General features: G+C 35.3%; 1 long non-coding RNA gene across 5 annotated transcripts; it reads right to left on the reverse strand.

Moving 5' to 3' along the window:
• Nucleotides 1-21,691: 21,691 nt before the first annotated feature.
• On the reverse strand, nucleotides 21,692-57,162 carry LOC143172036 (uncharacterized). 5 transcript variants are annotated; one of them, XR_012997280.1, is made up of 9 exons: nucleotides 57,126-57,162; nucleotides 54,280-54,414; nucleotides 37,948-38,191; nucleotides 37,359-37,449; nucleotides 36,727-36,824; nucleotides 35,776-35,867; nucleotides 32,191-32,375; nucleotides 27,951-28,073; nucleotides 21,692-25,326 (listed from the first exon to the last, which is right to left on the reverse strand). It is a non-coding gene; the product is annotated as an uncharacterized LOC143172036 (long non-coding RNA). The 5 variants fall into 5 exon arrangements; XR_012997281.1 differs by lacking the exons at nucleotides 54,280-54,414; nucleotides 57,126-57,162 and adding an exon at nucleotides 28,995-29,139 and having other exon boundaries at nucleotides 37,948-39,552; XR_012997279.1 differs by lacking the exons at nucleotides 54,280-54,414; nucleotides 57,126-57,162 and having other exon boundaries at nucleotides 35,828-35,867; nucleotides 37,948-39,552.
• Between the last annotated feature and the right edge of the window lie 14,927 nt (nucleotides 57,163-72,089).

Genomic DNA, 72,089 nt, shown 5'->3' on the forward strand with positions numbered 1-72,089 from the left:
GCTCATTCATTTTCATAGAGATGTGTACACATCAATCATTGTCACTTGAAAATTCTGTATTCTATTTCCTTTCTTATTTTTAGGTATGCTGCTGACATATTTCCCCCATTCACAACAGTATTCTGCTGCCCAAGGTCAAATTCCTTTCTTGAACTAATTACAAAGTAGTTCATATTTAAAGCCAATGAAAATAATGTTGTCAGCAACAGTGAATATATCATTAAAAACATGATGACAAACAGCAGAAATTGGGGTTTTTGCCTATAAATTCAAAGCCAGTGTTGGTATCAAACACTGTTCTGTCTTATTTTTTAACTTTGTTTTAGTTATTTTATTAATATTTTCTTGTTATTTATTGTAATTAAAACCAAACAGACTGTATGTTCTATGGATACATCTACATTAACAGTTTAGCCTGTGTCAGGAGAGCATGCTGGAGGCGAGTCTTCCGGGCATCCACACTGAGCAAGCAGTGTAGTGGAATAGGAGCAGTTCTGTGAAATGAAACAGTGGATGCTGAGGACCCAACACAGTACAAGGCGACCTTGAAATAGCTCTAGTCTGACCTCCAGTCGCTGTCTGTTGTGCCCATTTCAATGTAGTTTCACCTAAAAGGATCCACTTTCTGCGTTCCAAGTTTTCCCTGCAGTAAGAAGCAAAGCACAGTGAGGGGACACAGCTGGGAAACATGTTTCCAAATTGCACACCTGATCCAAATGAAAATGTTAATGTAGGTGTGCTTTATCATGTTTTGATTCACATCAGGGTGCGGTCTTAGAGCACGTGAACTGGATTTCTTTCAACAGCAGGTATACTGGAAAATGCACTTCAGGAGCTTACCTAGCGTGCTCCAATCACTAATGGAAATTTTGTCCATCAGAACAGAACTAGTCTAAAGTAAAAAACAGCAAAACACATATAGGTAGTGGCTGGGTCCTCAGCACTACCTGTTTCTCTCTACAGATCCACAGGTAATTCCCTGTGCTACTTGCTAATATGGGCATAGCCTACACCACCCTGTGGCCTCTGTCCCTTATCTGTTTATCTCTGATGTCTGTCTCCTTACATGTAAGGATTTTTATTTTTATTGATGGCTTTTTATTTACTTCATTGACTGCTATCCAAACATTAAATACATTTTAAACAAGCAGAGGAGCATTATCAATAACTAGACAAATTATACAGTCTCATAAATGAATTTGAAAGCACTCAGTTCTTATAGCATATCTCAGGATACCTGTAATCTTTTATTAAATATTAATTTGTAGAATTAATCCAGAAGAATTGCTGCCAATTAAAGTCATTTATAAAATAACTGTAAACAATATATATGCTACAGTAATAATCTTGTAACAAATAGTGTAACTTCAGTGTACATCTATTTATTTGATTAGATTTTTACAAGTGTTTAAAGCAGCTCTCCACTTTGTTTAAGGGAAATAATTACAAAACAAATAATCAAAAGTAACAAGATTCCTGTTTTTATGACCAAAACTTTGGTTTTATAAATAAGAATTCGGGGGGGGTTATATGTAAAAGTTACTCAGATTACAGATACAAATAGGTAATATAAACATACTAGCCAATTGTCTTTGCCTGTTTGTTGCTATTTGCTTAACTTCGTGAAACCTATTAGCAGAAAAACTCAAGTTCTTTTTGACCTCTGTCTGATTTCAGATAGCTCATATAACCATGGTCTTATTAACAAATAATATATTTGTATTTGATATTGTTAAAGATTGTGTTAAATCACATATGTGATTTCACTAAGCATTTTATATTTGGACTCGTGAAAGGGAAAAAAAGGACATATCTGAAAAAATCAGTGTTGTATGATGAAAGAGTGGGTCATTTACCTTTCCCGAGTACAGAAATCCTCAGTTATGTGTGTGTGTGTGTCTGTATTCATATGTGCTCCTATATATATATACAGAAACATATGTATATATGTATATTCTGTATATATATCAGTTCTTTGAGGAAAGGAACATCTATGTATCTATAGGAATATATAGGAACATAAATATACATGGACACATATTTTCTGAAATACTGTGTGAGTGTGTGTGTGTATTCCGTATTTGTACAAAGTGACCATGAATGTTTTCATCAATGCCTAATAAAAGTACTAAGGGCAGAGCAGTAGGAGAGAAAAGCACTAGATTATTCTGAGCTCTTAGTCACATAAATATATTCTGATATTAATCTTGGGACTGAAACGAGGAAGACAAATCATGTACCAGAAGGACACAATCCTTCATTTCTCACCTGCAGCTTCAGTGGAGGCTTTATAGAATCTCAAAGTTGAGCAGGGAAAAATCTTTGTCCAGCTCTCCAACACAAGATGGAGAGGGTAAAATAGTTGCAGCACAGTTTTTAAATAATTTTCACTGTAAACATCCTTTCTGTTCTAGCATCCCTGAGTCCCCACAGAAGTTCTGTTAGAAGATTAAATTAGATACATCAAAACAATGAAAATTTTCCTGAATTGATAAAGGTATATGTAGTCTGTGCATGAACCGAAGGTATTTTGATACTCTCTATTCCTTTCCCTTTGAGTTCAAGCATGTCCCAAACAATATATTGAGTTATTAAGTATACACAAAATGTGTAGTTCAAATATATGGTGATAATTCAAAGCAAGCTATAAAGTGGATGTAATTCCAGAAAAGTTACTTCTTTCCAAAAATATTTTCTGCATGTTCATTAGCTATTACTGGACAACATAAGCCACATAATAAAAAAAATATGTTTAGGACATTCAAAGCAACATAAAAATGTCCAGTGCTTGCTGCATTGAGATTCAGCAAAATCTGAGTAGAATTCTAACAGTGTGCTCAGAAACTGCCATTCCCTGTAGATCCCTGAGTGGGCTACATCCTTCTTCTTACCTACTTCTAAGAATACCTTCCCAAATTATCCAGGAACTTACATATATTTATCACATTCAGTAACCTGCATGTTCTGTGCTTTATTGTATTTGATTTTTTTTAATCATTATTCACATTAAATTCAGGGTACTAATTCTGGTCTGTAGAAACAAGCAAAGTTTTTTCATTCTTCATTCATACAGTATAAAACTTTAGTGTCTACGGTTCCTGATACATGAAAACTTTAGTCTCTCTTTAACTTTTATTCGACTTTAAGGTTTGTGTTTTCCAATAAATGCAGAAAGTATTTCTACGTTAACTTCACTCTCTCTACATAGTAACTCAAATATCAACAGATTTAGCATTTACACAACAGTCAGCCTGACCACACCTTGATTTACTCTAAGCTTTTTCAGCAAAATAAGATTAGCAGGAATCGAGATCAGAAAAAAGGATCAAGGACACTGAGGGTTCAGTCATAGCTCATCACAAGAGAATATTTTTCCTTAATATTGTTTCATCAATAAAGAAAAAGAAAATTGCAATCACTCCATTATTGAAAAAAATAACTAAATGTATAGTAATTTCAAATATGATTGTTAATATTCTGCTAGGCATAAAGCTCTTATAATCAATTATGCAAAATCTATTCTATTTTATGTAAACCCTGAAGCAGGTAAATCAATTACAAATGTAGATCTCATTTCAGGAAACATACCTGCCATAAGCACATCTATCTCTTTTTTCAACATGTTTTGGGAATTAGCCTACATTTCCCAAATATTGGAAAGAGATTTTCTTTTATTTTTATAATCCCTTTTAATGACATTTGCCCAAACATTAAGTTTCAGCTGATTCAAATTGCCTCATACACCTGTTTAAAATCTTCTAAATAGGAGAAATAATAAGATATTAAAAATAATCTCACTGGTAAAAAGGAGACACATTCCAATTTCTTTTTTAGTCATACTGTTTTATAGAAAATGTGGGGTTTTTAATTTCACTTGACAATTGTGTTATCTCATAATAATTAATAAAAGTTATCCTTCTTCCTGGAAGTAATTTAGAGAGTAGTGTGAGACCACCATGTCAGCTTCATGCTTTATTACAGACTCACAAGACCATGGTCTCTTTATACTGAGCCCCATGAGTTACTTGGGGGCTGTCAAGTGGGTTCTTCTAACAGCCTGATATTATATCGACAAATAGAGTAAACACTGTGAAATGGTCAGCTGTGATCTTGAGAACCACATGTACCTAGGGGCACGTTTGCCCTCTACAGTGGAGCACAGAGGTACTTACCCCTCAGACTAGCATATTGTCTCACACTAGTAAGTCCGCATGGAAATCAAAGCCAGGAAGCACAGTATCTCTCAGCCTTACCAGCTCAGGTCAGGTAGCGGTGTAATTGGGTCTGCTTGGCATCAGTCCATGCAAAAGTGCGGCAAGAAGTGGCTGGACTGTTGCCCATCATCGCTGGCTTCCTGTCTTTGAACCATGTTTTCTGTTCATTCCTTTCCCAGCTGTCCTGGTTTCGGCAGGGATAGAGTTAATTTCCTTCCTAGTAGCTGGTACAGTGCTGTGTTTTGGATTTAGCATGAGAATAATGTTGATAACACACCGATGTTTTAGTTGTTGCTAGGTAGTGTTTACACTAGTCAAGGACTTTTCAGCTTCCCATGCTCTACCCACTGAGAAGGCTGGAGGTGCACAAGAAGCTGGGAGGGGGCACAGCCAGGACAGCTGACCCAAACTGGCCAAAGGGATATCCCATACCATGTGACGTCATGCTCAGTATATAAAGCTGGGGGAAGAAGAAGGAAGGGGGGGACGTTTGGAGTGATGGCATTTGTCTTCCCAAGTAACCGTTACGCGTGATGGAGCCCTGCTTTCCTGGAGATGGCTGAACACCTGCCTGCTGATGGGAAGTAGCGAACGAATTCCTTGTTTTGCTTTGCTTGCGTGCACGGCTTTTGCTTTCCCTGTTAAACTGTCTTTATCTCAACCCATGAGTTTTCTCACTTTTACCCTTCCGATTCTCTCCCCCATCCCACCGGGGGGGAGTGAGCGAGTGGCTGCGTGGTGCTTAGTTGCCGACTGAGATTAAACCACGACACCAGCACAGTATGAGATGGGCTAGCTGAGGTGGCTCTGTGTGTTACAGTGTCCTTTAGATAGGCTGAAAGATGTAATGCAATGAATTTTGCAAATAACCACCATATATACCTTGGCCTGCCAGCTGGAAGAGAAAAAAAAAATTATGTTTCTAGCCAAAACTCATTCCAAACAGCTGGAATACATTGGTCCGTCCAAAATCAATTTGTGGGCCTATTTGACATCAAAAGGCTCATAGACTTCATCGACTTTGACATACAGTCTGTAAAATATAAACCTTTAAAATGAGCCTATTCCAGCAAGGCAAGGCATCCACCAGTGGTTTTAAAGCAGAAAAGTCTGGGAGAAGGAGGTCAACAGCTCTACACATTTTTGTGAACAAGAACCACTAAAACAAAGCATAAATTTTAGATTACAGTCTATCACCTTATCTCTACTTTCCAGGTGGGTGTAAATGAGCATTTATCAATGCTGATCTCTTTTGCGCATCTCATCGATCTCTGAAAGACTCTTTTGGACTTTACGAGCCTCTCTGCAAGGCTGGCGATGGGCCTCTCCTGCTGGATCGGGCAGCCTTAGTCGGATGTGAGAAAACCTTGTCACAAAAATCCTTTGATAATACAAAACACAGCAACATGTTGGTTACTTACACTATTTAGGTTTTTTTCATATTAATTCTTTAGTTTGTGATTCTTTTGTCACATACTAATTTTGCATGCAACACTTAATAATTGAAACTTTGTTAATAGTGCTTACTTTCTCTTAGCTATCTTACTGTCAGCCACCTGCAACCAATATGTCTATTGTGTTCTCCAATTATGTTTGGGTAATTATGCACCACCATCTTCTCTTTTCTTCATTTTCTTTTCTCTGACTTGTAAATTGTGTTGTTTTTAAAGAAAGATTTCTATTATTTCAGACAGTGCAACTAGGAATAACAAGTAACCAAAATTGAAAAAAAATAAAATCATTTAAGTCAGCAGCTCAAAAATCCTATTAAAACACATGCAAGCACATTGTTTCTGTGGGAATGATGAGGAAATGTTCCTTTTCGTTTGGGCGATGTAAGTATCACTAATGATTTTGTGCTTTCAGAGTTTTACTGCAGTTTAGTAACTTCCAAAAGTACAAGGTGAGAACCCATTGGTCTTCCTCATGGTGGCCAAAATGATGTAGAGCAGTCACCACTAGCATGTTGACGCTTGCCCTCTGAAAGTAATTAGCTAAAGGTATCCTGTACCATGCTGGTGCAGGACTAATTGCTTTCTAAAAGCAAATCCTAAATTCCAATGGCAAACACAGGCCTTACTTTATTGGAGAACGAACAAGTTTTCCCCTTGTACTCCCGTCCCACTTTCCGCAATACACGAGTTCAAATACTGAACACACTTCCTCCAGCAGCAGCCTTCCTGGGGTCCTCCAGGTCTCCACCAGCACTCACCTCCTACCAGTGCCACACTACCACTCCCAGCCCCAGGGAGAGGCACCGGTGCTGCCTGCATCTGCATCACCCAAGTCTTGGCCCTGATGGCCTCCATCCGGAGCCCTGTCAACTTTGCGGACTCCAATGTGACAGGTGGCATTTGGGGAGGGAGGGCTATAAAGCCTGTATTGGCTCCATTGAGATTTCTGTTTGTTGTGCCACTGATTTTCTTGCAAGAGTGTTAATCCTGGTGTTTTAAACCCAGCAATCTTTACCAACTAATTTCTCATATGGTTTTCGGAATTTTACTATTTTAACATGGAGTTCCATAAATTCCCTTTTCCTTCCACGTGCAGTACATTTAATGCGAACAGAAAAGGTGAGAAAAAAAATGTAAAATGTACTGTTCTGCAGTGTCTTCAGGATTTATGATATGTAGATGTAGGTCTAATTTTTCAACAACTTTGAATCTTAAAAAAAAAATGGGTTTCCATTTATACATAGCCTCTGTCTTCATTCAGCATAAAGCTCATTGCATTGCTAGTATTTACCGAACCACTACAGTTATCGGCAATTCAAATTAATGTATTTTCTTCATAAGCTTTCCTGAATTCTTATATATTTTGCTACATCCAAAAGCCACATACTGTCATTCTGCTATACAGTAGAATATAGCTTTGAATCTGCTACTTACCCCTATAAAAGAGCAACTGATGTTATTTCCAGTAAAGAAAATATTTTGTTTTATCTTAACTTGGCAATGTTTCTTTGCTCAGAGTATATTTCTGTAGATATCCTTTCCATTCTGCTTAGCATGCAATGATGTTTGTAGAAGGAATATTTTTGTAGCTTTACATACAATTTATCAGTATAAAAAAAAAGACAGGAATTAACATGCAATAAAAATATCTCATTCTGCTCTGTTTCAAAAAGAAAATATTTTTTACACTAGTAATGCCCTTTAATGTCACTTGTAATGTTCCATAAACTACTTTAATCTGAGAAAAGAAAACTCCTGGGAGTTTCATCAAACCACAGGATTTCCATTAAGTGGTCTTATGGTACCTTAAGTAAAACAAAGTTATAAAATCTGAAACATTTTGACAACAAAATTTAACTTATAATGTATTCACCACTGTATTTTAATGAGTTCATTGTTAGTGTTCTTTCCCCACTTCGTAAAATACAAACCTAATGAATAATTTTGGTCTACTTTTCTGTAAAGCCATTTTTAATACTTTAAGCTAAGTAGTGATTAATCCATAGTTATCACCATGGAAATTATTAAAACCAATAATAATATTTTTAGGGATGTATTAATCTATTGGCCATGCCTTAATTATATCTAGCGTAATTCAGAAAGGTGGGGATATAGACATGCGAAAGGATTTAGAACATTTCTGCTGATAAAGGCTCAGGTGTATGCCTCAGTAAATCGCCATTAACCTCCATGGAATTTTGCTGATTTACACCTTTTGAGATTTAGCTCCAAATGCTTTTGTTCTTTCATATCACTCATTAATGCAGACACACACATGCATGTATTCACATACACATTTACTCAAGGGAAACCAAAGTGTCACCTCATAGAAACGTTTATGACAATGGTGACATACACACAAGGGGGAAAAAGCTAAATATAATCCCAGATGTTACACAGCATAGATCCTGCTTATCAGTTATTCACTCTGTTTTACCCAGGGACACATTTGGCTGGTAGATTTGCACTAAATAAGGATATCCCAAACAACTTATGTGAAGTAGGTCATGTTAAAAAAAAAGGGGTTTTGATGTGTTAAGCCTATCCCAACAAGTAATTTTTCATCCAGGAAAGAATATTGCTGTTAATGGTAGACTACATGAATAAAATATTTGAGAACACTTATTCAGATGTACTAAACGTAATTGGCCAAAACTATGTGAGAGGAATACAGTGGCTAAGAGATATATACAAAAAAAATCTCAGAGCTGATACCTACTTTCTCCCTTAGGCGACAGGTGTATTGCATACCAGAGGCACCTAAAGGTCCCCTTCATTCATTGAGCCGTTCCACTGAGATTTGACATTTGTCGTTCAGCACCTCCTGGCACCAACAGAAGAGAAGAGATTCCTTTAGCAAGCAAAGCAAAAAAAAAAAAAAAAAAAAAAATCCACTAAAAAATGAAACAAAAAAACCCCAACCCACCTTACTTCTTTTGATGCTGGGTTAAAGAACACACTACCAGTAATGATTAGCTAGTCTCCCTTCCACATAAATTTGCATTTAAAAACATGTTGCTTGAGAAAATCTGTTCTGTTCTACTGGATTTAAACCTTTTTTTTCTGATTTCCAGCAATAGCTTCTGCTATCTGAGGCTGGGATGTTGCTATTTGTAACTTTTTGATTCTTTATTAATAAAATATAAGTAATTCCTTTTTCACACTACTCTTGGAGTTGCACATTTTCTCACCATTAAACAAGATTTATCATAGCATTTCCATTTGGTTACTACCAACAGACATACCAGAAGGAACAGTACAGGCAGGTGATGGAACTTCTGTCCTCACATCATCGAACCCAAATAAGATGGGACTTGCAAATACTGATATTTAAACATTGACAGCCATGCCTTCCTAGTCTGCACTAACAGAATGACTACCATCAGTGCTGGAAGATGTTAAGTATTAATATGGACATGGCCTTCAATGTGCATAAGATAAAGCCAAAACTAATTAGGAAAAAATCAATAGAATAAAAGCTGTTACGACCTGGAATAGACCCAAAACAAAGCTGAGCTCAGCTTATTATATGGATTTCTAATAGGACTTTTTCTAGATTTTCTCAAAACACTCTTCAGCAAGGAGGACATAAGTCAAAATGCTGATGAAACACACACTTTGAGGTGGTATTTCAAAGCTTAGTACTAGCTTCATTTTAGAGTCAATAGAGGTTCCCTCAGAGGTACATTCAAAGGAAAAGACTAAGTTTAGGTGCTGTAAATCACCTTTTATTGGCCATAGAAGGAACCTAGGAGATTAACCCATGTCAGGTAATGTTAGCCCTTAATCTAGTGAAGGCTTAGCCTTTTTATCCATTTTCCTTTGAAAAAAAACACACCATCAGTTTAATAAGCATTTTTAAAAATTTTGCTGTTTTAATCACAGTGATTCAATATGAAAACCTGTTTAGCTAAGTGTGTTGTAGCTTTATGGAGATCAGATCTGTGCTCTCACTATAGTCTTTGCCAGCACAGAACCCCACCGTGCACCATGGCTTCAGTAGCATTAAATATAGTGGGCAAACCATTGGCTGCTTTTATGCTTTCTTTTCAGTCTCTGACAGATACCTAGAGATTGTGTTCACCTTCTAAATTAATTTTTCTGATAATAAATTTATGCCAAATGTATTGTTTTTCAGTACCAATGGCAGTCCAAAGGCTCCCAAATAGCTGACAGGCAGAGTCAGAAAGAAAAAAAAAACAAAAACAAAACAGAAAGACAGAAAAAGATGATTATTTGTTGCAGTAGCCATATCTTTTTGCAATTCAAAACTACTGTATTTGTTACCTAATTTTCCTGATAACTATCAGCCAGAAGCCCTTTTAATTGTGACTATTTAAATTCAGCTGAGGAAATAACAGCTTTGTATCTATAAATAGGAAATATATGCCACAAAGAAAATGACTAGGAATTGATCACTTGTTGTTTTAGTTTAAACATCATGGTTTCAGCCTTCAAATTTCTGCAACTGCACTAAACTGAGACCTGTACTTTTTGCTGTCTTAGAATCCAGATGTCTATCTTTAGAAATCAATCACTAAATCCTCAAGAAAGCTGTTATGATAAAGCTATTTTATCATTTAAATGTGCTTCTGGAAGTGCAGTTACTACATAGAAAAGTGGTCCATTTTGCCACTAGACATGATAAAATAGAAATATTGTTTTCAAACATGAAAGGTTTTCCCACAGTCATGGATAATGGATGTGTAAAGCAAATGCTTGGCTAAACACAGCTGAATTACAAGAAGATATGTGTTGTCAACAGAAGTCTGTGATGTCACCAATTAATATTCAGTCCCTGTATATCACAAAAAGGAGGAGACCTTACCTTCTGCTCTCTCAGACTAATGTGACAAATCCTTCTGATGTTATCTAACACCCAAATGACATATAACTAACCATTCATTCATTATGTTCAAAGTGGTTGTGATAGGACATGAAACTGTATTATTTTTCTTATATTCTTGATAGGTACATGAGTCATTTGTGGGCCAGGGGGCGGGGAGATGGGAGGAAAGAGAAACAAAAAAGTAATTTACATTGCTTAGGCAGAGATCTCCATTTTCCATTTGAAAAATCTTTCTTTTGCCCAGAAGAATTTGGTTATTTCTGTATTTTATTTCTTATTATTGCCATTTACCCACCTTTACACTTCTGCCTACAAAAGTAGAGGTCAGACTCCTCCAGTGATGTATATTTTGATAAGGACAACATGCAGGATCTAACTTCAGAGACAAACTCTCAGAGTTGCTCAGCGAAATAGAGACAGAAAGCGTTGGCTTATCCCAAGGAAGTTTCATGCATGATATGCAACCAGTTTTGTACATAGAATATATTTTGCTCTCCAGGTCACTCTTGTTTCAGTTTCTTCTACCACGCAGACCAGGACCCCATGAGCATATGTACTGTTCAGGCATACAAAGCAATTATTTATTGATTAATACACACAATAGCTGGGACTAATGATCTGCTAAGTTAAACGTTACATGCTCGCCACACCTGATGTGGATAACCTGATGAGTCTTTGCAAACCAACCAGTTTCCAGTCTGGTGGGCACAGGTCACCACCACTGATCCTTGGAGCATCTGACCCTTGATGGTTCTGATTTACCATCTTCTGATGCCATTTTCCTTAGTTTTGTAACTTTTCAGTGCAGAGATTTTCCTCTTCTACCTTTGGGTTGGCTTCCCCTAAACAAGTGTGTTTCTGTTTGGGTTCTTACTCATCTTGCATTGCTTTACCTCACCTGCTTTCTCACAAAATAACAACAGTATTCTCAGTAAGGGGCAGACAGACATGTTGTACCTTGTGCCTGGCCCTGAGGGCACTAAGGGACCTTCCTTTCCCTGCCCACACCCCCAGGGCTCCCCCTACCCCGAGGACCCCAGGAGCAATCTAGGATTGCTCACTGGGTGCAGCGGTCCCTTTGAGAAGCTAGCAGAAAGATTTCCATTAGCTGAAAGTATGGTGATTTCTTCCTTGCATATGGGACGACTTCTTAAACCTTTAAATGTCATATGCACAAGGCTGCATCCTAAATGAGGACATTCCTCAGAAAAGTCTTTTTCTAGCAGAGGAGAAGTGTCAAAGGCCCTGGGACAAAGAAGTATTTAAATACTATAATGGAGAAATCAATACCAAATGAAAGCAATGATAATTCATGGTTAAGAGGAAATAGCAAAATAATACACAAACAAATGCCGTCTGCCCCAAAATGGTAGCTTTCATCCCCAGAATGTTAGGAGTACAAATGTATAAACATTTTGCTTATAATAAAACTGATGCTATTTGTTTCTCTTACCTATAGGTTTATGACTCTACCTTAGAGTATAAGGAATCTGAAACTGTTCTGAAAGTGCACCAAACACAGCTCAGGCTCATCCTGATATCCGACCGGGACAGACACGAAAGGATAAATAAAAAGTTTCAGCTACACAATAATCAAGAAAAAGTTTAGAAAACATCTCTCGTTCCATTTTTTCATGCTTATTATTTTTTAGAAGGGTTAGAACTTTGTTTCAACAGTTTATGGGTTTTTATTGCTTTTTATTTAAAATTAAACATCTTTTTATAAGGCAAAATATGACAAAATAGAAGAGGGCAACATAAGTATTTGTTACTGCCAGTGTGAAATTTAAAAATAAATAAATAAATAAATAAAAGCAGCTTGTTCTATTATTTCCTGGATTTTCGACTCAGCTACTCAAATAATGTCCATTATTCTCTTGGCTCTAATTAAAACCACATTCATATTTATTTCAGCATGTTTCCTGCTGGCTTGAACTCAGGATTGCTCTTTGGTTTTAGAAAATGTTAAATAGACAAGATAAGTGAAATCCTGGCCCTGATGAAGGCAGAGAAAGTTCTAATACTTACTTTGATCAAGTCAGGATTTCAATTTATGGGAATGTTTTTTTCTTCCACTGGTCCCCTTTTTTTCCCCATAATTTTTCTATTAAACAGACCCATTCTCATCTGTCTTCAAAACTAATTAGTCCTTCAGAACATTACCTCATTTTCACATGTGTGGCCCACTCATCTTTGCTACCCTGAAATAAGACAAAGAGCAAATCATGGATTATACTGACATTTAAAAATACTGGAAGGGATAAGGATAGGGATTGGACAATGATAATGGAAAAAATAATTTAGAATCTGCTGTGGTAACTTAAGAAGTAAATGAAATCCATGAAATACACAACTAAGAAACCGACAGAGCATTTTCAACTAAATGGAGTGGGAAAGCAGCCACTGCTTCACATAACCTGAATTGTATGCACTGCACTGGCTGATAATGATTGCAGGAAGCTATAGGATGCAGCCTTCCCTCTGCTTGGCTTTCCATTTCACTTGGAAATCCTAATCCACAATAGCATTAGTTAAACCATTAGTGCAACATTATATCATGTTTTGATGTCTATGCTTTAAAGAAACTGCAAAAATTGGAAAAAAGGGCCCAAAAATAGGTACAAACTGTAGTCAAATTCATAGAACAGTCCAGGTGGCTACATTTGTGTTCATAAATTAAACTTGCCACCTAGAACAGAATGGACTTTGTCCTTATGACTAAAATTTTTTCCCATCCAAAATTGATGGATACTTGTTACAGAGTACCTGTTGGGAATGGTCCTTGGTTGGTGCAAACTACCATCAGTGCTGGATCATCACTGTGCAAACTTTCAAACTATGCAAGGGTATTATTTTGGAGTGTGCTAATTTGAACATGGTAGAATCACGTTGGGAATACTTTTAACAAGTAAAATTATAGACAGGTGAGTTCCAGTTCCTAATGACATTCCCTCACACTCATGACTATAGATGTAACCAATGAAGCTTAAAAAGCTTTAATCCAAAAGACTTGAGGTGACTTGTTCAAGATCCATAGAAGAAGCTTTTACAGTAATTTCTTTTGCATGAATGGAAAATAAGATTTCAATTTTGCAAAAAAATTAAAAATTCATAGTTAAATTGTTATTCTGCAACACCCGCTTCTACATAATCAATAGCCTAAGACAGATGTGTGAAACGTTTCAGTTTCAATTTTGCACTGGACCGCTCCCAAAAATTACAAAGTTTTCTTGAAAACTCTGACTACTAAAATTCTGCCCTAATGAAAACATTTCCAGAAGAGGGGCAGCACTCTATACTATAGGGATGAAGAAACCTTTTTAATAAAACATGAACACAACACAACAAAAACTGTACCTACACTCACATACTTTTAAGAAACATGTGTGTGATATTTTCTTCCACAATCCTCAGTAATTCCTTCCCCTAGGAAACTGAGAAACCCACTGTTTTTTACATCATTATTCCACTTTGTTTGCTATTTGAACTTTGCTATAACATAAAGGATTAAATACTTCTTTTGAAAATGAAGCATATTGTTATACATGTGTATGTATCCTTAAATTCAATCTCTTTAGAGAAGAGACTGAAGGTTTGGGGTTTTGGTTTGTTTGTTTGTTTGTTTTTTAATTATCTCTGCTTTTCATCTTATGAAAAAGTCTCTAGCATGAAGAGATCTCCCAGTATTATGATCACTGAGTAATGATTCACTTTAAAAAGATCCATATTATAGTAAAATCAGGCTTGAAGAAGCTTACTGTCTGAGTATCATCTAGATGCCAAAATATTTTTCCATTAGCAATTGCAGATGGTAATACTTTGGGTAATATTCTGTATTAATTTTCTCTGATATCTCCTGAAGTTATAATACCTTAAGTTCTCAAGTAGAAAAGGAAAATACAGAACAAATGAAAGAGCAAGCAAGACTAATAAATCCACAATACCTAAAATATAGGTAACAAATTCCTAATCCTTTTATTTTCACAGTTGATGACATCTCAATTTCTTGGCCTCTGTCTAAGTAATATAGTTTAGTCTTTATGGAAAAACAGAGAAGAAAGAAACAGAGAAGATCGGTAAAACTGTCAGATTAACAGTACTGGACTGGCAGGTTGCAATTGCATGTCAAAATTTCTAGCAACAGAAAGCTTCAGTGCACAATATGATGATCCATGATTCAAGATGGCAGGTAACTCAGGACCAGAGGTGTAGCAAAATCTGTTTTAAAATGAAGGAAAAATAGATTTATAAATAGTAGGAACTGTAAGTGCATATTCATACAAAAATATGAAAGATACAATTTATAACCATCTCAGTTATTATATTACCTTATTGGCCTGTCAGTTGCTGATACAATTCAGATAAGCAGATCATAACAGAAGCCCATTCTGAATTATCTAGGTTAAATTTTTGGATAAATAATTCCTATGTACTGTGTTAAACAACAAGCCATTTCTTCTTATCCATATGTCAGTGACTATTGAATTGAAGAGACAAGAAACAAAAATAGGCAAATAATTATAACCGCAGGAAATAAGATTATTATTTTTTTCCCCAGCTCTACATCCTCATCAGAGTCAGTTTGATCTTCTGGAAAATGAAGGCCAGGATTTTCATGTGTCAGCTTCACCTACCATCACTTTCAGGAAACAAGTATAGTCCCTTGATCTATGAAAGGACTTTTTATTTTGGCGAAAAATTTGCAACCTTGGTATCTCATTTAATAAAAAATAATTCATCAAAAATAAAACAACTTCAACAGTGAGTTACCTTTTCAATATCCAGACAAAATGAAATAGTCTGTGTAAATATTACTTATTTTCTGTATATGTATGTTAAAATTTGGTATGAAAACTAAGCTTTCTACCTAAACTTCCATTATTATTACGTGAAAGTGAAGAAACTGAAAAATTAGACACCTTCACAATAACGAAAGAAAGTTTGAATTTACCTTTTTTCCCTGAAAAAGCAATCATAATACTAGCATATTTTTACTTTAAGCCTTCTTTTAAACATAATAATAAAAAAAATTAACAGCACAAAATATTTTCAAATGGTACATGGGATTGAAACACTTTCTCAACTAAAAATCCAAGACAGATTTCTAATTCACTACTTTTCCTTTTTTTTTAATGTCAACTTTTTAGTTGCATAGATTCTGCCTTCTCAAACTAATCTTTGATATTACAACATTTAACTTTTCAATGATTTAAAAATTAAATTATTGAGCAAGAACAATCTGTGTTACAAATTAAGACATTCAAGCCAAGGCAAAAAAGTCTATGGAACATATCTATGTCTATGTTGATATTCAATCAATTAATATTTTCTTTATACACTGGTCCGATGCTTTCCACTGTCAAGATAGAAATTTTATGGGGAAATCATCTTTCAAAAGAAAATCAATAACGATTAAACAATTCCAAATAAACCAAAACTACTAGGAAAAGAGGAAATCAACAAAAATATATGGTATACTTCCTCACTATTCTTATTTTAGTCAATGATGTGGAAATGCAGATAGAAGGAGGGATTTAGCTTGCAACAGTGCTTGAAAAAAAGCATTTTAAAAAAATAATAATAGTAAAAAAAAAAAAAATCCTTCCATCGTTCTCCTACTCAGCTTAGAGAAAAAGGAGGAACTCATCAAGCTCCTGTTTCTTTTCTCATCTCCACAAATTTCTTGTAGTGAGTAGTCCAGCAGATTTTGCATTTATATTTGTTATCTCTTGACCCAATGCTATGATTAGTGCATGCTACTGATTTTACTCTGCTTTAATATTTTTGGATCCTATCACAAAAACCTACCATTTTTCCTGACTTAAAATAACAAATGCTGTCTACTAAAAGCAAATTTCTTATAGATAACATCCTAATATTTTAAATAGAAAGATCAATTCAAAGACACAAATAATTTTCCTAATGTTACTTTCTTTATTAAAACACACACTTTATCTTATAGAAAAAAAACACCTTGTTATCAATCATAGTCAACTTCTAGTCAAAATATGTTACAGAAAAAATAATTTGTTGGATTGTGATGTATGACTTCAGTGATACCAGATTTTTCTGAGGAGGTTTAAAAAAAAAGTATAAAAAAATACATAAACTTATTTATTGCAACAACAGTAGTAGTGTTTTGCTATGTGCAAACTTCTATACAAAGAGTCTAACATCTGCCCAAAAGCAGAAGAGAAGAGGAGAAAACAGAGGGAAGATTTGTTACTTTCTAGTCATAGACTCAAAATGAAACCTTTGTAGAGATGTAGTCTTTGTAGAGAACATTTGGTACCAGCACATGTATGCTCTCTACATAATTATGTCACTCAAAATGTAAAACAATGAATTAAAAGTGGATTTCATTGCAAAATACATAGTAATCAAAGTATCTCATTTCAGAAATATAGTGCCTAATTAACACTTCGGTAAGGTAGGGATTAACAAATTTTTGAATAAAATTAATTAAATGTATAGTGTCTTTCATCTCTAAAGACATATGCAACTCATTCTGACACCAGAGGTAGCTGTGATGAAGTTGATTGTACAAAGTTGTCATTTATTGATTATAACAATATTGACAACATTCTCTATAAAATGAATGAAAAATACATTTCAGGTCTCACAGTCTAGCTTCAAGCTGTTGTTTTGGATATTTCTGAGGTTTAAAGGGATTGTCTGTAGAGTTGTTTCAGATGATTCAGACAGGTTTCAGCTCCAGGCTGAAACCTCATGGCTCGTAACACAGTTACAGGGAGCAGCACACATACACACATCCACTTGAAACAGAAAACATTAGCCAAATAATTTAGATACTCAATAAAACTTTGATCATTTATACAATGACACGTATTTTTTAAAATAAAAAAATAAAACTTGATGGATTTTGGTCTACTTAGCTTTTTGTATTGCTTATCTATGGGTGTAACCTGTTCCAGTGTCTCACCACCCTCATCATAAAAAACCTCAGCCTTTCTTCAGAGGAGAGCTGTTCCATCCCCCTGATCATTTTCGTGGCCCTCTTCTGGACCCGCTCCAACAGGTCCGTGTCTTTCTTATGCTGAGGGCTCCAGAGCTGGACGCAGTACTCCAGGTGGGGTCTCACCAGAGCAGAGGGGCAGAATCACCTCCCTCGACCTCCTGGCCACGCTTCTTTTGATGCAGCCCAGGATATGATTGGCCTTCTGGGCTGCAAGTGCACAATTTTTTCTCCTCTAAGAAGGGGAATAAAATTCTGAACATACAATATAATTACCTAAAAAGCAAATCTCTTAGACATCGGAATTAATTTGTGGAAGGGCTTAATTTATGAATATTATATCAGTCACATTTTTAACACGTTACACGTGTTACATCTTCATTACAAACATTTGATATTATGATCGATGTGATTCTTTGTCTCAAATAATGAACATATGAAGAAGTAGTTTTTAAGTAATCACTTGGATGAAATTTTTGTCCTTAAAATTTCTTTGAATCTTAATCAGGTTCAATGTCTGTCATGGACATAAGCAGGAGGTTTGAGTAAATTTGAAAGGAAATTAATTTATATTCATACAATTAACAAAAAAGGTGTATTCACATATTTTATTGACAAAATATTATTTTGATGATACTCTCTATACACTGTGAACCTCATCCATCCAACCATTTCCTTCAGCCACATTTGTAGTCATTTTTTTGGTACCTGAGATTCTGAAAGCAATTAACACACCCTTCTACACCCTCACAAATCATAATAGTTTAAATTTATTTTCCACAGCAGAGCAGGCAAATAAATTTAAACATTTCTATTTTAAGAACTCATCATTCACTTATTTACATAACTACCGTGTTTGGCACACTTATCTTACACATCATCTCTACTGGTCATATGAAAAAGCCCATCTTTTTAAGATATTTCAGTCTGTCATTTGCCCATATTTCAGCTCTTTAGGATATCTGTCTTTATCTGTGTTTACTGGGTCAAAGACTATCTCTGTGTAAAAATGTTAAAGACATTTAGATATTTTTTTTCAGTCAAGATGCTGGGGAAAATAAATTGAAAAGCAGCCAGTTACTTAATTTAATTTCATAGTTTCTATCAGGAGCAGTCCAACAAACTCCTAATAACTCCCATTTTTCACACAATGACATGTCTTTACTTCTAAACAAAACTAATGGGCAGTGGAAACATTCATGCACGGATCAGATTTTAAATGAATAATGTCATTAGATAAAAAATGTTGAAATGCAAAGTCCATAAATACCTATTATGAAATTAATGGTGAGTGCTGTATTTACTTCATTTTAATAATCAGCATAACTCCTGAAAGATATTATTTCTCTTTTATGTTATTTCTACAGCATAATTTGCATCTGATTCTAATCATAAATACATAGTCCAGCCCTATATAATTGTATCACTTTGTTGCTTGTCATGCTTCACCTAAATTTTCCATAAATTCATCTAATAATAGTATCAATTTATTTAAGCGAATGTTCAGATTTTTGCAGTATATTAAAAATGATCCAGAGGGCCTCCTGTATAGGGAAAAAATATATTCAACCATTATCCACCCAGCCAAAAATTTCAGGGCTTCAGAAAGTAGGTCATACCATAATAGTGACATTGAACTTTTCAACTGGGAGTAATTAGGTTTTATTTCCAGTGCTTAGTGACCTACTCTGAAAAATAAGACAATACAAGAATGGTTCAGGTTTATTTTTCATAATTTAGTGGCTTGCTTTATTATTTTTTTCTACTGTATATACCTTAAGAATCCATAATTGTTACCTATCCAGAAAACAACAGATGACAGCTGTGTAGGGTACATCTGCTATTTAATATGTCGTGAAGAATCTGTTGCAGGCAATGATGTTATCATTAGGGAACAAGAATACTGTCTATTAGTTCAGAACCAAATAATTCAGCATTAAATCATTTCAACCGCAGTGTCACTTGCAGGGAATGTGAAAGCAGAAAAGTTACTGTGTATGAAACAAGCTTTGCAGCAATACTTACAGCACAGAGGGCATTTGAAGCACACTTCCTTGTATATTCCCTCTAGGGTGCTTTAGAAAGCTTTTCTTTTATTTAATGGCTGCTTCCTAATGCAAAGAGACATAATGGAATGCACTTGCATCTCTTAGCTCAGATAACAAGACACATTTTTTCTTTTGGGGGCTGGGGTGTTCTAAGAGCCATTTTACATGATTCAGACTACTGTTGCAACATGAGCTTATTCCCTCCAATGAGTTTTAAATTTTTTATTTGTTACTAATGTCGTTGCAACAAGAGATACCCTCCCACCCCTGACTTTGGTCATGCATTTGTCCCATGTGTAGCTGTGTGGGGTGGCATGCTGCATCATGTCAACCTGTATTGTAATACAAGAAGAAGTATAACTTGACACGGTGTGTCAGATGCTAGGTAACATGAGAAGGCATGCATGAAACTTTCACAGACAAGGGACCGTGGTCATTCAGAGGCAGACTGTTTCTCTGGCATTTACGTAGCTGTGAACCGGAGGTGGGAAGTCTGCAACGCCTCCATCCTGTTATATAGAGCATACAAAGGACAAGTTTTTAATATAGTAAACCTATTGCAGGGAGTGCTCCCTATGCATTTTACTAAATATGAATGAATATCCCTAGTGGATACAGAGAATACCAAGTGTAGTAGTAGATGTGCAGCAGAGAGGAGCATGGTATCAGGCACCCAAGAACTACAGGAGATTTCCTCTGAGTCTTCGCTATTTTTTCAGAGAGAAAAGTCCTCTCTCTGTTATTTTAAAATGTTGTCTCCTTTGAAATTCACAACACGGGACAGATTCTCAGTGGCAGAGTTAAGACTTGACCATTCTACCTCTGGCTGTTCCCTGCAAAATCATCATTAGTTTTTTCCAATGGCTCTAACAGAAGGGGACCTTTCATAAAGACTACCACATAGTTTTCCATTTTTTTTCATGAGTAGAATGGTGGAATAAAATGCTATTTTCATGATTACGCTGTTTGGTTTGGCTTGGGTTTCTTCTTTTTTTTTTTTTTTTTTCTTTTTTTTTCAAGACAGAAATATGAGAATAATTCAAACTTTGAGAATTACCTAAGAGCACCCTTATCTGTATATTTATTTCATTAAGAGCCCAGTTTGAAAAATACATCAAGTAAGTGAAAAATGCTCTGCCATTTGATTGCTGATGTAAATATAGCCAAAAATGGATTATATGTTGTATCTACATGTTCTGACAATGTTTGCGACAAAACAGTCCAGGTATCTTCAATGTACAAACAAGCAGCAGCAGCTCAATACCACCTCAACAATGACCTTCAATAAATCAGTGTCTGTATTCAGTAAAGTAAGGTTTTGTCTTTTTCACAAGGCTTCAGAAAATTCAGTGGCAACTGCCTGATTTTGATCATGTTGATACATATTCCTTCAGTTTTTAGATGGATTAATTGTGAGTAGTGCTTTTGAAAAAAAAAATTGTAGTAAAAACCTTCATGTCACTTCTCGAACCCTAGGTCATAAAGTTTTTCTAAATATTTTCAATTATATTTAAGTGTGCGGAAAGATAGAAGAGATACTTACTGGTCTTTTTGTGTAACTGCTACACTATCCTGCTCTATTAGGCAGAAGAGTGGTATGTTTATTACTGTAATTTCGCTGATATACCAAAAGAAACATACACTTCTTATCAAAACCAATCAGCAGCTCATAAGAGTTTTGAGCCAGTAGGAGAGACCTTTTCCTTACAGTTCCAATTCAGTACCTAATTGCACATGCATTTAAGTTTATTCCCATTCAGCAGAGTACTAAAGGCTATTATTAGGTACTTTGTTGAATAAAGAGCTGTAAGAATATATCTAAAATAATATTTGGAAAAATCCTACATTTTCAAATACAGTGTTTAAGAAATACTTTTTTGTAAGAAAATTAGTTAGCTTCTGTATTCCTGCCAAGCATTTTTTTGGAACCATGTGGGATATCTACTGTGGATAGTATTCTACAATAGCAGGTATCTTTTTCATTTCGAGGGAGGTAGAAGTAAATCCTAGTGTTTTAATTTCAGTTCTGGCACAATATACAATTAACTCTGCAGCAGGAATTGTGTACAAGCTCCAGAAGAAACTCTTCTAGGGAAGAGAACAGAAACCAAACTGACGGATAACAGTTTACAATGGAGATTTCTTTTTATTTGTATGATAATGAGCACATGTAAAATCTAGCAAATGTTGAAGTTTTTATCATGTGGAACAGCAGTATACAGAGTACATAATATTTTATGTCTCATTTGGAAGGCCACAGTAATTATGGTGTATCCGCAAAAGTCTGAGATAAAAGTCTGAGAAAATTCAGATATGAAAGAAATGTTTAGAATGGACTAAAGCATGCTGTGAATTAAAATACATTTATTTTGACCTTTAAAAATTATACAAAATTTCTCCCAAAATACTTCTGACTTAGAATTCAGGAACATCAGATAGAGATTTTACACTATAAAAAACGATTTTGTGTACTTGCTTTTAAACATGGAAATTTTTTTCTGCTGAGTTTACCAGCAGTTCACAGTATTCAGTAGCAATTACAAAGGTGGTGAAAAAAATAAGTCCACAACACTTTCTGAATACGCTTTACAGAGAAGTACAGTTTTCAGTCTTAATGTACTTAAAAGCATCTGTTAATCACAGAGTAAGTTACAAACAGACACCAAGGAGAGAATTAACACCACAGCTTGTACCTTACTGATACGAATCAATAGTCTTTGGACTTTGAGCTGGGTAAAACAGAATTTCACACCACAAAAGAAGCTGTCAGTTTAAATGCCTATTGATTGTAAAACATATCATTATACCACACGACACTCTTCACACTTTAACCAGGTCTTTGCAGCTACACTCTGAATACCATTTATTCACGTGAAGCACTCACCGGTGTCAGCAGGATTAAGTATCAGGTAAGACATTACTCAGGGTAGGAAAGGAAGAAACAGCACACACATTTTGCCAATTATAACTGTGAAAGTAGTTTTCTAAGTACAAATTTCAGTGAGTTAAGAGTGTTCCCAATCAAGTTCTTGTTAATAATTACTCTTTTTTAAAAAGGAAGTCAGGCTTTCTTGGGCAAGTGTAAGTGTACACCATGTGACAAATGCAACATAACACACCATTTTTTCACTGTGTATTCTATTTTGGATGACTGAAGGAAAGCACAGTTATTATTAACTGACCTGGCATACATAATAATAACAAAACACCTCAGTACTGAATGTGAGTATCATAGATTTTAGAGGAGTTGCTTCGGAAACAAGGCTGTATAACGGACATGATCCGTGGTACAAATTCCAGTCCTAGTATTTACATCTTTACTATTACTCCTTCTGATAGTAAGTGACAAATATTTGCCATCAGTATATTTAAAAAGTATTTGCAAATTAACATATTATCATTGTGTGTCTGACTAAAGTTCATGCATATAGTAACAGAAATGTATGCCACTTCGAGAAAATACATTTTAAAATGCATCATTCCTAACCAATCTGTTCGAAGGACACCAGTCGAAGACACAGCAGTGATTTCTCTCAATCAGCAACTTCCTTTTAGTGATAAAACATCTTTTCTGAGCTGGAGCTAGAAAGGAGGAGCTTACCTTTTCAGTGAAGGAGAGCAGTGTAACTGATCAGACTGCGCTGACGAAGGATGTTGGCCTATGTGGATACCATTCAGAGAGCTAGCTAACTGCACCCCCCAAACATTTTCAGTTTTTCAGAGACACTTGTCTGTCTGCCGTCCTATGTCAAGGTGCAACAGATTTGCATCAAACAATATTTACTCTGCTGTCTGTGGCTTGTCTCAGACAAAATCCTTTCAAATTCTTTAGAGCTCAAGTCTGTGCTGGCCACTGCTGTTTCAGAGGTTTGGGGTTTGTTTGGATGTTTTTAATTATATTTTTAAATTCTTTTGGAACTGAAATACTGTATGAAAAGTATATAAGTGGATAATGTCTGTGTCCAGACTATCCATCCACAGAAGTGTGTTGACATTATTAAAGGAATAAGGAAATGGATGCTTAGTCTGCCACTGGCATAAAGTGAACTTTATCTGCCTTTTTTTTTTTAAAAAATTTGCTTAAAATAAACAAACAAACAATAAAAAAACAGGTGGATTTTTTATAATCAAACAGAAAGTTGGAATAGGTCAACCATCCACCAACAGTAGAACAAAAGATAAAAAATATAGACCACCTCTTTCAGAAGGTAGCCCTGGTGGTGACCTTCTATCCCTCACATTAGCTGTGAAGGAATGGAATACGGTATTGTACAGATGCACAGGAATGCAAAAGGTAGTATAAACAGAATAGTATTTCTCTGTCTGCTTGGTTCTTTTGCACATTTGTGGAAACACTGTGAAAAAGTTCAAGCACACTATCACCTGTCAAAAAACACTTGCATCAGTGTTAATGGATGCCACATTGTTGACACTGCAGCACTGCATATATTATTCTTTGAATCACATGATACAAAATAATCCAGAGCTTGAACTCACTAGGGGATTTTGACATTATTTGCAGTTGAATGTTTTAAATTAATCATTTGGACTTTTTAAGTTTCAAAGCAGAGCTTTATACTGAAATAGTTAATTGGACCTATTGCCCCAGTCATGTTACCAAAGAGAATGAGTATTTTAAAAAAAATGATTAAGAAACTTCTTAACTGAGATCCTACAACTTGTCTGATCCATTTTAACCTTCTGTGAATCTTGAGACTTGTCAGAAATGCTAAATGATTAATCACAAATTATCTTGAATATTTGAAACCCTTCCATTTAAACTGATTCTCAGTTAATTTTTATTCTTAGAGTCATTATCAGGAAATGTAGTGGTCACAAATTATCATTGATGGGGGAGCTGACAATGTAATTTTCAAGTTCTGAATATCTGAATATTAGTTTCCTTAGAAAAAAATGCAGCATGTTAATAGTATTTTAAATATATATTAAAAAATGCATGTCATCATACTCTAATTCCTGTGAGCTGCTAAAACATTTATCTTAATCTTGCTGTAATTTGTTTCTAGTGCAATGTTGCAGAGTTGTTAAAGAAAAGCAAAAATGAAAATGAAACAGAAACCGTAAGTCTAATTGATATTAATCTACTTCTATGATAAAAACAATAGCTGTTATGCAAAACTGGAACAAAGTAGTATTGCTCAGAGCCTACAATGACTAATTTCTTAAAAAGAAAGCTCTGCTATGAATAAGGCATCTGACAAATACCAGTGCAAGGTAGATCCTTAGAAGAGATCTTATATGTTGAAAGCCAAAATATCAGTATCAAGCATTATGTTGCAGAGGTAAGACCACCAAATACCTCTTAACTACAAAATGAATGCTGACAGTCAAAGGTTCACACCGAACTAACACTAGCAGCAAGCTAGCCAAGAATATCTATGTATTTTGAAATCCCACATTTCCTGTGTAATGATGCATGGAATGGCAGTCATCTCTGGGGAATAATTTATCCTAAGTGTTCCCTTTTTTGGTAAAATGGAAAACTATCAGTGACTTATATAAAATTTTCTATAATTTTTTTTTTTTTTTTAGCATCCAAGATTTTTTTTTTTTTTTTTTTTTCTGTTCAGATACTTTAAATGCCAGCTCTGCTCCAGCCTTGCTGACTCTTTCTCAGGTCAATGTATATGAGGTATCACTCTCGCCTATTGGTGTTTGCACACTGGAGACCTCTTCTCCCCCTTCTTCAGGGTGTTCAAAATAAGCTGTGTTCCAAGATGGCAGCAAAATGCCGAAATAGTGAAAATGGGCAGTCAGCACAATCCTTGAAGAAAGAGAGATGTTCAATTAATTGGATTGAACTTTAGCATAAGCTGGGTGTTAGTGAAAATTGGCAGCTTGGGCTTCCTTCATAGTAGTCAAAGGAGAGAAAGACTTTTCTTGGGAATGACTTGTCATAGTGTCTAAGATAAAGGAATGAAACAACTCTGCAAGTGACTAAATAAACAGCTTTGAATAAGTCATTTGAATTCTAAATTTTATAGGACTAAGTCAGGTCACATGAATTCTTCCCATAGTGTTCACAAAAGTAACTATTTTAGGAAAAATCTATGATTAGCAATAAGACAGCAAGCAGCAAATCTGTTATTTTCTTCTTGTGGGCCAGCCTATCGGGACAATTGTTTTCTTTTGATTTTCTACAATTCTACACAGATGTTAGGGAGCTTAATAGCAATACATACATAACTAAATTGATCTCAGAAATATTTAATGTGGCAGTCAGGGAGTGAGACAGGCTAATACAAAGCAAGTACTCATAAATAAGAATCCAAATTTGATGTGTGCCCAGATTTTACACTCCGAAAGTGTGCTTACTGTAGCGATAAACCTTTGTTACAAAGTTCATATATGAATTTGAACCTTATATTAAACTATCAATCAGGCATTTCTGATTCTGTTTTTGATCCTTTCTTGCTTTGCATTGAGATTTGTCTCACTTCCATGGCATCGTTAATTAAAACTTTTGTAACTTAATGAGCTATGCTATATAATAAAATTAACATGTGGTCTAGAATGTGGTTGGGTTAAAAACCTTCATAAATTACAAGAAAACAATAATTAAAGGCAAAAAATAAAACTAAATGCCTAATGTTTAGAGGATCACAAATTTAACCATCCTGGACCTTTAAGCACATAATAGCAATGCCTGCTAAAAACTCAATCATATCAGATTGCAGTTCCTGCTCACTAGATGGGAATTTTCTACTCTGCTGAACCAAAGCTCTACACTTTCATTAGCTCACATTCTCTGTCATGACACCAGTGCCCTCTCATCAGATCGACGGCTGAGCTGAGTGGTGCCGACAGAGAGAGGCAGATAAAAGGAAACTGATGAAAGTGCTAAATGTTTGCCTTCTGGGTAAAAGCTGTATGTGGCTTTGTTGACCACTGATTTCCTTTGTCCTGCGCCAGGAAGATGGGAGTGTGTCTTGTGTTCAGTGTATACATACTAGTAGCTTCAGTTTCAACCAAATTTGAGTTTTTGTTTGTCTTCAGAAAATGTAATTTTTGCCTGAGCTTGAAAGACAATAAATGTTTTTGATTTGTTTTGTAGAAATCACCCAAGACTGAATTTAAAAGATAAAAGTTGGAAACGATCCATATGCAACTGAATTTTCAAGATCTGTACCACATTTAGACAAATATAAGTCACTGAAATTTGCAAGAACAATTCGATTTCTCAACAAGCAAGGAAGTTTGATCAGGTAAAGATGGCAGATATTTATTTTAATAACAGATGAAATTATAGCCTCTCTCTGTTTCTGAAATTTGATTCAGACTCAAAACCGACATGAATGGATTCAAGCTGACCTGCAAAAATATATCTGAAGGTCTCAATAATTTTAATAACTCTTCCTATTTGAATCCTAGTGCAACAATCAAAGGGTCAAAATATTATAATCCGCTCTTGTCTGATCTGAAAAAGAGACTCACAAATGAAATCCCTATTTCATCTCCAGATACATAAGTATTAGAAATCCTCTGAGTAATCCATTGCTTGTTAAAACTAAAGCCTCATTTTGAACACAAAGGGAGATAAGTATACTATTCTGATTCATTGAAATATACTAAAAAACTGTCAAACTGTAAAACTCAGCAAGACCATAAAAATTGTTCTTTCTGGTAATTGCTACACAAATGGAAAAAAATGACTGAGTGGTATTTTAATATTAAAGATCTACAATTAAATATATAAATTAAATTTATTATAAAATATATTCTAAAATACTATGATTAAAATATTTCTAAACAAAAAATCAAAGAACAGCTCTTTTTTTCAATAAACCAATATTCACTGCTTACCTAATCATAAAGTTTAGGGTAATTTCCCATTTTCAAAATAATATATTTAAAATATAATTCATGAAAGCCAGAAGTATTAACACACGATGCACAATGGTAAAGGGTATTGGCCAGTTTAGGCTTCTTTTTCTTATTCTATATTATACATAGATGTTCACAGCTGAATACAAGTCAAACAAGAAGATGTGAGGACAAGAATTCAACCCCAGAAATTTCTCTCAGCTTTGAAGTCTGTTGGAGATACACACATTCACAGGTGAAACATGTCAAGCTATCAGAGTTTTGAGAACAATTTCAGAGAGCCAGACTTGAGAGTTATTTCTCATCTGGAGAGTGGTGCTCATGGCACAGACCTGGGGTAGGAGAAACTGTCCAATCGTAAGTTTTCCCATTGCCAACTACTACGTATGTACAAATATACGGTTTCCAAAATGGACATTTTAACACAGTTTAATATCCATTTTTAAAAGTTCTGTTTTTAATAAAGAATATCAGATAAAATGACTATGAAAGATAACTGATATTTTATGGTTGTGTGCACAGTATTTTATTCTGACGTGTCATGTTGACATTTCAGAAACTTACCAAGACACTGTAGTAATTTTGATGAAGCTTCTTTTCTACAGGTTTCCTGCATTCCCTTGTTCAGCCTGTGCGTGTGAGTTTCAGGAACGAGTCTTCAGTTCTTAACATAGAGGTTGTCAAACCCTGTGAAACGTGAAAATGCAGTGTATCTATATCATAGAAAAATATATATAATAGAAAATAAATGGACATTAACATTTCAAGTGTTATTCAAGATGTATTCCATTCTATTACTTGATAATGTGAGGCAGGATATGAGAGGTAATTCCAATAATGCAGATATGTCCAACAGATGACAAGCATGTTTTAGGTAGCATCTTTAGAATGCAAAAAGAGTTAATGTAGTTTCTATCAATTTCTGAAAGTCTATTCTTAATTGTATCTGTAATGATCTCCTTTGCCTGAGCAGAGGAGATTCAACTGTAACATTTTCATCTAAGACTTAATCTAAGTATATTTCTAAGACTGTGCATTGCTTCATATTGTTATATGTTACTTCATTGACTTTTTCATATGAATTTCCTTTTCCAGTGATAGTATTCACACATAACATTGTTGCTTTATGAAAATATAGAATATTGACAGAGTATAAGGTCAGGTGCATTTTATTAATACTGCCAGGAATCTTCTCAAATTCTGAACCATGAATTACTTTGAGTGCGATAAACTCTAAAGGCAACAAATAGGCTTTAAACTCTATAACAGAAAAATATACATACGTCATGACTGCAGAAGAAACAAGTCTCATTCTGCCATTAATATATTGTATATAGTAAGCTGATTGACAGTGGCTCTTAATATTCCCATTACTTTTTTTAAAAAACAAAAAAAAGTATAGCTGAAGCACTCTTAAAAATTAATACTGAAATTTTTCCACTGCTCAACTGATTTTTAAAAAGCCTCTGGTAAAAAAGGTTTATGAGACTGCTCGTGGTTTGCCCAGATTTTGCAATGTTTTGTTTTACTATAGTCATTTCATCCACTGGTGTCTCTGCTCTTCCTCACCCATTGAACTTTTTGCCTTTTAATCAGGCAAACACTCACCTGGCTTACAGTATGCTCAAATGACAGTGTTCTACATTTAAATCTGTAGTTTGAAAGGAACAAGGCTGATTATCATTGCTCTCCATACATGTAGCTGAGATTTATTTAGTTGTCTCTTTGCCTTGTTAATCTTCAATTCAAATGTCTGGAAAAGAAAGGTTAGGCAGAAGCAGGCAGAAAGTGAAGTGATGTAGACCCAACACTTAGCGAGCCATTCACTTCAAACCTGGGCATAAAAGCACAAAGCAAAACAAAGCCACCCACATTTTTCAGGGTTCTACCAGCTGCAAAATGTAAATATTTTTGTTTCTTCTTGAATTTCAACATCAGACTGATTTGCTCTTTCCCAAGGTTCACAATAATTCTGTGACCCATCAAATTGCATATTTCGCTGAAGTGCAGCCATCTTGAAAATATTGTAGCCCAGCAATGTCAGAAAAATGAATGTAAGACATTGCATTTACTCTGTGTTTTTATGTGAAAATGTTTTGAAAACAAACCTATTTCAGAAGAATGCTTCTTTATTCAAAATACACTTTGGGGAGGAAATAATTAACTTCACACGTCTTTTTATGCTTTCTGCAGAGGGTAAAATCCAATGGCAGGGGGTGTGTGAGTGCTGTAAATGCTGCCATTTTCCAAACTTGATATTATTAATATGGACTGTCAAGTTCAGGTCAAGCGTTTCTACATATTGTGCCTCAGTACTTCCAGTGTTTCAAACATATCTGTCATGCACAGCAATCACACACTGCAGCACAATCTGTGGCACTGAGAGCAAACATGAAATCTTCTAGTAGGAATGAGCCAACACTTTTACCTCATTTATCTGAGCTGCCACCATTTTTAATAACAATTTCATTTATTTGACAGCTGCATGCACTTTCTAAATAAGCAATTTCCTTGAATTTGCTGATTTGCAACATTTTTTAAATTGTCTTTTTTTGTTTTCGTTTTCCTTTTTTTTTCTTTAAAACAGCTTTTATATTATACAGAGAGAGGAGAGAGAAGAATCATGCTGCTAAATAGGTGTATTTTTTTAAAGAAAATATCTTAAAAAATGTACACTATCTTTAATGCTAAATTAAAATTATTGCTGGAATGGTGTTACGTTAGCCCTAGGGAATATGTGATTTCAACATTTAATTAACTCTGAAGTCCTCCTGTAATTGGGGCTTATGTGTCTGTGTAAAGTTCAAGGCAGCCAGGCTGAATCTATAGGAGAAAACTGCTTGGAGGGGCTGATGTCCTGGAGAAGCAAGTCTGCCCTATCTGAGGCAGACAGACTTTACCACACGGCTACATGTACTAAATTAAGAAGTGGGGAAGTTCATCCAAAGTGCACAGATTAAAATTTTCAATAGGCCTAAAAATGACTCTAAGGCATGAATGAGCCTGTCACTTTTTCTCTGCCTCTTCAGCAAATGATGGATTCACTCTATGCCCATAATATAACCCGTGAGATATGCCTGGCTTCGTTGGTTATTCTTCATTCTCAGTCATGCTGAAATAGAGTCTGTGGTTAAACAAATCTGCTTTTATGGAGCAAAGCACTGTGAAACGGAGCTGATTATGGCCTGACACATTGAATTAGACTGTCGTGTAAAGCAGTGCTGATGATTCCATTGTTTCAGGGTCCTGTCCCCCTGCCTGAGCTTTTCCTTTGCTCCCAAGCCACACACATTTCTGTCTTCCCTTTGCTTTAGGAACCCTTTTTTTCAATGTTTACTATTTGTAACTGACTCTGCAGCAGAATATCATTTATAAGTCTGTTCAAGAAGAGGTTTAGTGACAAATGCTTTAAAGGAAGATCACATTTTTCTCTATCACTATTCTCAAAGACAGATTGCATTGTAAAAGCACTGCAATCACATATCTAATCACTTCTAGTTTTCATTTATAGAAAAGTAAAATGTTAGCTAATTAAGGTCACAGACTAGCAACATGTACTAGCCTGAACAAAAGATTAGCACCCAGGAAATACTGAGTTCCAAGACCTCATGATACTGTATGTCTTTCCTTGCTCTGGAGAGACAAGAAATGCTTAAGCTTTCTGCTTAATTGTCAGTCTTTTAAGTCATTAATCTTGATGGCACTTGGCAATGAGTTCCTTGGCCTATTTCCTATGTTTGAATCTGTTGGTTACTCTTTCTATGTTATTCTGGTTGTTCTTGGGCTGTGAAAATGAGCAAATAACAGTAATTTTCCTAATGTAGAATTTTATTAGTATAAGAAACATATCCCACTTTCTATGTCTCCCTTCACCTTAGAAATCCCAGTCGTTGGTTATATGATTAGTTTTTATCTTTCAGTAAATTGTGTTCCATCTGAAACCCTCATTCCTGCTAGGCTTTGTTTCAGATAAGATGCCCAGGATTCCTCAGACTCTGAGATGAGACCCCAACATGCCAACGCTGTAGGCACTGAGTCACTGCAAGACTCATCCAAGAAACAAAATATCTTACTCTTTGCTGCCACGTCTAATCGATACTGGTACTCAAGTTAGCTAGCTTAAAACAAGCTTGAATATATCTGTGATATAATGCAGTCATCATTGTTATAGTGTAGGTATATCCATAGACCTACAGTTCAGTTTAATACTTTCAAAAACATATTTTCCTTTGGTTCTATACACCCTCAGGTTTATTGACTTCCATATTCACCACAATATTACCAATATGGTAATATTTTTACTGAGCTAGCCACAGGCATTCAGAGATTTGAATTCCTTCCAGCATTTCACTATCTATGCATATATCTGGTATAAGAAGAACCTATGCTTAAATGGGTTCAGATTTTGAGTACTCAATAATGATATATGGTGTACAGAGTTTTGTAGGCCCTTCAGATTTCAAAAGAAGCTGTGAGCAGTCCCAAGGTTTGGTATTCTTCCTATAAGTAAAACAGAAAACTATCTCTGCTCATTACCTATTTATGTTTATCACCTCATTTCCCCTAATACCTTCACAGGATGTTCCCCTCAATCCTAAAAGTTGCTCAAAGGTCTGAGTAAATTATCCTAAGATGGCCCAAAATAACTGAAGGGGGAAAAAAAAGTCTTAGATTTCTAGAAATGCCTGCTATAAAATACAAAATAATACAAAAGATAGGACTGGGACCAGTGCAGAGTTCATACAGGCAGGTCAAAACTTGCTACACTGTTCAAGTACCGCTTTTCATTTTCCAACCCAGTCACCTGATGCAGATGCTGCCTTCATAGCGGTGGAGGCAGGGAAGGTGAGACGTGCTCCAAAGCAGAGTAAATGCAGGTTTGATGCATGCCGCACCCTGTGCTGTCAGTGGCAGTCCCCCCAGCGTAATGGCATCATGTGAAGTGGATACCTATGCGCTGGCCCCTTGGCGCCATTTCTGCTGCCGAGTCTGGAACAGTTCAAGTTCAGAAAGGTCATAAACATTAGCCAGTCTGAAATACTTGTGACTATGAAAACTGACTCAGGTTTGTTGTTTTTTTTTTTTTTTATCTGGAATAAAGCAAGGTTAGTTTTTTATAGGAAAAATGGAAATGCCATAAAGCATGGAAAGATCAGCACTTGCACAACAGAAAGAAAGATCAATAAAATAAAGTTCAACTATTCAATAAATACAAATTAAATTATACAGTTGTGAAACTTCTATTTTTTATTTAACCTTTTTTTCTTTGCTTTTGTTTCTTCTGTCTCAACAACATCACATTGTTCCATACCCTCTGCAAGCTTTTCTGTTTTCTCTTTACTTTTTCTCTCGTCACTTGTTTGCTGTATCTATTTTCTATGAGGGCTACCTTACGAATTCAAACAAGTGATTCTTGGCTTGGCAGTGATCTCCTGTTGGCAGCATGAAAACTATATATTATTGAAAGTCAAGCTGAAGCCAATTTGTTCAAAGCTTCTCATCAAGCAAAGAAAACTACTCTCGTCACTCTAATATAGTTTCAAATGTAGTGAATTTTGCCATTAAATAAATAAATTGCTTCTCTCTACAGGCAAGAGAACAGCCAAAGAATACCTCCACAAGGAAAATACTCAGCTAACCTCTTGACGGAATAACCTTCAATAAGAAATGCCACACAGAAGTAGGCTGATACCTAATGTTTATATCAAATTGTAGAATATATTACCAACTAACAAAACAAATCCAACAATCTTAAGATTTTCACTGCTATAACTTACTTGCAATGGAAAATATATTTTTTTAAAAAAATTCAAGCACTTATTCTTACAAAAGTACAGATTGGTGACACAACAGACTAGCGTTCTCTCTCCATAAATAGTGTGGATAACAGATGAATTATGCAAGTTTTCACATATCACCAATATTGTCATATTTAAAAATATTCTAGGGTGAGTCTACAAATCCAGGTTTCATATGTTCATTATAGAGTTCTCACTGAAGTCTATGTGCAGGGAAAAGGGTTTAGCCCTATATTTTAATTATGAGATTTTGTTTTCTCTTCTGCAACAGATTGACCAATTTTTGCATTATGAACCCCTGTGCTAAGCAGAAACACTGAACTTCATTTGCTGAGAATCAGTTTTAATCTGGACTGCTCTGGTTCTTTCTGTGAGAAATGAAGACTAAGCTTTGTGTATACCTCTTATACCGAAGTTTAAGGATCCAAATAGATTCTCAACATATGGTCAAGTATTTATTATGACAAGCAACTGCAGAAAAGTTATATTACGCTGAAAAATGTTATTCTGTAATATTTTATTTTACTTTATTCAATAGATCTATTCTTTTAAGCATCTATTTTAATCCTTAAAACAGATTAGCCATCAGCTGCACTTGCAGCTCCTACAGTTTCAATGCATGCATGTGCAACTGACAGGATAATTGGATGCATGTTTTTTGGCAGGAGCATTATACACTGCAGTATCGTGCATCAATTTCATTATGCTATAACAATGCAGGTGATCAAAGAGTCAAAATAAGTACTAGATTTCAAAATAAACAAAAAAGAAAGGTCACACACATACATGGATTCATAATGTTGACCAATAATCTGGTCTTTCAGCAGGTCAGAAGTACACAGGACTTCTTGAATCCCTTTAAGAGTTTGTATCTAATGCTAGTTAAGTGACATCAGTAGGATGTTTTTCACCGACTTTTATTGGAGCAGGATCAGGCTCCAAGTACTATGGTGGAAAGCAGTTCATAGTGTCATTTTTAGTTTATTTCAGCATCAATGCATTCAAAAGACTTCAGGGAGAAGTGGGAAAGAAAAAAGGGAAAAAGCTTACCCTGGAACTGCTAGCTTAAAACTGTGTTCTGATATGTTAAATATATTTATATCCTGGTTCCCATGTGTGCATGTTTTCAATTTCAACAGTAATTATTTATATGAAACTTTTAAATAATTAAGTACCAAGTGAGCTGTATCTATCCCTGATACTGAATTCATGCAGTCAAATTCAGTGCAACCTTTTTACCTTCAATCTGCTTTATGGAAACCCATTGTGAAGACAGCTAAATGGTATTCCACCGTTGCTAGTTACACATTTCTTATACTCATTATCATTAATAGCTTAACAGCCTCCAAACTGTTACCTTAATCTTTTTTATGTCAATGAGATATTCTCCAACCATCAACATTTTACAACCATTATATCTATTAAAAATCACTATATTTCAAATTATGTCCAATTAACAGAAGAAATAATTACAACATTACATTTAATTGAATGGAAAATGTTGACCAGATTTCTTCTATTTTTCCTTTAGATAACATTTCCATTAGAAATGCTCTGCTTTGAGATATACATAAATATACAGATTTACTGTAATGCATCCTCATAAAAATATTTAATAGTCTTGATGAATTCTCCGGATGATATTTATATTATTCACTGGTTTGAACAATATTCTTCCTATATTTGCATGCTTATAAGAAAACAGGCTTCCTTGCTATAGTGTAGGACAACATGGGTTTTTAGGTAACAAAATTTCATACGCATTTGCTAATAATATCTTACAATCGTATTCCATATTTGGCAGAAGCAATGCATACACGTGTGCAACACATACATGCAAAAAGGTAGTCTGTCCCATTTAAGTTATTTACCTCTCTGCACTGAGTTTGTACAACTACATCTTCAGATTTTATATGATGCTACACAAAGTAATTATACCTTCCACACTGATTTGACAGCAAATAAAGGATACTCTAAGATGCCGTCTAAAAGGCTAAAAAGTCTGTGGAAGATCATGTGCTTTGTTATGCATTGGATAATTTTATTCAAAAATCAAGATAGAAGGGCATTTTCAAAATGTATTTGAGCAGGGAAAGGGTAGTGACTTCACCAATGCAGACAGTGTTTCAAGTGTGAGAAAGCATGGAAGGAAGCACTGATGTCTGAAGGCATTTAGAAAGAAACATTTCATCTCAAGAAAAAAAAAAAAAAGGACAAACTGGGATTTGTTTTTTAGGCTTCCTAAGATTATTCAATTCTCTCACACACTCAGCTGAATAATATTATGAAATATCATTAAGTCACATAAATTTGTTGGAAAACAGCAGCAAAGGATCTTTGAAGTTATTTCTGCACAGCCCCCTTCTGACTGAGTCCATGAGTTTAAGGGTGATGAGAAGGAGAGTCTGCACAGCTGAAGGCAAATCGGAGTTCATCAGAGGTTCAAGTGCTGATGAACAAGCCCTTTAGCCCTCTAAGGATCACTTGTTAAAGACAGAAAAAGCCACCTGCCATTTGAGCTACACCTGTGATACCTGCCAAAATTTCCTTCCAAATTCTATTGACTTTAATAATTTCACATTGAAACTTACAAAACTGAGACTGTGGCATACATGTGAAAGCCTTTGGGAGCTAGGTCCATACCTCAGTGTTATTCAGAAACATGTTTATCTGACGGTGAAGCCTGGCAGGAAATGAGAAAAAGATGCTGTGAGCTAGCAAGAAACTCAAAAAACTGCCCAATAAATAACCTTCTTTTTTTTTTTCTTTTAATATGAAGATTTTTTTCTGTTAATATTAATCAATTAAAGTAGTAGATCTCTTAAACCTTAAGAGAGTTTGCTGATCACTTACACACAGTTAAATTTTAACAATTTTCTGTGAAACCTCTGCTGGCTAACTAAACATCATAAATAAAATACTTAAAGGTGAACATAACATATGCTGTTGCTTTACCAAATTGATGTCATATCATGTAATAAACAGGTACATCAAACAAGTCATTAATATGGCTTATTTTCTTTTATCAATATCTAGAAGGGATTCCAGTCTTTTTTCAATGTGATGCTAATTCAAATATTAGGACTACTCTACATCTTTGAAGATAAACCAACATTAATGAAATGTAATTGTAATTAAAATCACAATATCATTTTCAGAAACAGATTTATGTTTTGAAGAGCTAGCTTTTATGCTAAGAGAACTTTCAAAACTCATTACTTTCTTGTGTCATCAATAGGTTTATTAAAGAAAAGAGTATAAGAACTGATCTCAAAAGGGAAATTAAAGTTTACTACATGTTTGTTAACCTACAGGAAAAAAAAAAAGAAAAAAAATTATAACTGAAGAGCTATACAAATTCTTTTTTTCTGTACATTAAACAAGATTTTCTTCTTTGTCTCTCTCTCTCTCTGTCTCCCCCTTTATTATTATTATTCTTTTTTTTTTACCAGTTCATCTCCAGGTCAAATCAAGTTCATTTATGTCCAGTAGATTATTCCAGTTAAAAGGAAAGGCAGAGATTAAAGAGTATAGTGAAATACCTTCCAATCTGCCATGGATGCAGTATTTAATATTAAAGTCAGGTGACATGAATGCAGCTAGGCCTTGGTAGCTAACCTAGAGACCTTTGGGTGTTGAGCTGGAAGAGATGAAGTCTGATTTTTACTTCATAATATAAACAGAATGTCATCCACCCATCAAAATTCCACCCACAGTGAACCCCCGGCACGGTTAATGATTATAATCTTCACATTTAATCATGGGAACACAGTGACAGGCAAGCAAAGGTTAGCTAAACTGACAGTTCAGGCTGTTTGAATGGAAAAGGGGGACTTCACAAGTTTTATTTTAAAATGTGTATACTCTTCCAACAGCACTTTTCAGCTTTACAATAGAAGAGCGTACAAAGCCTGGCTGTTTGCAGAAATTGGCAGTGTGCATTATTAACCTTTAAACTGCAGAAAGACTGGAAACTTTGATGCTTTCTTTAAAACAGTTGTTATGCCAATACTACTTTCAAGGTTAAATTAAGCTAAGGGCACATAAAGGGTAAAGGAAGAAATAAGCACTAACATGTCAAAGTGTCAGAGGAAAAAATGGCATTTTAGAAATGACATAGTTATATTATAGGGATATTCTTTTTTACTTAAGTTAAAAGACAGCGACAACTTACCAAGAACAATATTTCAAAGTACATTTTATTCTCCATACAGTTTGTTGCTCATAAAACTGTGTGGATCCTTTCATGCCCTTTCTTCTTACCACTGTGATGTCCAGAAAATTAAAGACTTAAGAACAAATGCAAGTACCTCAAACTTTCTTATATTAAAAATATATATATTCACTGGTCTTTCAGGCATGTATGCAGTAAAGGTATTCAGTTTTGGTATGGAATAATGAATAAAAGTGCAGCAGTTGTTCCTTACAGAAAAAAATAAACCTAATCGAATCCCTGCAGCAAAGAAGTGACATTTGCAATAGAACATAACTATTGACCATAAATTAAATGTTTAAACAAATGGTCACTTGCTCTTTAAAGCATTCTGAGTTATTGTATTTTTTTTTATGCTCTTCAAGGGGCAGTACTTCATAAGCACTATTAATAGAAAGAATCAATACAATAAATTCACACTAAGTTGATAATACATTTTTGTATTTGTACTCTCACTGCTATTGCAAAATGTTCAACTGAATTTTTCAAGTCAAAATACAATATCAAAAGAATGACGAGACACTCTCATGACATGAAAGACTGATCTCACATGCTTCAGGTGGGGTCCAGGGTAACTTGCACAGGCCAGGATTAGGGATCTTACGGGTCACAGGGGCAATCCAGCCTACAAGACCCTTCTGTCTCATATGTTCTCTTTGCCACTTGTAGTGCAGCACGTTGAAGGCCAACTTCTCCTGCTGCTTTCCAGTCAGACACACCGAGCAGAAAGGAAGTAGCACTGGGTTCACGTCTGTGGCACTGATACCTGTGAAATGTTGAACACCCTAAACCTGCTAGAATAACAGGCAGAAGAGGAAAAAAATAGTTGGAATTTGCATCACTATGTCGTAGCTAAACAAGGGCTGACAGGAAGGCAGTGGCTTTCTGCAAGTACGCTAAACACCAAGAAAGGCAAGTCATTAAGAGAAGGATAAGAACATGTTGTTATGAAGTGAACCTAAATGCATTCAAGCTGAAAATTAGAAGTTTTCTAGACATAAGCATGGCAAGGAACAGGAATATCCCTCTAGCTGAAGAAACAGTAGGCAAAATAATATAAAATAATTTCATAGTTTATTTTTTAAAAGTGTGACAGTGAATGACAGCAATAACTGGGAGTAAAGATGATGACCAAGAAGGTCTTTTGTGACCCTGTTTTCCTATGTAATGAAATAGCAGTTCAATGTTAGTTCAAGAATCTAGCCACCAATTGTAACTAAGCTGAATGAATCCAATATGTAGTAAATTGGTTTCATTTCTCTTTTGTCAATTTAAACTTTAAAATGGTATATAAGATCAAATTCTTTATTGACTGGCTATTTCTGTCATCAGCTCACAGTGAAAAAATGTATAGATCTAAAGAAAGCACAACCAGAAGTTTTATGTCCACAGACACAGAATATCTGCACTGTTAACATTAATTCAAATGACTATTTTAAAGCCAGATATCAGAGGTCTGTGTTCTCATTTCTGCATTTCATTTCAGATACTCTTCTGTGTTCTGGTTTTACCTCCATCATTCTCCTTTTTCCTCCTCTGTAAGGAAAGCTTTTTGGAAATACAGTGAGTACCATTGTTCTCTAAAAATAATTGCTTCTAAACTTTAATTTTTCCTTTTTATTTTGTAACCTTTTTATAGTTGGAAAGAAACTATTTCCACAGTTTACACCCTCATAATAGCACAGAGCAACCTACCCTACCTGACAGGGTACAGTTATAGGAAATGCATATATACTCATGGTGCTAGAGAGGACAAATACATATGCAGTCTTCCCTTGCATGCTGCTATCAGTGTATTACATACTGAACAGAGTAAAAAATACCTGATGATGATTGGATTTATGTGTTGGAACTGTTGAGTGTTTTTTCATACAGAGTAAAGCCAAAATGGAAAAAAAGGACTAAATATTAAAATATATGCAGTTGCACACTTAGGGCTTTTCCATACAGTTAAAGTAGTACGTTTTAAGTTGACTTGCAGATTTAAAGTATTCTAGATTTTCTAGGCATAAAGACACAGTCTTCATCAGGACTATTTTTCATGGTTATCTGCTAAACCATTGCTCTGGGAAGGAGCAATCATGTTCCCATTTGCTTTACAAGATAAATGTTGGCCTCTCTTTCAACTTTAGGTCTTAGCCACCAACACAGTGCTGGGGACTACCCCACTGATGCAAATGGTACATGCTTTATAATTGTCATTAACCTTGCTAACATAGATCTGAGGGACTGATCCCTTGAATCTTGTCTGTCATTATTGTGGCCTCCAAGAGAGGCAATTTATGAACTCACTACGCTTTTGTTTTCACTAAACTGCACACAGCTACGGCCTTTTGTAGAGAGGCTTTTTCCCATCATACAACGGAACACAGATCCAATTGTTGTGCTGTTTACATACTCTTTAAACACCACTATTATGTTACAGTGTTGACTTCAATGACAAAAAACACCAAAAAAAGGGCTCAGATTTAATTGTTTTTAAAACACTAAGAAGACAAACAGCTATTCAGGAGGGAAAGCAGCAAGCAAGCAAACAAACACAGAAAGACCCTAGCTCCAAAACAGAAAGACACAGGGGGCACAGTGCAGGGTACTGTGTCAGGCAGAAGGTTTTGGTCACCACCATTCTTCTGTTAGACATAGAAACCATTTCAGATTCGTGAATCCTTTCTCCTTTTCACACTAATAACTGAACATTGTCTGAGCTAAACACACCATGAAATGTATTGATTGTGCTGTGAGAGATGTCTGACACAGGGAAAAACATTTGCTATAGCTGTGGTCTTATCAGCTACCACAGAGAAAGGGCAGTGAGGGAGAACAGCTACTTAAATTCATCCCACTAAGAAAGAGGACACCACCAAACTATACTCATTCCAACCTGGTTAATCCAGGTCTGTCTGTAAACTCCATTTTTATTCAGATTAACAAATCTTTGGGTAAATGCAGACTATAAAATAGGTTACATTTTAAATCCTTAAAGTACCAAGACCATAACAGATAAACCAAGAATGAATTAACCATCTTGGACTGTAAATCCAGGAAACAATGCCTGTTAATCAGACAAGGTCAGGCCTATAATGTGGTAATGGTTTGGGGTGGGTTGGAGTAGTAAAAAAGAAAGCTTCTTTTAGCCCTTTTACCTGTACATGTGAGAAAAGTAATGTGTTGAGCAATGTGTACAACCCACTAGTAAGGTAAAGACAGAATATTTTCTTTTCTTTTCCATTTTTCCAGTGAATTCAAACTAAGGAGGAACCCTCAAGCACTCTTCTGCTCCCTTTTTTTCTAGAAGAAAAAGAGTTGAGGTATAGGGATCATGAGCACTTCAGTTTTCCTCTTTCAGAACTTCCTTTCTCAGTTTTACTTGTAGCCAGCTTCAAAGAAAGCATACACAGAAAATGTAAGGATTTGCTTTACTTTGTAAAGTGTACAAAATTTTGAGAAGCAAATAGATACTAACAATCACATGCAAACTTAGCTGAGTGTAATGCAGAATATTCATATCATGAAGATATGACTTCAGCAAGTGATTCCAGACTTGCAAGAAATTCTGGCAAGAAATCAAAGCATCAGAATAGAGAGAAAGTCATAGGGTGAACTGTGAGTAAGGAGCTTGCTTTCTTTATAGTCAAGAAAGCACAGGAAGAATTAGTAAATCTCTGCTGTTAGAAGGAATAAGAGCAAAAGTCATGTTGCCCCAATGACAATCCTTTGTCATTTACCCTTTGCTTAAAGCCAGCTTTCTTCTCCTGTCTTTTAAAAGTGGAAAAAAATAAGGAAAAGCTTTTCAAAGTTAATGAGAAGCATCTCAAGAGACTCCAGAATCTCTCAGGACTTGGGTGTTGAGAAGCTCTCTAGGAGACAACAGCCAATTAAGAGATGATCCGCAGAAAGACACTTCAGAGCTATGTGATTTTTTTATTGCGAGGTTCACCTGCCCTTTGGGATGATGACAGTTAAGGTACAGTATAGCTGTGTGAGAAACTCTCATAAGAAATGTGAAGCTCTCTGAGATAACGTTCTCTTAACTTCTAAGCAATGTTAAAATCTTCCTGATGTGACTCCTCATGCACAGAATTGCTAAGATGGTGAAAACACCGTGACCTTAACACAGAAAAATTCTTTGGTCTGGTCTTCCGTTCATCTTCATCACCAAAAATGCTTTTTGTCTGCTAATACAAGGACCACAGCACATGGAGACAAACAAAAGCTCAATTCTCCTTGCACATGAAGAAATATGTTGTTAAGGCAAAACTGAGCCTATATGGTAACCTGAATTCAAACTCCTACAAGGGGGATCTTTAGCAAATTAAGTGCTCTTAAGCTCTGCTGCAGATTTGCCACAACACCTGCAAAGTGCAAGGAAGTGCCAGTCAGGATAGAAAAAATAAAACTAATCAAAGAAAGGCAAAGGAACAATATTGTCATAGTATGCATTTAAACACACAAACAGCCCTGGGAGTTCACAGGAATGTTTGCCCTCATAAAGTTCTATAATCCTTTTCTCAATCACTTTGAAAAGAATTTAAAAATCACTGAAGGGCAGCAGAGTGTGCTTTCATTCATAGTTACAGTTTCATGGGCAAAATACAAATCAGTGGACTATATTCTCTGAAACTTTGACTGCCATGTTCAAAGAAATCAGTGTATAATCCCTGAGAATGTGCTCATATGTAGTTTTCCCTCAGTGTAAACACATCAGTTCTATGAGACTGATAAGGTGACACTTGTCAAATACTGTTTTTTCTTTTTTTTTTTTTTTTTTTTTTTTTAAGTTCACATCCTACACAGAGTACCTTATTTAGTTTCCTGTAGAACTTGGATCAGTATATCTTCTGGAGTCTTCCTCCTTTTGACTGGGATCTGACACTGCAGATTTCTCTCTGAATAACTGGCATTTATTTAAAAATGCACTGAGATGCTTTGTCTTGTTTACTTGTTTTGTGAGCCATTTCAGTGACTAATTCAGAGTTGTTATTTTAAGAAAAAAATGTGGATTTTAGTTCTTAAGAAACCCTCCACCAAATTTGGAGGTCCAGGCAAAGCAGAAGGCATTACAGATCACAAAAGGAGATGAGAGAAAAATGCAAATAAATGAGAGTCCAAATTCATCCTTCTGCAAAGAACTGAGAAGGATCTACTCAAAAGGTTAAGAGGTCATTCCCTCATTCTCTAAAGTATGGTACTTCTTTAAGAAGAAACTGTGTTAGATCTGCCATCTTTTTACCAAAAAGCCTTTTCCTGTAGAAAATCCACTTCTACCTAAGATAAAATGTGCCTTGTAGAGCTAATTTAGAAAATGAAGCAATCTGTTTTACTCCTTTCTGTGCAACATCACCTATTCCACACACATATACACACAAAATGGAAATTACAGGAGCAGCCGGTAAATCTGTGATATCTCCCTGAAGATGCTGGGCTTACAGAAACAAAAATTGAGGTTTGTTCAGAAATAGCTAAAATATTAGAATACAGTTTCTGCTTACCTCTAACAATATATGACTGACTACTCCATCTATATTTATGGAAGGCTAAGAAAAAAGATTACTGAAGGAAATTAGCCTACAAATTCTGAACCTCAAAAGAGCTGGCCATAAAATTTTTAGAAAATTCAATGTCTTTACATGATTGAATAGCTACTGGAAAAGAAAATCCTTGTTGATAATTTTTATTTTAAATGCCAAGCTCTGTCTATGCTGCTTTCTCAAATGGTTTCATATTTCAATTCTTCATTAAAACTATAGATTCAAAATGTTGGATTTGTTTCCATTTCTAATTACTGAAATTCCTCAGTAACAGAAAAAAGTCACATAATCCCTCAAATAAACCTTTCCACAACTTTCTGAGAGTATTTCAATATTGAAAATGCTAAAATGTAATTCAAAATAATACAATGATGCATTCTTTTTTTTATATTTATTTCACATAAAAGATGGTTTGTGATTAGCAGGCAAAGTTGTATTTTCAAAACAAATATTTTTAAAACTATTTAAGAGGGCTATTTTTTCAAAAAAAATCCAGCCATTTCAAAGTCAAAAAGATATACAGAAAAACAAATATCTTTTTTATTTTAATCTTTAATTTGCATTGGTTATCCACTAAGGAGAACGTTTTCAAGATCAGAGTAAAACCCTGCCAGCTTCATCTTCACTTTCTTTTCCAATTTTTTAAAGCCTTATGAATATTTGTACAGTGTTTCCTTCAGACTCTGGCTGCTTCTTCATCTTTCACAACTTTTAGGGTATAAAAAAGATACACACAAGTGCAATAAAACAACAGATTACTCATCTGGTATACCTGCTCTCTCACTTACCCCAGGAAGGTCAGGTGGCGAAACAAGAGTGAGATGTTACCCAATTTTTACTCAATCCCACAACTACACAGGTAAGTATAATCCAGTTGAAACTGAAACTTATAACACAAGGTTAAAAATGCTAAATTATGAGACACTATGAAACATAGAATGGCTCTGCTTGAATTGTCCAGACCAAGGCAATAAAGAGCCCATTATGTTGAGAAATAAAGATTAGGCACTGATTGCATCGTTGGCCTGTTACTATTTGGATCTGTATGTAGGCAATAACTTTTTCAAATTGTCACTTTCAATGCCATGAACGATGGCAACAAAGAGGAAAAGGAGTTTTTATGTTATACTTAGCTTTGTTTTGCCACAAAAAGGAGATAAAGTATTAAAAAGAAAAAAAAAACAAAAAAAAGAGTGTTATTCATTCTTATTGAGAACTTGCCCTTTACATTAGGAAAACTCATAGCAAAGATGTTTAGAAAAGTAATGGGAAATAATAAGAATATAACTGGAATGTTGACATTTTAACCAGACACCCAGCTAGTTTCTAGCTCTGAACAATATCACCTTGGTATGAAAACAGTAATAAGCCTCTTTTTGATCCATTCTGGCAATGTAAATGTGGAGCAGAGAACAAAATATTCTGAAACCTACAGTTTCAAGTCTACAATCAGGCTGTACCTGAAAAGTAGAGGAGTAGTAGGTAGAAAAAGTACAGATCAGTGAGAGAACCCCGATGAGCACTGGTTTGTCATTTTCAACTATGGCATTTAACTCATGAAGCTTTAGACAAATAAAAGTTTTCCTTAGTTTTTCCATCTTCAAAGTAAATAGAAATACTTACCACCTTCCTAGCACTGTCATTCATAAAATGGGTCCTCAATTATATTAAGTTTCTTTTGGAAAGTAGAGTGAGTTTACTATTAAACGTATGACTAGTGCTTGATGATGTGACAAATGCACCATTACTGATAATGTCCTTCATACTTAATGTTGCATGAGAAGCCAAGCTAGACACATGGACAATTACAAAATATTTTACCCATGGATGTTTCGTATTTTTATAGTCAAAAACCCTGGACTCTTAAAGTGTGTTACAGTCACAACAGACATTACCAAAAAGATCAAAATCTATGTGAGGCAGAGACAAGGTGGAAAGAGCAGGGAATGATCTAACAAACAATATCACAACCATATGTATGAAAGAGGCTAAGACTCGGGAGTAGACAGATCATTTTCCAGCAGTCAGTAGCAATTGCAATAAACATAGTCTTCTACAATTAGGGAGAGATGATGGAATAAATTTATCCACAATTAAAAGCATGCAGGCTGGCAGAGGCAATTATAATAATACATATACAGTCAATATATTCACTAATTAAAAAGGCAAGATGGAATATGGATGTATTGGGAAATAACAGAGAAATTCATCCCATTCAAATATAATTCAGTATCGGAGATATGATTTTTTGGAAGACTCCCCAACTGGCAGCAATAGCCTAGAAATTATGCCGTATATTATGTATAAACCACCCTCTGAGTGAATACTTGTACAACAGCACCAGTAATCTCAGTCCCAGTTCAGAAGAACATAAATAGTTTGGCCTAGTTCCAAAAGTATGGAGTATGTTTCTGATTTTCCTCTCATTGAGCATCTGTATAATTCTCATCAGGAATTTCCACTCTGGGGCATTCTAAGAGCACAAGAGACAGATTTTCTGATTTGAATAATTATCCCTTGATGAGGAAAATAGTATCTTGTGGTAGCATTTGCCTGATGTAGATTAGGAAAAGACAATGCTAACAATGCTATGCCATTACACTGTTTATTCAAAGTCAAAGTAAAAATTAAATCACACACCAATCCTCAAGCTAGATTCTGCTTGAAGTCACTGACCTGCATTAGTATTTATTATAACTGGATTCCTGGGTCTCAGGAATGTATAGGCATTATAAAAATTATGTTCTTGGTGGTGTTGGTGTTGAGGTCAAGGGACAAAGAGGTAAGAGGTGCACAAAAGACATTAAAAAAAAAGCAGTAAGACTCCATCAGTATTTACACACAATTTACAAAGGACATACAGAGCACACATCATCACATATACTGGTGACTGTACTTCAGTAATCTGACTCTTTAATGTATTTGTTAAATTTGGAAACACCAGCTTTGGCATTTCCTGTCTGTTGGTGAACCTCAGTTTCATTTAAACTCTCCAAGTGTCAGTTCATTCAGTGAAATACTCCTGAAAATATCATGCACTTTCATCTCACGTGCATTTGCAAGTGGTTTTAAAGTAATGGTTGCATGAGCTCATGAAAGGAAAGAAAATTATAGTACCCCATTATGCAGTAGGAGTCATGCAATAACTGTAACTCCCGAAGACATAAAGGATGAAAGAAGGTAGGAGATTGCGCTAAGGTATAGAAACATGACATGATCTAACTGTACTTAAATCTCAATTTGCCCCATTGCCTTACTCAGCCATATCACCTAGGGAGCTGGGTAGCTCTAACACAGTAGAAACAGTAATTACGAATAAGAGCTAACACAACGTGGAGAGGAGGAAAAGAGCAGATATGCTGCAGGAGTATCCTGAATGCTATCTATACACAGAGCAGTCCTGAAGCTGGAAAATCTTGCTCTCCGTTAGAATGTGTCACTGCTTTGATCACCAGAAGCTTCTTTCTATGAGATTGTAGGAGTCAGAACTATGGATTAAGTGACATACAAACTCTGGTCCCCTGAGAATGTGTGAAATAATTTAGGAAAATCTGTGTAAAGCTTAACACTAACCAGAGCAGCAGGTATACCACGGCAACACAATTCTCACATCTTGGCAAATTCTACTGTCAGAAGGGAAAAGATAGCATGAAGAGCACAATGTTTAGGATAGTTCAGATCTTCCAGCAAATTCTGAGCGATCTGTAAAATAGAGGTTATGTGATAATTGCACATACGTGCATTTCCAAGGCTATATCCTGGTCTGCTTCCCACTCCATGATCCCGTAAGTCAGAACCCAGTTGTTTGGTTTAATCTTTGATCTATTAGCATGACTGCTGTTTGGGATGACAGAATGAGTGAGCAATTTATGTCTGAGATGCTCCTCTGATACATTTGAGATGTCTTTACCAGAAGGTTTACTAACAAAAACGTTTGTAGCTATTTGAGAATAGAACAGCTATAACCATAGGGGAGGGAGAAGAGTGAACTTAGTAAAATCCACAAAACTGGAATTCATAATGAGCAAAAAAAGGCATAATAGCTGGCAAATGCCTGGAAATCATCTCTAAGCTAAAAAGGTAGATGGTGAGGGACATTTTCAACTGATGTAAATCATATTGCTTCTGCAGGTTTGAGTGGAACTGTGCCCACTATCATGTCAGAATCTGGTCTGACTTTTTTTTTAATATTCTCTTTTTAAAATAGTAAGCTATTTTATATAAAGTAAGAACTCCTGTAATAAGACAGGCTAAATATTTCTTTAGCCTAAAATACTGCCTCTTGCAGTAGTGAATGGAGGATGCTCAGAAAACAAACAAACAAACAAACACGTTTAGACAGAAATTTGAGGTACTTTTTGTTAGCTTCCAGCAGTAAGAGTTTTGGGATTTCCTGGTCTGGGTTTCAATACACATAAGTATGTTTTCTATTTATTCACTGTTGCTTTTCTGAAAGTATCCTCGTGTACATGTTCAATCCTGGTTGAGTAATGACATGATACTTTCAGAGATTACAGTGACTAAAAATTGTTTTCCTGAAAACCAATTTTTGAATATGTGAATTTTTTCTTCCTTCACGTACATTATTTTGCATTTATTGTCATTTAATTTCACATCTCATTTTAATCACTCAGTCACTCTGGCTAGACTTTTCTGCAGCTCTCCAGAGTCAGGTTCAGATTTGATTATTCCAAATAACTTTGTAGTATTTAATACCCTTGTCAATTTAATTTTCATTCCTTTTCGTTTCACTGAGAAATATGACAAACAGCAGAGTTTAGCTATCAAAAATGGTAACTTTCTTATATCTTAAAAATTATCATGTACTCCTACCCTCTTTTTCCTAACTGTTAAACTTTTATTAATCTACAACAGCCACATAATAGCTCAGTTTCCTTTGATGAAAAGCAGCATGTAAAGGAAAATGACTAAGGTGCCTTAGTAGACTAGTAGACAGGACCTGTACAGAGAGGTTGGTCTTTTTCATTACATTAAGTAATATGCTAGAATAAATGGACATTCAGTCACACAGGAAGATTTTTATTGACCTGAAAGCTTTTCCAACTTTTCCAGCTATAAAAATTAGACTAATAGAAAATGCCACTTTTCCATCCAAATCTTAGCTTCTTAAGCTATTATGGCTACATCTTCTACTATGACACTAATTATTGAAAGCAGAAGTAAATTTTATTTCACAATCCTTTAATTTTGTAACAAGGTTCTCTTAGAAACTCTAGAAGGGTTTATATCTGTGGTTGCACAAAATCTATGAAATCTAATCACTTGGTAGACATAAGTAATAAAAAACCAGAAACAATATTACATGTTTTGGAATCAATATGAATTGTTATAGTTAGCTTTTTACTTGCTAACCTATTATTGCATTTAAATTACAGAAAACCAAGAAAATGCCAGCCAAAAAATATCAGAAGTACAATAAAAACAAACAGATGTTCTAAAGGGAATGATTGTCAGGTTGCAAGGAAAATCATTTAACTTCCTGATGAATATTACATTCCTTAGTCTGCAGCCATTTCTACAAACAGCTGATAGCACTGTTTTAAAGCTTGTAAATGCAGGCAGTAAAGGGAGAAGTTCATTGGTAGATCCATGTCAGGCATTCTTCCACAGCAGGATGTAATGCTTCAGCACTGCCACCAAGATGCATTACAGCTGCACACAATATTCTTTCGAGCCAAAATCTGTTTTATGAACCTGTTTTTCCTAAGGCATTTACACCTCCTGATTTATACATACTATTTAAAATTATGTAACCCCTAAGGTGTTAAAAAAATACCTCTCCCTTGTCCTTCCTGCCATAATGGTGTGACAGGAGAGCCCTGCCCACAAAGCATAGGACAAGGTGCACCATGCTGAAGTGTTAGGAGGCTGGAGTAAATGCCAGCAGTTTCTGCACTCCTTACAAAGACTCTTGTTGACTCAAGGGCTCTTTTTCGTTCGGTTTTCTTTTGTTATGACTTACTTTAACATGTTATACTATGAGTTTAGAGGTCTTCTCCTGCCTGCAAAGATCTGAACAAAAACAGACCCTGGGTATCTGGACATTAATGCTATTTTGCATGATTACTAAACCAGAACAGACTGCTAGCTTTCTGTAGAAAAGATTCTTTAGGTTTGTTATTCTAAACAAAACTTAAGCCTTATAAAGAGTCACTAATTACTAATACAAACAAAAGTTTTGATTGTAGCAATACATCCATTTTCCAAGCCTCATGAAATTGTTCTTTTCCACTGTCCCTTCCCCATCCCTGACACCCCCACCAGCCACACTGTGTGCCTTTGCACACTAGGGACAGGACTGTCAAGACAGCTTAGCTTCTTCATGGGCACCAAAGTAACAGTCCATGTGTTCACAAGCATTCATAACTTAGCAGCTCCAGTATGCCTCTGAAGAGCATGTTTTTCACAGAGGCTCAGTGCCCAACAAGCTGAGCTCCTGAAACCATTAAATTTGATGCTCAAATAAGATCTGAGCTTTTTAGAAGTCCTGGTTGAGCAAATCATAAATCCTCAATAGCTCACTAACTCCTTTGTTCCTTCACTCTTCAAGTACTGCTATTAGCTGTTCTTTCCACTTCTGCTGTCATTCCTCCATGGGGGGGAAAAAAAAAAAAAATCAAATTGTCTTATTTGAAAGAAAGAAAGAGAGAATGAAGCCAGTGAGAGCTCCCCAACTGCAATAAACTGTGAGCACCTCTTTTCCGTTTGCTCACTAGAAACATGAGGAAAAAAAGGGACAGAAGTAAACAAGCAACTTTCTGCATATGTCTTTTCTGCTTCATTTTCACACAAAGTATGTCTCTAAAGGTCTTGCTCTGACTTAACAGGTTAGAAAATGGGGAAATGCTGAAGGAGTTAAAGGGGAAATTGAAAAATATTATTTTAAAAAATGGGTAAAAAGGCATCACTGAAAGCCCAAAGTATGCATTATGAACTGTATGGCTGTTCAGAATGTATTTTATGAAACCATTAACACTTAACTCTTTTGGTTAAAGGTCCAGTACTAAAATAAATCAAAAGCATCTATTATATAATTGTAGCATAAAATATGCTCACTTGCATCTCTCTGGTTAGACGGCAGAACACAACCTGCTTTTTCCATGAACCATATGTTATGGTTCTCATCAGCAACACCCCACATGAGCATCGCAGTGCAGTTGCCAAGGAATAATCAATGAAATTACACATATACTCTGAATGCTGGAGTAGTGCCTGGCACACATTGACTACCATCGGGGAAGATACCACAGTAAGTCTGGAGCTCTGCTTTAGTGCATTCATCACAAAACATAGTGCTGGTTACTTGTGTTAATCAATTAAGATGCAGCAAGATTTTAAAAAATGTTTTGCATTATTAAATCATTTAGAGTGGCTTTTTTACAACCTGAATAATCAACATTCATTGTAACTGCAATGAGTAGAGTAAAATTTTCTGAGATATTTTGTAATCCCAGACATTGTCCCTTTCCACTTGCAATTACTTGCAGAGGCACCAGTATTTTTGCTTGTTCAGAGGTCCATAGCTTCTCAGGATGCCAAGTAACACCCAGACTTATCCAAAGTGGTTGCTGTAGAGTTCATTCATTTAGATCTCAGGATTCGCTATTACCAGTGTTTGTCTACAGCTCACGCATTACAGCTCTGTTCTCTCTTTTCATTGGTCCCCCAGTGACCATCAATGGATGGCTCAGGGAAAAGATTATGAAAGACAGCTGGACTGTCCCCTTGGAGTTCTCCTTCCTTCCCTCTTTTCTCTCCAGATTTTCATATTCAGTATTTATTTAATAAGCAAAGATGAATCTGTCCTCTCTTAATTCATTCACCTAGACTCAGCAATGTCCTCTTGGCAATCCAGTCTACGTATTGTGAAAAATAAGTGTTTGCTTTAACCATGTCCTTCTAAATTCATTAAGTAACCACTGTCTCTTATTTCAGAAGAAATAGTGAATTATTGCTTTCTTCCACCCTTCTCCAAATCACTCTTGATTTCAGAGTCGGTCATCATTAACTCCCTCAGTCCCTTCTTTTCCATGTCTATCTGGTCCACTCAGACAACCTAGGGAGTGGGTGATCAAATCTGTGTATGCCCACTGTGCTTTTAAAGGAAAGAAACTCTCCAGATAATGTTTATCACATGGCTAAAAACCCATTACTTTCATATAGCCAACAATTCAACAATAGAAATTTTTAATAATAATTTTGTAGTAAGCATGGTTCCAGTAACTTAAAATATGCACTGATCTAATTGCAGAACTGATATCCAAGGCACTATTCAGCATGCGAGCAACCATTCACTAGTTGCAGACTTACTCTTCCACTTATGCTGAACTTCAAGCTTCCTTTTCTCAAAGCAAATGTTTTGAAAGTGAAACCCACTTGACTAAATTAACAAGACATATTTAGCAAACTATCTTAATTATTAATCAGTTTGCAGTTTTACCCACTTGTGCCTACTCTGTGTAATAAACATTTATCAAGCTTTTCTTTTTTATATCATGAATGCTGCTAATGTGCTTTGAATTGCTCAGAGAAAATTACATATAACACTTAGCTGCAAATGACATTAATTGCAAAAATCTAGATCTGGAGGTTTTGTGTTGTGGGGTTTTTTTCCCCTTCCCACCAAAACATTCTGAATCCCTGTGTTAATTTCTTTTGGTTATCAGCCTATAAATTTAATTGAACTGATAAGACTTTTCAAATCACATCTCAGAAATCACTTGCTTATTTAAGTAATTATGTATGTGAGTCATAATAAAATATAATAATAAGCATATTCTTGTGATGTTCACAATTTATCTTACTATATACATAACCATAAAGTATTATATACCATAAGGTAACAGCAAATGCAGCAAGTGCATATTGTATTTATTTAGCGAACAGCTGAAACAGTTACTAGAGATACACAGTAGCAATGAATAATTTAGCTTTTTTCTGCTTGTAACTTATCAGGAAATGGATTTCAGCTTTTACAAATATATTCATTATTCAAAGAAGTCAGGAAAGGCTGGAGTGAGTAGGCATATTCTCATTGACTCCTACCCATTTTCACTCAAACCCTAAATATATTAGTTAAGCATATTTCAGTTTGGGTTGGTCTAAAATATTTATTTTTTAAATTAAAATTGGACATTCGATAGAAATACTTGAAATACAACTTTACTTTTACCTGATTTTTTGAATGTTTTCCACTGTACAACATTTCAGAGGCTTAACAGTCAAAATACTTTCAGTTCATAATAAAGCTGATATATTCTGGGCAAAAATGTTTATAGTAATGTTTTTTAATTTTATTTGTCCTTTCCCCACGTTTTTTTTTTTCCTAATCAAGTATATGTAGAATTAAAACTGTTTCCTAACCACTGCATCGTGTGCATTCAGTTCTCACTACATCACTGAGGAACCCTTAAAGGTATATGGGTCTCTTCTCTGCACTGTGACAGTGTGACAAACCAGTGGGGAATACTCAGGCTGTAGTGTAATGCTCGCTTATATCAGCAAGAGTTCTTATTAACTACTAAGGGCAATGAATCAAGCCCTAACTTACTTTCACATTGCAAATGTTTCTGAAAAAGTTCACACAAACACACTTGTAGTATTGACAAATCATATGAAATCATGATTGGGAATAAAATAGTTTGTGTGAAACATATAGAAAATAAGTGAGAAAGTTTGCCAGTCGTCTATTAAATTCACATTTTTTCCCCTGGGGCAATAAATATTCCTCACTATGTACTTCTAATATTTAATTATATACTGTATGTTAGAAATCACAACAGTAAAGTATCTATGTTAATAAAAATCATCCATAAAAACAACATCCCTAATAAAGGAATATTTCCTTTCCTTTTAAGATTAACAGGGACAATATAAACAATCTTTTCTTATGCAGATCTTATGCAATCTTTAGGAACAAGTTAGTTTATAGGTTGTATCTTCCTTTGTATCAGTCGGGTCACTCACTGCCACAACATCAAATTTTAATGTGGTATTCACAGGCACTCCTCACTCAAGAAAAGGAGAAACATGATTCTTTTATTTTACAAAAATCAATGTGTACCAGGGCATCAGGACCATGACAAGGACTCAGAGGTAGTGCCTGGGAAACAGATTTGAGTTGGAGGAGGAGAGGAGATCTGTAAGCACAACCAAACTATGCCAGTCTAAAATCTCTCCCAAGGCCAGACCCTCCCCGTCTGCCCAGCAAATACTGGTGATGCCCCTGGGCAGACCCTGGGTCCCAGTTGCTGTCCATGGCCAGGCTGCGGAGGGGACAGTAGTCTGCTCCTCCTGCTAATTACACCTGTACTGCAAACAGCAGAGTGCTCGGAGTCAAATCTGAAAGTTCAGAAACCACAGAAAAACTGCAGTTCCACACAACAGAACTCGTTGTCACTTGGGAAATTTCACTTTGTGGAATTACATAGAAAATATATATTAAAGCTCTTTTAAAGATAAAGGCTAAACATCTGAAATGTACACGTTGTTGGACATTTTGATGTTGTGTTGAAATAAAAGGCTAACATCTTTCTCCTCAGGGTTTGGGTCTCTGCGTAACTTGTACACCAACACTGAGAGCAAACAAGGTAACAACAGCATTTGGAAAGCCCTGCAAAGCTTCAGTTCCACTCTAAAACAATATTTAGTGTTCAGCTTGTAATTTAAGTCCTGAACACCATGTCAGTCACAGGAGGTTAGGTCAGACCCAAGATCACTACTCACCCAGGTAGAGAAGTCTTCAGGGATCTTCCCACTGAGTAGCACAAGCTTTGTTGCCTCTTGGTAGGACTCTCCGTACAAGGAAAGTAGTCTCTTTGCTCCCACCCAAAACAGAGGCACTAAATGAACTGATAAGATCCATCTTTGTATGTCACTAGCCACACTACATGTTTAGCCAAATGATTATCTAAAAAAATCCTAGACGCACAACATCTTTTAATCAGCTGGACAGAATTCAGTTATACAGCAAAGCCTGATGCCCTTGTATAAAAGTGGATATTGATTACTTGATTAGACAAAGCCTCTGAAACTAAATGTCCTGTGGTTTTGAGAAGTGTGCCCTCATGACATCTGGACAACAAATGCTGTGCAACCAATTTGTATCTTTCAAAAGGACATTCCTGGTCCAGCAGGGACCAGACAATCGTAGCTAAGGGAAAGAACTCTCACCTCCCTTTATGCTTGGATCCACACAATTATATAAACCAACAAAATAAAAAATAGAAAAAAATTAGAAATTGTTGAGTTACTGTGTCTTTTGAGGCATACTCACAGTGGGATTATTTTTCTATCAGGATGGAAAAGAACAAAGAATATGCAGCCGTCCTCACCTTGGGGAGTCACTGAAGCTTGTTTTGCATTTGGTTGAGCATCGTAATTACAGGCGATTTCTTCAATTGATCAGGTACAAAGGAAAAACATCTTGTCACTTCCTCTCCGACACACTCAACCAAGCCAGTGTTAGTCTATGAAAATTCATCAAACAGCATCATAATAACAATTGTAAATATGCAGAGAAAGAAAAATAATCTTCTTTGGACAAAGTAAATCCCTGAGGATTTGTAAGTCCAACTCAAGTTCCAGCCAAACTTAACAAAATGTTCTGCTGGCTGAAAATAAATTTGAACATTTAGGCAATTCAGGAGTGTGTTAAAAATACCTTTTTAGCATTCTTATTATTACCTGTAACTTATATTACTTTATATGAAAATGCAGAGACATATGATAACGTGGAAGTTTTATGAACCCTTTTAACTCAGATTTCAATTATTTAACAAGGCAAATAAAAATACTCCTTTTTTTAAATTTAAAATTGGAGTATTGAAAAGCAAAAATATTTTGTAATTTGCATGTTCATTGCCTACTTCCAAAGATACATTTGACAGTCTCTATGAAAAAAAAATTTTCATTATGTTCCAAAGTGTATATATACACACACACTTTGGAACATAATGAAAATTTTATATATATATTTGTTTCTTAATAAATTTATTTTATATTTATATTGTCCCAAAGTTGCTACAAATAATTTTAGGGGACAAAGAAAAGTTTCTTCAAGGCCTAATGCCCACTGCCGGAAATAGGTATCAGGAAAAGACAAAGGACCATTGATAAGATTTTCAGCGTAACTGGGAAACTGAAGAGTCTGGGATTTTCCTCTTGACTGATCTACAGCCTTCCTCCCCTTGGCCTTACATTCCTTCTCACTCATTAATCACATTCACCTCATTTCATACTTTTAGAAATAAAATAAATAAAGCTATTGCTACTCCATTTGAATTTAGTTTAATAAGGACCAAAGTATCTGTTACAAAATATTGAGAAAATATCAGCCTAATATTTAAGAATTATCCTGACTGCATAAATATAAAAATCAGGACCTTTTTTTTTCTGCTGAAGTTTTTAACATCTCTTTCAAGTTTACTTCACACAGAACTTGTACCTTTTATTGATGTGTTGCACCTATGCTGCTGAGTATTTAAATACAATTTTGGGGGTGTGAAAATTTCCTTGAACTTGTAATTAAGCAAGCATATTCATGGTTAAGAACTAGGTTTCAGAAAAAATTACAAGGTGTGTTACAAAATGAATTAGATTTTTTTTTAAAGTTCCATCTAAGCAAAAAAGTGCTGAGTTATAAGACCAACATTTCATGATATTTTTAAAGCATAACCATTTTTGAAGCTGGAATGTCTAGCTTATTTCTACTATCTTACTAAAATTTGAGACATTAGCCTTCTGGTTATGTTTATATGCTATTTTTACTATAGCCATCAGGCTTAATGGGCACTTCTAGATGGAACTGAATTCATAGAGCTTCGAACTCCGAGTCAAGGGACTCTTTTTTAAACCAGTGAGAACTGACAACACTGGAGAACACACTAAAGTCACTACTTTTCCTCTTTCTCTATGTTTCAAGGCAGTAATATTTGCAGAGTCCCATCATATTCTTACACCATTCCCACCTTTGTCCAAATCCATGCTGGCTTTCTTCATTAGAAGTTTTACAAGCTCATTTTCTTACTGTGATAGTACTTCTAAAATAGTCAACTTCTTCATCCTTATATTACTTACTAGTCTTTAGTCCTTGAACTTATTTCCTAAATTTTGAGCGTTTAAATTTTATTGCCACCTGGAGCTGCCTGCTGCTACTTTTATTTAATCACACAGAAGTCCAGAGAGTAGAAAGTCAGTAATAGGAGCTTTACACTTTGCTGCAGTTAAAATTTAAATTGCTCCCCAGAGACAATGAGTTATAGAATTGTACTTCAGAACAGTACTTATCTTCTTTTTTACAATATGATTAAAATACTTCTTCCTATCAATTAATGAGTTAGATCAAAAAAAAAAAAAAAAAAAAACCAAAACTCAGGCAGCTACAATTTAGGTTGTGCAAAAGCTAACTTTCAGCCACCTGTTCCAGACGGATTCCAGAAATATGTGTTAGCTGCGTGGGTGTGGGGAAATCGATACGCCCTCTGGTGAATGAAAGAGATATTTTTGGCTCTGATCAGGGTGCCAGCTGGGGGCCAGCTGCCAGAAAGGTGATCACCATGGTTTGACTGCAATCCTGTGGCACTTTAGAGAGAAAATGCCATTGTCCAGTGCTTTCCGGTTCCAGTCAAAATTTACTTTCACCTCTGATTTGATCCGTCATGGTGCATTGAGGATCTCCTGAGAGGTGCAGTTTTGAGCCGCAGGTAAGGGCGGGCAAGGACATGGGATATCTTACCTCCACAGTGAGTTGGTGGTAACATTGCATGCACTAAGTTCTTGTGTAAAAGTCACATGCATCACAGCCAACTCTTTTTCCTCTAGCAGCTCTGCCCCAAACACAAAAATGTTTATCAGCTTCCCCATTCTGCTTCTGTATGCTAGTTCCAACAAGCAGTGTTTATTCTGATACCTGCATTTTTTTGTTAGTTAAAAAAAACCCCAAACCCTACTCTATGTAGCAATTTCTTTTGTCTAAAGATGTTTGTATTGTGAGAGCAACATGAACTGACAACCATCAATATCGCTTCTTCTGAGCTGGGGTCAGATCAAGTGGAAATATAAGCTCCGAAAATATGACAGAAAAAGTGCACAATGAAAAACAAATGCATGCATTCATACACCAGACAAAGAAGACAAAAACCAATAACATTGCATTTAATTTGGAGAGGAGATGTTTTACCATATTTAGGAATGATCAAAGAATAAGAATTTCATCTGTTGGGAAAAAAAAAGAAAAAAGGATCAGACATCTTCAGTCAGCTGTTCACATTAAGAAGAATTTGTGTGGTGGGTCAAGAGATACAGTGTTTTAAAATATATTCTCTATTGGCCAGACATCCAGACTAGACAACAGCTCCCCAGTAAATAAATTTCCTGACTTTTATTTTTTGTCTAAGTCTTTGCATTTTGGTGCCAGAACCTGACTGTACAGAAGAATGAGAAAAAAGGACACCCAAATGTATACATCCAATTAATTTTAGACCTCTTATTTTTAGGCAAAATTTACTTTTAAAGAGAAAAATTTTGAACTTTTGGCAAGAGTTCCCCTTAAAAAAATTCAAGAAATTATTTGTTCAACTTAAATAAAAATTATAAAGTAAATTAAAAAAGCTAACCAACCTAATTATTCACAAATGAGAAAATAAAGCCTAACACAAAATCACAGGTAGTCACATATCATATTGGAAGTAAATAGAGCATGTTAGAGATTGGACATGTCTATCTCAAAATGAAAGTGACACTTTTCACATTAAATTAAAAGTAGGACTTGTAATCACCTCCATAATTTCCAAGTAACAGTTTAGTAATAAACTAACAGTAGTTTTGAAGGACTTCTGCAGCAAAAATTACAGACTGTATAAAACCTGTATTTTTATCGTGATTGCAAGACACAGAAGAAAGTACACTCATCAAACAGCAAGAATAGAGGTCTCTGGAAAGGGAGGCAAGTGGCAGTTAAAACATCAATGGGAAGTGCTACTTTCCAAGAAAGCAGGTGAAGAACTGTCTACAGTGAAAAGACAAAAATTCCTCCCTAGGTATACTATCGGGAAAAAACTGAAAGCTCTGAGTTTGATTTTGATATTTCAAATGATGAAATAATGCTACCTTTCTCACACATACCTTTCTTTTAACACATGCTTAGTCATTTTGATTTTCCATTTTTTCAGCTATAATTTTTTCCCCTTTTTCTGTTCTTTATTCCTCTCAGCTGCATATCACAGTATTTAAAGAAAAATGATTCTCCCAAACAGATACAGGACATTCTCTATACACACATTCCCAAATGTATCCTGATGACCTTAGAACTGAGATGTTGCTCAGCACTAAATGCAATAAAGTGATTCAGAAAGTAAGCCAAATTTAGACTCCATCATATTTGTGTTTTATGTAGCAAACAACACATATATTATATATGTAGCAAACAACTATGTTTGAAATGGAAATGTCAAATATTGACATATATATTTGAAAGCAGCAAGAACTGTTTTTAAATATTACTAGCTTAAACAGCAAGGTATTAGTGTCATTACTTTTGTCTGGAAGCTTCCTGAACATCTGACCAACATCATTGGACTGAAAAGGTTAACCTGTTATAAGCATTGGATCCAACAAACATCTGGATAACCCAAATTTCAAGGTATTAGTGAAAACTTTGGATCATATATTTTTAACTAATGAGTAAAGTACTTTCTGATTTGTTGCAATCTGTAGTTCTTGTGAACAGGCCTTTAAAAATGGATCATGGCTGTAAACCACAGTTACAAGATCTAACTAACGAACATGCTGCCTTGCCATGGTTTGAGTTTAGTTGGCTTCAAAGCGCAGAATATCAAGACTGCATGCAACCCGATGGGCTGACCACAGCAAAAGTGCCCCTGAGCTGCAAAATGCACTAAGGAGAAATTACATCTAGATAGCCATGTTATCTGACCTCTCTCTGCCAAATGGGCTGACTAATTAGAAATTGGGATTAGTTACTCTGTTAAGTATTTACAATACTTGAGAAATAAATTCTTTATGAGAGAGGCTGGTGTCTCATGTTTAATTACCCAAGTGATTGAAATCTACATTTGTAGAGGTCCCGGTGCACTAGCAATCCGCGAACTCTACATTCCGGTATTGTTTTATATTGTTGATCAGTACCTCCTTGAAGGACTACAAACTCTCAGTTTCTATCATGCTTAACGTATTAGGAGAGCTTTTTAATTAATGTGTTAACATTGCCAGCAATATTTAGCGACTAAAGGAGATCAACAGAAGAGAATATGAATCACAGCTTCAGGTTCTAACATGGTTTCTATACTAGGACTGAGAAACAGTTTTCCCTATCAACTCAATGTATTTCAAGAAATTTCAAAGTAAATTATGTTCTCAGTTTTTTCACCCAAAAATGCAGAAGCCCAGTAGTCAATTGATTTACTAAGAAGTGTTGCATGCATTTTACTGAAATAGACCTTCAAAATTGTTCACAAAAAACAATCCCTTCATATTGCATAATTCTATCCTATTGCACAAATCCCACCTTTTGGTTTAAGAGAAGAGTTGTTCAAAGAGGACAGAACATTTACAAAATGCTTGTGAAACACCTAATTGTTCCATTTTCCTGGAAAAGGAAAATAAAATAGAATCTGTTTATCCAATTCTGGCATCAAGACAGTTTTTATGTGAAAGTGTAACTTATGTAAAAGTTATCTCATAATTTTTCTTTCTGTGTTAATGAAACAAATAATTAGTCAAGTTTCATTACTGAAATTGTCACTTTTATGTGCTAACAGCAGAAAAATACCACTTAAATTATAATGTATTAAACTTCCTAAAATCTTCATTAAGATTTTGTTAACAACTAGATATAAAGCTAGAATTTTACTTTCATAGTAAATAACCAGTATAAGGATTCACTTTCTCATAGAATTAACCAAAAATAATCTGCTTTAAATTCTCACTTTTATCCAAACTACTTTGTCTATGTAGAGAAGCTGTTAAGACATGTGATTTCTTAATTTGCTGAGCATCTAGCAGCTCTAAATTGGCTAACACCTAGTTAACATCTTTTTAAAAATCAGGGTATTTATTTAAGGACAGGATTTTCCCAAAGCAATGTAGGAATATAAAGCTCTTTATACTTAAGCGACTGTCATTCAGATAATTTAGACATTTCTGAGAACTTTGTTTTATTTTTTTTCTAAGGAGCATAGCATATCCATATTGCCTACTACTAAAAATCATGGCCTGTGTAGCTGAAATGTTTAGTAATTTTGTACATCTAATCTTTGTACTGATCTTTTTTATAACAGTAACACATTTTCAGGGGCTTGTGACAAGTTTTGTTATCAGAAATGCTTCAACAATCTCATTGTCAGTTAAAGAAAAAGACTATTGAAAAGAAACTGCATGCTACATGATACTTGGAAAGGACTCCATCAAAGTTATTAGTCAAATATCATGTCACATAGAAATCCCTAGAAATCCCATAGAATTTTTCTTATTATTCTCCTGGTTTTTCATGACTTCACGTGGTTGTACAAAGACAATGAATGCACCCTTGAAACTTGTGGCCCATGCCTATAAAACCACCACTAATTATGAACAGGAAATATCACCACTCTGGATATGTATAGGTCTAATTCAACTAATCCCTAAAAGTTTTGACTGTCTGAGAGTCTCTTATTCTCTATTTTCTCATTTTTTAATTCTGTTCTCCTGGCCTCCATTCTATCATCTTGCAATCTTTCACCTTTACCCAAAAAGGGATCTATTTGCATAAAATAATTTTAAAAAAGGTAATGCTTTCCTATAAGCTCCGTCAAAAAAACTGTTTTGTATATGAACTACATTATACCAAGAATGTCCTTACAAGGCATCAGTGCACAATCCCTTCTGCAAATGCATGTGCAGCAAGAGTCTCTTGCTGTATTCTCTGCACATAAAACAGCAGCAAAATCCAGTCACTCCTCAGCCATGAGAATTTTGATATTTAGAGAAACTTTATGATGTGAACATGTAAAATATTCATTATTTATCTTCAGGCACCACATGATTTTGGGAAGTACAGGGTCCATTTAAAGCTCTCAGACCTAATTTTTCATTGTATCTTCATTTCAACTGTGGTTGAATTTTATTATACCATTTGTTATCTTTGCATCCTTCAGACTTGTAGGACATGTTGACTGACAAGACAGGTATAAAATATTTATTTCATTCTTCTTCCTTCCTCATATTTGGCTTCCCAAATTCCTCTCATTACTTTCTAATGCCTTAACAGTAACAAATAAAGTCTGTGATTAGTGCCTGCTTTGGATCTGTCCAGAAGTTCCACCTAGAAAATATGACAGATGCATTTTGATTCATGATGTTGTTATGCAATTACCAGGCTTTTTATTATTCTTCTATCTACAGTAGTCTGTATTTACAGCACTTCTGTAGCACACAGCTCCTAGAAAAGATCTATCCCAAATCACTATGTCGCCATGGTTTAACCCCAGCCAGCAACGAAGCCCCAGACAGCCGCTCACTCACTCCCCCACAGAGGGATGGGGGAGAGAATCGGAAGGGTAAAAGTGAGAAAACTCATGGGTTGAGACAAAGGCAGTTTAACAGGGAAAGCAAAAGCTGCACATGCAAGCAAAGCAAAACAAGGAATTCATTCACTACTTCCCATCAGCAGGCAGGTGTTCAGCCATCTCCAGGAAAGCAGGGCTCCATCACGCGTAACGGTTACTTGGGAAGACAAACGCCATCACTCCAAACATCCCCCCCTTCCTTCTTCTTCCCCCAGCTTTATATGCTGAGCATGACGTCATATGGTATGGAATATCCCTTTGGTCAGCTGGGGTCAGCTGTCCCGGCTGTGTCCCCTCCCAGCTTCTTGTGCACCCCCATCCTGCTCGCTGGTGGGGTGGGGTGAGAAGGAGAAAAGGCCTTGTGTAAGCACTGCTCAGCAGTAACGAAAACATTCCCGTATTATAAACACTTTTCAGCACAAATCCAAAACATAGCCTCATACTAGGTACTATGAAGAAAATTAACTCTATCCCAGCCAAAACCAGGAACCCTTGGGGAACACGTGGTAATTTTACCCTACTCAACTATGCTCTGAGTGGTTTAACACAACTGACAAAGCTGCTATGTGTTCCAAAGCTGCGTGCTCTAGTTTTATAAAAACAACTCAATCCTTTTAGAATTGCCTTAATATTGTGCTTTCAAAGAGATTATTTCCACAGAAACATTTAAGGCACTGAGAGACAGACTGATGTGATACCTAGAAAACTGATTTAGTGACAGAGGAATGCTCACTTAAAGAAAAGGGATGTAGAAATTATGTTGCTGGTGATAATTTTTCTTTCAGGACCATGTTTTTTCCCCTACTCTTAATCAGAATACCTGGATAAAAAAGAAAACTGTTATAATAGAAAGCATGTTTCTTCAGAAAACAACAGGTATTTTTGGACAATCTGGAAAGCCATTAATAAGAATGGACACGGTGAGCAGTGCTGTAGCAGGAATGAATGACCCCAGCTTTTCCTAACTGTTCTAGGGCTTCCTTAATGGATAATGATGATTCTTCACCTCTTCCAAATATTCTTTATGCTGTTTATTTCTCACTCACCTTATCTCAACAAACAAATGAATCATAATTCTTAGTTTTTAGAGCACACATCTGTGTTGAAGGAGAGTTTGTTTTTGTTTTGAAGATAAGTTCTCAAAGGAAAATCCTGAGTAGACTGATTAAGCTGGATTTTAAATACAAGAAAAAATTAGATAAAGAAACCTGGTTGAGTCAAACTAAGCTGAAATTAGGAACAGAATTCAAATGCCTGACTCAATTCCATACAGAGATGATTGCATATATACACATTTATATATTCAAAATGCATACAGAGATCATTTGAATTAAACATATTGCTGTATTTGAAAATATACAGTATATTTAAATTGTACACAAAAAAGTACAAGTAGCATATCAGTGAAAAACTGGAGAAGAAAACAGCTTATGTAGAAATCAACACCATAGTGATACAATGTCTGTCTGGTTATCTGGCATATTCTAGCATCAGACTTTCTCACTAGCGTGCAGAGGTCTCACTTAAGTTGTTAGCAATTTGTTCTGGACAGTATAGAAACTATCATAGCGAGAGGCATCGACAGACTTGAAAGGCTTGCTCTTTATGTAAAAATAACAAGATATACATAGAGGGGATGAAAGCTGAAAAATGAAACTAATACATTTGAGAAGTCATAGTTATGTGGGATAGCTAGATGCATAATTTCAAGATTTAGAACACAAATAAATACAAACCCTGCATTAATGATGGCAGAAATCACCAATGGCCATCTGTCTAGTATCATTAGTTGGCAGGTTTTTTAGTTACACAGTAAAAGAAGACTTGAGATTAATGTCACCTCCTTGTGGGTCCTTACAGCCGCAGTACCTGGCTTGACTACTGATGTCAAGATGAATGTGAAAATACTGACTTAGGATCATATTTCCTCTGAAATTTTAATTCAGAAAACTTTAATTCTGCCCAACTACATCTTACAGGATAAAGGTCTGGAAGAAAATCTGTAGGAATCAGGAAGAAGAGAGTAGGAGAAAACAGAGAAAGACTTAAAAATAGTTTTAAATATGAAGATTGTGAAGAATAATACAAATGTACACTATTAGTAAAAGATCACATCAGAAACTCTTAACTATTTCTTTTATTTTAATCAAATAGAACAAGCACTTAAATAACAACACTGCTCAACAGGTAAAGTCTGAGAATAAGAAAATTTTTTGACAGTGAGATTGTAAAACATAGTGCCTCACAGTACTTAAAGTCCTGCTTTAAGTACACTACTTCATAAGTTAATTAGGAAAGAAGAAAAGCTATGTCGGATAAGTACTTTTAGATCTTCCACTGCAAAAGATTAAAAAAAAAAAAGACAAGAAAAAAGGATGTAACAATTTAAAGTGACCATTCATCAATATTTTGTAGGAACTGAGTATTTGACTTGTAAGTAAATTGTCAGGTGCAGTGCTATAAAGTTCACTGAACACAGTTCATAGTTAATTTCACTAGAATATTAACAGCTTTGACTTGGCAGAAGTTATTCTGTCAAACTATTTTATTATAATTTTCATCAAGAGCAACACTTTATAGTTCTATAGGACATCTCACTAAAAGACATCAAAGAACACTACAAACCTACTTATGTTTCATCGTCATAATGGTGAGATGAAGATATTATATCACATTGTCTAATTTAGTAAGTGGGGAAATTAATTTGGAAAGTGACATTATTTTTCCCTCCATCATACATACTACATGTAGGTCATATCAAAAAACAGCACCAAAAAAGGGCAAAGTTAATAAGTAACTCTTGTCCTAACCAGTTGGCTCAATTTTTCATGTGAATTTTGTTATTCAGAACAGACTTACTCATCTCACTTTGGGCTTTGGCAGAAAGTCAGGTATTTTTCAAAATTCTGTACATCTTGCCAGAAAGTATCTGAATGTTCCAGCCAGTTGTCAGATTTCATTTTTGTTTAAAACCACAGTGCAGATATTGCTCTTTGAAGTAGGGACACATCTAAGAAAACCCAAATTTTACTATATGTTACATTCCAATATAACCTAAAGAAACTTGAAACTACATTTACATCATGTTTAAAATACTCATATATATTAAAATTTCACTGATTTATAAAGCATTACAATACACTGTACTAATTAAACAGAGGATCATTTTATTTTGATCCTTTCAAACTATTATAGTAGGCCATGGCATTTTCCATTTCCTATTTTTAAAAAGCAATAATTGCATTATCAATATAAGGAAATAGGAAATATGTGTACTTAATTTTAAGCATGAAAAAAGGTAAATGCTATGATTGCCATGGAAGTGGAGATATTGATGTTTAATGACCATTACAGCTACAGTATTTCAATACAGAAAAACAGCTGCTACTACAAATATACGCAGTCCTCAAGTTCTTTGGATTATTTAGACCTTCTCCTTCATATACACATTATAATTGGTAGGCTTTTTTCACTATCAAAGTAAATGAACAGCGAGGTTGCTTCAGACACAATAATCCTAGTTCTTGCCAATCACTTCTCCCTGTTTGTAGTACCAGCAGATTTTTTTTTTTTTTTTTTTTTTTCCCTGGTGCAAGATGTTCCTTAATTGGAAACTGTTGGGTGCTGGGAAATGTTTTGTGGAAATTCCATCATTTTCTGTTGTCTTTCAGGCTCTCCCATGCATCATGAAGAGTAGATCTTGGAGAAAGCTTGAAATCCATATAATGCATTGGGTCTATATATACATATTGATATACATAATGCACAGATGGGTGAATGTAAAAACTTTACTCTTCTACTCAAGGCCCTCATCTTCATGGTAGAGCTCTGTTATCTCCCTTTTTAGGGAGATAACATACTCTTTCCTTATTCATTCAGCAGCTAGGGAGAAAGTTTAGGTCTTACTCATTATCTATCTATTTTCACATAGTCAAAGCTCTTTGAAACGTGTTTCTTTGCCTCCACATTTTAGAAAATATTTAGCATATGAAATAACGCCATTTCTATTTCAAATTTTGGACTTAAGTTGAAATATGGCAACCAGATTAATATTGATCAGTAAGAGAAGTAATTAATATCCTGCCTACGTTTGTATGTAATTTATATCTTGAACATAGACTATACTGATTTTGGGCAAGGCCCCTCATTTCTCAAAGCTAGTCTTGCATATACTCTGCTAGACAGTCACTGTTCTCTATTAGATAGAATGACATGATCTGCCAAACTTTGAACTTGTACCTTCCCCTCAACTCCACAGTCTAAGACATAGACAAAACTCAATCTTTAGGATATCTTGGAGGCACCATGCCCCATGTATATAAATTAAAAGAAAAATCCCCAAAGAAATATTCCTGTGAGCAGAACTGATGAATTTCCCTGCCACAAAAAAATCAAAACCCTCAGTCCCCTGCAGATCATCCTGCAAGCCATGTCTTTCTCTGTCAAACTATGTTGGTTCCTTTCACAAGGAATCCCTGTGCATTCAAAAGAAAACATGAATATTTTTCACTTTGTTGTGTTGGTTTTATGTCTTTGATCTCAGTACATTTGCAGTATCTATTATTCTGGTGACTGTACTCTATAAATATCTTTGATATAATCTATTTTCAGAATTACAATAAAGCTACTTTTTATACAAATATATAAATTCCCATCCTAAAAATAATCTGAAAAAATAAATAAAGATATCAAAATTATACACTCTCATTGAACTTTTGACGATCATTAGAAAACTTTTTTGTTCTTAAGTTTATCACTTTTCTGGGACCAAGTGTACAGATCCTTGACCATATTTTGAATATATTTTATTTTTCAGTTTATTTGAGATCAATCCTAAACAATCAGGATCATAATATCTGTACTTTTTTTTTTTTTCTAAGCTTGTTTGCATTTTCTCCACCTGAGCTATCTACATCTTACTGAAATAAAGACAGGTCTGAAATAATTGAAAATTTTGCTTTGCTTAGATTCCACATCTTTGGTACACAGAATAGATAAACAGTATAAATGCTCCACTTTTGGTTTTAGGTGCAATTATACTTGGATATAAATGGGAATGGATGAACACAATGGTGTCAGCACATGCCTTCACGTTACCATAGGGTTCCACATCTACTTAGTGACCTTGTTGTGCTATTGGTGACTTTTGACACATTCCTAGCTAAACAAACTTTAAAAAAAGTAATGCACATTTCAAAACAGCAGGAGATAATTAGCAGCATTAATGAGGCTGCTCATTGGATTCCACAACAATATCTTTCACAGCAGGAGAATCAGACTATTTATGTGTCAGGGATACTTACCCTTGACATTTTCTAATTACTTTTTGTAGGTTTTCTTAACTCACCTTAACTACCAGGAGACATTGACATTGAGGCTGACCATGGTGGTCAGTGTATGCCATCAATTACGGGACAGCGAGGTTGCAAGACTACGTCAGACACAAAATGACTTAGTACTGACACAGGATCAATGTTGATCTTTTAAAGAATTTTTGTTCCTAGCTTGAGATCATAGAGTTATGCCATTAAAAATATATACTTTATTTAAACTCAGATTTATATCAACAGTCAAGAACCAATCTACAGCAAGGCTCTTTTTTTAAGCAAGTGCAACTGTGCCATACAACCAGTTCCTGGTCTCTCTTCAAAGATGAAAAACTTTAGTATTAAAAGCAAACTTAAGTGTTGTTGCAAATTTTTATAGGTCTTACAACATATTTCAGAAATGGACAAGATTTTATTATATTATTCACCCTTGACATAATTCAGCTCCTTTCAGATTTGATAGGAGTTTTATCCTTTACTTCAAAGGAAAATCAATCAAGGTATCACCGAGTGCTTTGAAAACTCTGTCTTCGTTGACTGTCACTTTTCATAAGCATAACTGATCTATCTCAAATTAAAAAAATCAGTATCTTCATGTAATGAAATAAGAAAATAAATTCAATAAAAAAAACCTCTTAGCTACATCTTCATTTGGCTTCTCACTCCTTGAAGGAAAAGTGGATGACATGTCAAGTACTAAGCAGAAGTTTTCTGCTGGTATCATGTACCTCCCCACCTTTTCTCCACTTTCTATGCGCAGTGCTATTAAAATTTCCACATCTACCTCTTGGCTTTACAGCCATTGTTATTGCCAATTATCAGCTGTTGCCTTTTTCATTTTCTTCTCATTGTCACATTATTAATTATTTTTGAAATGTTTGCAAAGCATCCTTGTTCCAGCAGAGGATTTCTCTGATACCGGTGACCTGCTGAGCATACTGTGAGATTTTAGGGGAGATATAATACAGTCAATAATAAAATAGTACAAGTAATTATACAGTGTTTAAATAGTAATACTAAAATAATTTTGCTTCTTGTATGCAATTCTCATTTTATCTCAGATTTTTCTAATTTAATTTTCTCCCTAATAAACTAGTGAATTGCTTTTCATTTTTCCATATTCTGTTCACATGTAAGCAAAAATACTTGTGGCAGAAAATGCCAGGAGGGACAGGAGAAGGTTAGATAACAGGATAGGAAGCACTTATGGTAAAATGCAATCTTTTAGCATCGAGTTAAAGTTATCAATAAGAGTTCTTTTGTGCCTTTGTGATACACAAAATTAATTACCTTTTTCTGGAGAACAACCTGCTAGAATCCAGAAATTTGTTCTTTCCAGGGCTTTCCCTAGACAATTACCTACCTCAAAAGACAGTGAAGTATACACAGTATGGACATAACATCCACATTGCTTGACTGAGGGACTACCATTGCTACTCTTCTGTACTCCTACCAAAACTGCTAACAGCTAATGCATATCAATATAACAAGGTAGAAAAGTTCCCGCTGCCACATCTGCTCTGTGAATAGCAAGTGTTTTCTGATTTAAAGCTGCTAATATCAGAATCTTTCAAAGATAAGAAGTTTCAGAAGCACAAAAATTTAAAGAATAGGCACATCTGGCCCATTTTTTGGTGCGTATCTTTAACAAGTAGAGGTTCTTTAGTAGAGTGGCTCATTTGAAAAGATTTCTCATGACTATTTATCTTTCTCTTTTCTTCTGAATTATTGCAGTTATCTAATAATCTAAAAGAATTTGTTTCTCTGTGAGGGAAAACAACAGTAGAATATAACAAAGGGTATGGTAGTACCCAGGCTTAGTGTCTCCTGCAGATTTTGTACCTGGCTTTAATAAGAGCACCTGATTTTGTAGCTGATTTAATAAGAGCAATTCTACTCAGGAAGAAAAAAAGATAAAATAACTGCTACCTACTATGGAATTGGTGCAATAAAGGAGAAGGTCACCTCTCAAAAGGCTTGTTCCATCCCCTACCTTTCTTATAGAAGCCTTACCACTCTTACCATGCACATTTGAAAACTGCTGATTTAATTAACTTCTGAATTTCATCTGACACATGGCTGAAACATGCACTCTGCCTGTTAAAAACAGCCTTCTGGAAAACATTCCTCCCCAATTCAGAAGGCACCTAACAGCAGGCAATTTGCTTTCCAAAGTCATATTTCCCCTCCATGAGGCACGGATGCCATATTGACAAATTTACGTTCAATTGAATAGACATTTGTTTAATTTCTCAGTTTCTCAGAATACAAACTGCTTCCTGAAGAAGTCAAAACTCAGATTGCTCCCTAAAGGGCAGGGAAAGTTTATGTGGTTTTTTTTTGTTGTTGTTTTGTTTCTTTCCCAATAATGCCATCATGTCTCTAACACAGCAAGTGAAAGGATATAAGACAGATGGATTTCAAGGTTGATATTCGACGCATACACTTTTAGTATTTGATTTGGCTTCAACTCTTTCTTTTCACATTCTGGGGAGAAAAGTTTCTTTATTTCTCCATAATCAAGCATTATACTTTTCTTTTCCTGGAATTCTTTTCAAAATATTTATCTAAACATTTTATTCACATTTTTCTCATATCTTTCATTCTGTATAGTTTTTCTGGTTATGCCAAAAGGAACTGGAGGCCTATTTTGCAAATCCTAATAGCCATGGAGCAGTCAGAGGATGGTATGATTTTTTAAGACCATCACATGTAGTTTAACATTCTCAGTTTTTTTCTGCAAATATGTGAAAGTCAAACTCCTGAGCTAAGTGCCAAAACCTAGTCCCACTGACATGAAGGGGAACTTCTAAATTTATTTCTATTGAATAAAAATTTAACCAGCATAAGTGAGGCAATGCCAGACTGGCCCCCCATTGATATCCTTTCTCATACTAACGAGTAGTCTACAGTTAAGTTTCACTACTATCAAGAGAACTGCTTGGGCCATAGTCAGTGTGAATGGAAGCAAATTGGCCTTACCCATACATGAGTTAAAACACACACACATACACACACACACAAACTCAAAGCACTACGAAGTCCACATTTAACATTTGAAGACATCTAAGTTTGGGCTCAGAATTTCTCCCTGGAGACCTTCAAACATTCCTTTCTCTTTCCATTGACTGTACTGGGAACTTAGCAATGACTCCAGAACTACTTTACCTGTCATTTAAAAGCATAGGTCCAAGTGCCTGAATTAGATACACCAGGTCCTTCCCACACTGGTAAAAATGCTGAGTCTTATCTTCTATATGTCTACAAACTATTTGAATTCCTATAAATGTACCAAGGCAAATAGCCTTATTAATATGTTAAAAATGAAAAAAATACAAGTGGGAAGAAAATTTCAGCAGGTGATAACATTGTGTCAATGTCTATATAAAACTTAAAAGCTGAATGTTCTTCAGGTGGTATTGTTAACTTCCAGTATGAAATTTAAAAACAGAAGCTTTTTTAAAGACAGATCTACATATAGGGTTATATGTATTTTGTGGTGTATGCAAATATATATATACACACACACACACACATATACTTACTCATTCCACAGGTTTTCAATTTGCAAGTATGTATCAATAATTTAAAAATGGTGCTCTTCTTTCAGGAAGACAATAAATTATCAGTTACTACAATGAGAGCAGTATGCACAGGTGAGTGTAGTCTAACAGGTATACCTGTCTGTTAAAGGTCAGCGCTTCAGTTGGTACAATATATTTAGTAAAACTAAAGTGAAAAGAAAAAATCATTGAAGAAACTAATCCAAAGTTCCCTGAAATGCTGTATAGCCTTATATTAAAGGCAAATTTTAACAGCTTTGACAAAAAGATGGTGATATTAATCATAATTCAAATGTTTGTAGTAACTGATGCTCTCATGAAAAGATAGCAGCTGGTGTAGTCCAGGAAAGGCCCTAACTTTGACATTTCATTCACCTCTGCCTGGGCAAAGGTGGCTCAGCAAGATACTATTTGTCTTCATCTGTCTTCCCAGCCCTGCAAGTTGACAGGATAACAGCATGGTTGCCTGGTGGTCTGCAATGCAAACTGCCCTTTATCTACCTAATCACAGTTCAATGTAACATAAGGAAACTCATTTTACAGGTGTGCTGCAAAATCTGTGTCTTCCTGGTCACCAAATCTTGGGACTGCTTTACAAGGTGGATCTAATGATAGAGAGATAGTATCAGTCGGCTACTGATAGCTGCCAGCCTTTGAAGCTACACTCAAGTCAGATGTAAATCACACACAATGAAGGCACAGAACATTAAAGGCAGAAACTCTGTAAAACCAGTTGAGCTGATTAGTACTAAATTACTGATGTTCCATCTGCTAGGGTGGTAATATTTTTTTTCAAACTGCCTGACTGCAATGCTTCATTTCACAGGGAGTCTGTGTTCAATGGGCCTATAGGGAACACTTTATAGTGATTGACAATGGAAGGAGATGGTGACAAATACATAATTACTCTTTGAGAGTGTAATGTGTTCATTAAGAAAACTAGCAATTTGTCTGTGGTACAAAATATATACATAACAAAACATATGCTCCCATATATGCACAGTCTTTTCAGACTTGTGAGCAGAATTAAAGAAAATTTCTTGGATCCTCACTGCTAGGAAAAACAAAACATCTGTAATAAATAGGTATGTACAGTGTATTAATTTAAGGGGGGAAAAAAAACAAAACAAAACAAAAAAAACAACCCCTGTCCCTCCCTAAACAGGAAAAAAGTATAAGCAATATCTACCCTTGGTCTAAGTTTCAAAATCTAAGAAATTCTGTTGATTTGGAAAATACTTATGCTTGTTCAAACACCTCACTTTGTTCACACTCTGCAGGAAAGATTATTTTTCGGAAAGAACTAGCAACAGTGTTACTACTGGGACACCCTTAGGTGATATCCCAGACATAATACTGAGCAACACTTACAATAGGATTGGATTCTAATGAAATAAACTGTAGGAAGTAGAATTAGGAGCAGTGTTAAGGCACATTATGACATAAAAAGCCAATGGAATATGCTAATGCCTTACCATCTGGCAATCAGAATCCCTTCTCCTTATGTCTGTCTCCCACAAATACGATCATGATTTCTCCCACACTGCTCTTCAGGATTAAGAATTCATTTTTCCTGTACACGAAATAACTCAACTTACCCTTAGAGTTGAGTTATTTATAAGTAATTCAAATCCTCCCTCATTTTGACAAAAAACGTCTTTTAGAAGTAAGTTTTCTGTAAAGACAGATT

Source organism: Aptenodytes patagonicus, chromosome 1, assembly GCF_965638725.1.
Source record: "Aptenodytes patagonicus chromosome 1, bAptPat1.pri.cur, whole genome shotgun sequence".
Taxonomy (NCBI): Eukaryota; Metazoa; Chordata; class Aves; order Sphenisciformes; family Spheniscidae; genus Aptenodytes; species Aptenodytes patagonicus.